This window comes from Cajanus cajan, chromosome 9 (assembly GCF_000230855.2).
Source record: "Cajanus cajan strain Asha chromosome 9, NIPB_CcT2T_4, whole genome shotgun sequence".
NCBI lineage: Eukaryota > Viridiplantae > Streptophyta > Magnoliopsida > Fabales > Fabaceae > Cajanus > Cajanus cajan.
In genome coordinates, this window is record NC_138525.1 from 20116329 (window position 1) to 20183549 (window position 67221).

General features: G+C 34.9%; 3 protein-coding genes across 8 annotated transcripts; 2 read left to right on the plus strand and 1 right to left on the minus strand.

Annotated features, from left to right (window-relative positions):
• The first annotated feature begins 7578 nt into the window (after positions 1-7578).
• Positions 7579-15135, plus strand: LOC109816686 (calcium-dependent protein kinase 2). Of its 5 annotated transcripts, none has more exons than XM_020381767.3 (8): positions 7579-8248; positions 12006-12149; positions 12459-12611; positions 13532-13647; positions 13879-14046; positions 14173-14300; positions 14610-14709; positions 14837-15135. In XM_020381767.3, the coding sequence occupies exons 1-8, from the start codon at positions 7579-7581 to the stop codon at positions 14918-14920; spliced, it is 1563 nt and encodes a 520-aa protein (XP_020237356.1). In that variant the 3' UTR covers positions 14921-15135. The 5 variants fall into 5 exon arrangements, 3 of the variants coding, with proteins under 3 accessions (XP_020237356.1, XP_020237355.1, XP_020237357.1); XM_020381766.3 differs by lacking the exon at positions 7579-8248 and adding an exon at positions 9782-10670; XM_020381768.3 differs by lacking the exon at positions 7579-8248 and adding an exon at positions 9782-10607.
• A 13486-nt stretch (positions 15136-28621) lies between these two features.
• On the plus strand, positions 28622-29776 carry LOC145951999 (uncharacterized). The gene has a single exon (XM_083064214.1). It carries the CDS (start codon positions 28622-28624, stop codon positions 29774-29776), a length of 1155 nt encoding a protein of 384 aa, XP_082920340.1.
• Positions 29777-48292: 18516 nt separating this feature from the next.
• LOC109816685 (receptor-like protein EIX2) lies at positions 48293-52195 on the minus strand. 2 transcript variants are annotated; one of them, XM_020381765.3, is made up of 2 exons: positions 49407-52195; positions 48293-48510 (listed from the first exon to the last, which is right to left on the minus strand). In XM_020381765.3, exon 1 carries the CDS (start codon positions 51994-51996, stop codon positions 49408-49410), a length of 2589 nt encoding a protein of 862 aa, XP_020237354.1. In that variant the 5' UTR covers positions 51997-52195; the 3' UTR covers positions 48293-48510; position 49407. The 2 variants fall into 2 exon arrangements, with proteins under 2 accessions (XP_020237354.1, XP_020237353.1); XM_020381764.3 differs by having other exon boundaries at positions 48293-48497; positions 49407-52194.
• Between the last annotated feature and the right edge of the window lie 15026 nt (positions 52196-67221).

The window sequence follows — 67221 nt, forward strand, 5'->3', positions numbered from 1 at the left end:
TAGGATTTCAACTCAAATTCAGATTTCATTCTTTATTTATTTTCGTTCTTTGTTTCCCTCCCTTGAAATAAAATAAAATTACCGTCTCCCAAGTGGGACTATAAGATTTTTTTTTCCATAAATCAATCAGTAGCATATAGTAACATAGACATCCCCGAAGGACCCAACAAATTAAAAACTAGAAACCTAATACAGAGAATGAATTGATTTGATTACCTTTTCCACATACACACGAATCAGATCAGGAATTCATAAAAGAAATCAACAAACGTAAAAAGAAAGGTAAGAAAAATACCCGTGAGTGTAGCTAGCTTGGAGGAGGTGGTTGGCCATGAGAACCTGATCGGTGGGATTAACAGTAGCACCATCTTTGATTTCACGCTTGTGAATCTTGAGCATGCTGTAGATACTAAAAAACAACACCAGAAGTAGGGTCCCCGCAACGGACTTGACCATCAAGGGTCCATAACCTCGCTTCAACCAATCCAACCCATTATGACAAGCTTCCTCAACTAGGTCTTGAACAGAAGCAACACTATCGTCACCGCTTCCGAAAATATCAATGTAAACAAAAGCTGAATCATCTTCACAATTCACAGCAAAATAAAGAACGAAATCTATATCTGAGTTGAAATCTTCAGCTGAAAATCGTTGAAATTAGAGAGAACAAGAGAAATAAATATTTTTGTGAGAGAGAATGACACTGAAAGGTCAAATATATGTAAATAATGTGAGACTATTTTCTAAAATATAATAAATTAATGAAGGGTTAATCTACAAAACCTAAAACTTGCTTATAAAATATTAAGTCGAATAAAAATTATACATAATATCATTTAAATAATCTTAATAAGAATAAATATTAATATCCTCTGAATAAAACTTGCACTAAAGGAATTTTCTTGTCTTATAATTATTATGTTTGTTTTTTATATATTCTCTAGTCTTATTTTGTACGCAATATCACTATTTCCAGAGCCTGTTCTGCACAAAATGAGAGACTCGATCAATGTATACGTAGTATGGGGTTAGCTCAACTTTTCTTTCTTTCTACTTTTTAAATTAATGTTTAGATCCACAAACCTAGGTTAACAATGGGTATGTGAACGTGACTTTTGTGTGTGTCACTCTAATAGATACCAAACAAAATAACCAACAAACCAGAAATGAATAAGAAAATGGTATTTGATATAATGGTGGATATTGTATTTAAGGAATTCGTAAGAAAGGAAAACTCAGAAGAGGGAAATCTCCTCTACCAAGAGCCAAGCTCCTAATAGCACAACCAACAAGGTTCTCTATCCACAATAGTAAAACAAAATAACCGAATCCCTGCCCATCAAGTGTGATTCTCTATAAATCACAATATTCTCCCTCTTTCCTCTAACAACCCCGAATAACCTTCATGCCTTGTCAGCATTCTTCTTCTTCCTCCGCTCATACACAATCCATGGTTTTGGGCCCCTTTTTTCTTCATGGGCCAGTGGTTCTAGTGAGCCATGATGATCTTGGGCCTTATCATTACTCCCTCCTATAAAATTAGTCTTGTCCTCAAGATTGAGCTCAAGAAACTGACTCCTCAAGGTCAATTCATCTTCCCATGACGCCTCCTCTACTGCCTTTCCCCTCCACTTCACCAGCCATTGGTTAGTTCGTTCTCTCCCTTTCAACAAGCTACGTGAAGCCAATACTGTTTCAGGCTCCAATAATTCAGCTCTCTCATCTTCCAGACCAGCAGGAATAGTGGTTTCTGCCTTGTAATCTCCAATTTCCTTTTTTAATAGTGACACATGAAACACAGGGTGAATCCTTGACTCCGGAGGTAATTTTAAACGATAAGCTACTGCCCCAATCCTCTCCAATACCTCAAAAGGTCCATAATAACGAGCACTAAACTTGGGACTTATTCGGGCTGCTACTGAATGTTATCTATGCTGTTTGAGCTTCAAAAACACCATGTCACCTTCCTCAAAACTCCTCTCTTGTCTATGCTTATCGGCCTGTGTCTTCATTCGATCTTGGGCCCTGATCAAGTGCTTTTTTAACTGTCTAAGAGCCTCATCACGTTCATTGATTTCCCTCTGCACAGATTCCACTTTGATTTCACCTTGAGTCCCTCGCACTAACATTGGAGGAGTACGACCATACACAACTTCAAATGGAGTTATTCCCGTAGACACATGATAAGTTGTATTAAACCAATATTCGGCCCAGGGAAGCCATAGAGCCCATCCCTTGGGATGATCAGTAATAAAACATCTGGGATATGTCTCTAGACAACGGTTTGTTACTTCCGTTTGTCCATCTGTTTGCGGGTGGTTTGCCGTACTCATAAGCAGCTTCGTACCTTGCATCTTGAAAAATTCTTTCCAAAAAAAGACTCATAAAGAGAGGGTCCCTATCACTAATCACTGAAGTGGGCACCCCATGAAGTCTTACCACTTCCTTAACAAATACTTCTGCTATGGTTTTTGCTGTATATGGATGTTTCAAAGCAACAAAATGACTGTATTTGGATAAGCGATCCACAACCACCAATATTGCTTCAAAGCCCTTGGACCTTGGCAATCCTGTGATAAAATCGAGAGAAATATCCTCCCAAATCCTCTCTGGAATGACCAACGGTTGTAACAATCCTCCTGGGACATTAGTAGTATACTTTTGACGTTGCCAGATATCACAAGATTGCATGTACTTCATGATATCAGTCTTCATTCCTTGCCAATATAGATTTGCAGCCACACGTCTATATGTTCTCAAAAATTCGGAGTGGCCTCCTTGAGGGGTTGAGTGAAACTCATCAAGTAATTTGGGAATCCAAGGAGACTTTGCTGGAATCACCATTCTGTTCTTAAAAAATAAAATACCATGATGATAAGTAAATCTGGGATGAGCCTCTCTAGCTTGCTGCAAGTCTGCAATCACTCTCTTCCAACTTTCATCTTTGTGAACCTCTCCTACAAGATTTTGGCAATCGAGCCAGATTGGCATGGACACCATGGTTTTCAACTCACCTTCTTCAATGCTTCTTGATAAAGCGTCCGCCCCTTTGTTTTCCAAGCCAGGTTTATAGATAATCTCAAAGTTATACCCCAATAATTTAGCCAGCCAGTTCTGTTGGCTCCCATTGGTGATTCTTTGCTGAAGTAACTGTTTTAAGCTTCTCTGATCCGAATAAACTTTAAATTTGCGTCCCATTAGATATGGTCTCCAGTGCTGAATTGATAAAGTCACTGCCATTAACTCCTTTTCGTAAGTAGATTTTGCTAAATTTCGACTGCCCAAGGCCTTACTAATTAAAAAAAGCTACGGGCATGCGTTCTTGCATCAGAATGGCCCCAATGCCCACCCCCTGACGCGTCACACTCAAGTTCAAACTCCTTCTCAAAATTGGGCAGAGCTAAAATTGGAGCTGTTGTAATCTTCTGTTTCAACTCTTCAAATGCTTGTTGTGCCCTTTCATTCCACATAAACCCCTCTTTCTTAGTTAATTCCGTCAAAGGTTTTGCAATTTTCCCGTAATTCCTAATGAACTTACGATAGTACCCCGTAAGTCCTAGGAATCCCTTTAATCCTTTCACGTTCTTTGGAACTGGCCATTCCCTTACACTTTTGACTTTGGCGGGATCAACCTCCACTCCCTACACGGATATCACATGCCCCAAGTATTCTACACTCTCCTGAGCGAAGCTACATTTCTCCCTGTTTGCATAAAGTTTATGTTGTCTTAAAATTTCCAGAACTGTTCTTACTTGAGCCAAATGTTCCTCCCAACTTGCATTATAAATGAGTATATCATCAAAAAACACCAATACTCCTCTTCTAAGTATATTGCGAAATACCTCATTCATTAGCGCTTGAAATGTAGATGGGGCGTTCATGAGCCCAAAAGGCATTACGAGATATTCGTAATGTCCTTCATGGGTTCTGAATGCTGTCTTAGGGATGTCTTCCTCCTTCATTCGAACTTGATGGTAGTCGGATTTGAGGTCTAGCTTGGAAAAAAACCTAGCTCCATGTAATTCATCCAATAATTCCTCAATTATAGGAATGGGAAATTTATCCGGAATTGTGGCTTTATTGAGAGCCCTATAATCCACACACATCCTCCATTTATTATTTTTCTTTTTGACCAAAATCACAGGACTGGAGTAAGCACTATGGCTGTGCCTTATGTGTCTAATCTCCATCAATTCTTGGACTTGTTTTTCTATTTCATTCTTCTGGTGGTAAGGGTAGCGGTATGGCCTGACGTTTATGGGCTCTTGTCCTGGCTTTAGTATTATTTGATGCTTCTTGGAACGTAGTGGCGGCAAACCTCTTAGTTCAGCAAACACATCCTCAAAACTCTTCAATACTGCTTCTAACTCCCCACACTGTTTCTCTGACAGTCTTGTGTCTTGCATTTCCACGTTTTCTCCAATCATTCCTTGGAGAGATGCTGCTAATGATTCTTCACAATTCACCCCTTTCAACATTTTAGTCCCCTGATTTGTGGAAATCCTCATCGTTTGCTTCCCCAATCAACCATCATTTCGCCTAGCGAAGCTAACCATGTCATCCCAATATCATGTCAATATCTTTCAAATCGAACAGCACTGCATCCACCTTAAATTTCTCCCCATCAACTTCAATTTCGATCCCATGACAAACTCCTTGAGTTTCAGTCGTATAACCATCACCCATCAAAACACGCATGCTCTTGGTGGACTGCCAATCCCATCCCATAGCCTCCACCAAACGCTTCGAGATAAAATTGTGAGTTGCCCCACTATCCACAAGTAAGAAGAGAGGCAGTTCATTGACTCTCCCTTTCAACTTGAGTGTTCGTGGGGTTGCTGTCTATCCAGGCTCAAATCAAAGAGACTAATAACACTGCACTCCCCCTCACCTCCTTCCTCCTCATCCTCGTAAGCTCCTTCAGCCACGCATTTTTCTTCCTCACACTCTACAAGTAATTCATTGTCCATCATGATGACCCTTAATTGTTTAATAGGGCATTGATGCATTGGGCCATAAGTGCCCTCACACTTGAAACAAAGGCCCTTTTGCCTTCTGTCTAATAGCTCCTGATAGGCCATGTGTTTGGCCCATCTATCACGAGGCCCATGTCTATTTTTATCTCCTCTTTTTTCTGCCACCCTCTATTTCTCATTCCAATCTCTGACTCTACTGCTCTGGCAGCATTCATCAGTTTTCCCCTTGTCAATGGAACCACCACGTGCAAGCTCCTGAGGCGGGCTCGAGTTTCTTCGCGCAACCCATGGGTGAAATAGGAAAAATATTGGTCATCATGTAATCTGGGTACCTGTGCTACCAATCTCTCAAAAGTCTGGATGTACTCCTCAATGGTTCCAGTCTGTTTCAGCGACGTGAGTTGATCGAACACACTGCCTTCGTCCAAACCCCCATATCTATCCAATAACTCCTTCTTCAAATCATCCCATGTAAGCTCCTCGTAATCATTCAGTAATGCATTGAAAAAATGGATCATTCCACCCTCCATGCACAACTGAGCGAGATTCACACGCACCACTTACTAGTTTCTTGTATCTTGAAATAAATCTCCGCCCGAGATATCCACCCAGGTGGATCTTCCCCATTAAATGAAGGAAGTTCGATCTTCTTCACCGACTGACGAAATTCATCAAGAGCTTCTCCCTCCAAAGGTTTCATTCCGGCACTCACTCCCGATTTCTTTCCCCCACTAGATGATCCTTCCTTTGTTACCAAAACCTCTCCCTCATCATCGGAATGCTTGTCGAAATGACGAGTCAAAAGCTCAATGAGCTTCGATTGTGTTTCCTTCGCTTCTCGTCTCATCGTCTCCTGAAGTTCCTCCAAAGACACTTGCATCCAAGCCATTTCACTCTCCATCAGTCCCATTCGCGCTTCCATATATTCTTCAGTCGCTGGTTCCTCCAATTTCGATTGGTTTCCTTTCTTCTTCGGTGGCATTCAAAGTCCCCATGATGAATCTGGCAGGTCAGACCAATTAATAGATACCAAACAAAATAACCAACAAACCAGAAATGAATAAGAAAATAGTATTTGATATAATGGTGGATATTGTATTTAAGGAATTCGTAAGAAAGGAAAACTCAGAAGAGGGAAATCTCCTCTGCCAAGAGCCAAGCTCCTAATAGCACAACCAACAAGGTTCTCTATCCACAATAGTAAAACAAAATAACCGAATCCCTGCCCATCAAGTGTGATTCTCTATAAACCACAATATTCTCTCTCTTTCCTCTAACAACCCCGAATAACCCTCATGCCTTGTCAGCATTCTTCTTCTTCCTCCGCTCATACACAATCCATGGTTTTGGGCCCCTTTTTTCTTCATGGGCCAGTGGTTCTAGTGAGCCATGATGATCTTGGGCCTTATCACACTCTCTGAGACTCGTAGAGAAAGAGACTCTGAATACTTATATGTTTTTTGATAAAATAATATTAATTTGTGTTTTCTATTAATAAATGTAAGCGTGTGTTTTGTGTGCTGGGCCTGTGCTTGCATAATAGATAAGACTTATCTACAACATTGGGTTCTTGAATCATGCATGGCAGATTTTGACTTTACTGGACTATGTGACTATACCGTAATATGAATAATATTAAAAAAAAAATAGAGGCTTTGCTTTGATTAAATGATGGGCTTGCTAATTTGAAACTGCTGCCTTAATTTTTTAACCCCTTAGACCGAATAAAGCAATGTAGTTAGGATTACCAGTGAACTCTGTTTAAATTGATTTACAAAGGCCGGAGTATTTTTGTACTCCCTTTCAATAAATCTTGACTTATGAAAAAGAAAAGTGAACTGCTTTACTCTTTAACTAAGAGGATAGTATATCACTACAATTATATGTTTGGATAAAAATTGAATTGAATTGAATTCATTTTTATTTTAAAATAATAATCTCGTTATTTTTGACTTTTATGTATTGAAAAGTAAAAATAAAAATAGATAACCAAATACATCCATAATCTCCATAACTGAAAGGAAGCACAAGACATCAACCGTTTTCTATTAGTTGGACTTCAACTTAGTATGAGTAGGAGTAGGATTTTTCAGAACATGTAACAATTATACTAATATTTCTTATATCATGAGGAGCGCAAATAACACTTTCTCTAACACTCACTGCCACAAGAGGTTATGGCCTATAGTTGGACCTCGATAACCATAGAAGATGGAGAATAGATAGCACAGTGGTTTGAGACTCACGTAGGTGAAGAAAGAAGGCCCATATGAGGAGAGTCCTAAGTAAGAATCAAGAAGGCGTACATACATAGATGCGAAGCGTTGATGACATTCAACGAAATGCAAGTCTTTCTCCCCAACTCCTACTCCTGCTCGTACCAATACCAAGAGAAGAGTAATGGAATCGGTTCCAATCCACAAAGCTACACCACTAAACCAAGCGTACAGATTATTATATTCTCTCGCCACTAATCCAAGTTAACAAGAAAAGCACAAAAAAAATGTGCAACACTAGTCAATGATATAAATAGGAGCGCACGCATGAATGTGATAGATATAACAAATCATAAAATAAAAAAAAAATAAAAAAAGAGCATAGAATGGGACTGGGGCTGTTCAAGGCGTTGTTTTGCTGCAACAAGCCCCATGAAATTTCGATCGAAGATACGTGGGAGTCCTCTCCCGAAGCAAGCCCTAGGAAAAGAGAAGCAAAGGCAAGGCCTCAAGCTTCAGCTCCGAAACACACGAGCTCAACACAAATAGGAGCAATCCTAGGAAAACCGTACGTGAACATAAACCAAATGTACGAGATGAAGAAAGAGCTAGGTAGCGGGCAATCCGGCGTGACTTATCTGTGCATAGAGAAACGCACGGGAAGAGAATACGCGTGCAAGTCGATTCCGAGGGGGAAGCTGCTGAGTCCGCAGGAGATGGAGGACGTGAGAAGAGAGGTCATGATTCTGCAGCATCTTTCGGGGCAACCAAACATTGTGGAGTTCAGAGGGGCGTACGAGGATAGGCAGCACGTGCACCTCGTGATGGAGCTGTGCAGTGGTGGGGAACTCTTCGACCGCATCATTGCCAAGGGGAACTACTCCGAGCGCGAAGCCGCAACGGTCATGAGACAGATCGTCAACGTCGTTCACGTCTGCCATTTCATGGGCGTCATGCATCGTGACCTTAAACCCGAGAATTTCTTGCTCGCTACTAAGGACCCCGATGCCGCAGTCAAAGCCACTGATTTTGGACTCTCCATTTTCATCGAGGAAGGTTAGTCTCAAATCTCAATCTTCTCTCTCTCTTTTTCTTTTTTTTCCCCTCCTTAGTTCATCTTTGCATCTTGCTTTCGTCACCCTAACAATTACCTTTTATTTTAATTCTATTTCCCCCCTTATTTTTACTATTTCATGAGTTTTATCTCCATATATTTTGTCACTATCATTTAAGAATTTACATATTTCATTACTCAATTAGTTGATTGTTTGAATGGGTGTATAATATTTTGTTTTATGACGTATTATTATCATTGATTTTATGTTAATAGTCAACAAATTAATAAGATCATAAAATATTAAAATTTAATTATAAAATTGGAAAAGTACTTGCTGTATATATAAGGGAAAGAAATTAAAATTGCAATTAAACACAAAAATTATGGATTGTTTGAACAATAAAGTAGAAGTGGGGAAAACACGGAGAGTAGAGGACCATCCCGATGACTAGATTTAAATAATTATGGACAAAAGTGGAGTCTCTTTCTTTCGTTTTAGAAATAGATCGTAGAATATAATGTGTCATGTGATTTACGTGTATGTTGACTTGCTACATGGAGTCAAATCGAAAATATTCGTACACGACGCACTACAAAAATTACGATATATGTTTTGGTTGTGGAACGCGGCATCGGTGTTCATTTAGTTGGAAGTGAATGGAAACACTTCGCTAGTACCTTATGCCGTGAGACTGTGATGGAACCTACCAAAGTATATGTTCTTCTAACCTGTCATAATTCTGTGTTTAAATAAGTTCAAAGTGAATAATAAGTGTTTTTTTAATTATTTATTAAATTACCTTTTTATTTTCATATTATTTAATGATTTTTATTTCAAACATATAAATATTAAATGATAAATAAATTTATTTAATATATAATTTCAGCATAACTCATTAAGTATAATAATGAAGAAGTTAGACACAAGTGATTAAGTGTGTGTTCGTTTTATTGATAGCACTCATTTTTAGACAACTAAACGAAGAAGTATGTGAGAGGAAGCTTCCAAATGAACGTACTTTTGCCTCTCCCAAACTGAAAACCAAACACACTCTAATATGATGAAACTAAGGTCAAATTATTTCGATAATATCAAAGTTTGATTCTTAACAAAAATAATTTTTAATCAAATTTTACTTATTTTCTCACCAAATTAAATTAGTCTAAGATAAAATCTTAAAACATTGGTATGAAATAAAAAAAAATTAAATATCAATAAACTGAGTAAAAAAAAAAGTAAATTATACCTGCCCGAGTCTTATTTTCGCACAATGGAATTCAATAATTTTAAGGAAGTCAGTAACACCTCAAAATGAAAAATAGAGACAAAAAGTAAATAAATAAAGTTATGAATATGATATATGATAAAAGAATAAAAGAGACGATATTTTGATAAGAAAATCTAACTCCATTAGCTTCCTCCCTTTAATAATATTTGATTAATGTAAAATAAAAAATGTGTTACAGAATTATCCCATAATTTCTGGATTGTGGGAGAGGCTTATAAAACCAAACGAGTCTCTCTCTATAAGAACGCGTACTGCGTACAAAAAGTGAGGAATGATGCTTTTTTGGGTGAGTGAGGTGAGGACCATCCCAACCCAAAAGGAAAAGCAAAGCATAAATTGAAAGAAAGCATAGGCTGCTTCTGTTTTATTTATTTTTTTTCTTTCCACCTCAGAACTCAGAACTGAGAACCTGAAAATCTCATAAATCACAGCAATCTCCCCACAAACACATTCCTGATGGGGCACTGCTTCAGCAAACCCCGCAACAACCAAATACCAATCACCTTTGAATCACCACCACCTCGTAGAACCCAAAACCAACACCATGAGCATCAACCTCGTTACCCTTACCGTGTTCCAAACTCAGACCCTTCGCCTTCCACGGCGAGGCAATCATCATTGGGTCCTCAAATATTGGACAAACCATACTTCGACGTCAAAGCGCTTTACACGCTGGAGAAAGAACTCGGAAGGGGTCAATTTGGAATCACTAGTCTTTGCACGGAGAAGACCACGGGAAGGAAATACGCCTGCAAGTCCATTCCAAAGCGGAAGCTAACTCGAAAGAAGCAAATCGACGATGTTAAGAGGGAAATTCTGATCCTTCAACACCTCTCGGGGCAACCCAACATCGTTGAGTTCAAGGGTGCTTATGAGGACTGGCAGAACGTGCATTTGGTGATGGAGCTGTGTTTGGGGGGTGAGCTTTTCGATCGCATCACTACCAAGGGTAGTTACTCGGAGAGTGAAGCTGCTTCCATTTTCAGGCAAATCGTCAATGTCGTTCATGCTTGCCACTTCATGGGGGTCATGCATAGGGACCTCAAACCAGAAAATTTCTTGCTTGCTAGTAAGCATCCTCAAGCACCTTTGAAAGCCACTGATTTTGGATTGTCCGTCTTCATTGAAGAAGGTCATGCCTTCTCTTCATTCTACATTAATTCTTATCTCACATGAAAAACACTTAAAAGAGTCTAGGATCATTCATGTCCACAACACTCAAAAGTGTAATCTATTTAATGTGTTTTGGACATGACCACTCTTCTAAGTATTTTTCATGTTAGAACAAATTCTTTTATTTTATTATATATAATATTATAAGTATGGTTACCTTATTCCCTAATTAAAATTAAAATTTCATGCATAAAAAATGGTTTTATTAAACGTGAATGTCTATTACTGAAATAAAATTCTAATTTTGATGGAAGAAAAGTGTATTGTGGATTCATGTTCATATTGCTTCTCCTTTTTCTTTTTCGTTTTTCCTTTAGTAAAAGGATTCGAAACGTTGCCGTCTGGCTTGAGATTTGTTGGATTCCAACTTTAGATTAGGCACTGTGCTCGAAAGAATAAAAAGAAAAATGAAAATAGATAGCTTCAGAGTGGGATGACTTAATTGTTACTTAGCTTGCCGTAATGTTATTGAGTTGAATTAGTTGTTAATAGTTTTGATGAAGACTGCATCATGGGCCTATATGACTCAGTCAATTACTATTATGGGACATGGAGTCAACCAAGTAAACGATCTCGTATATGATAATGACAAGTCAACCGAGTAAACGGTTTCCCATTATAAAAAGGGGCAACAGAGGAAAAGCAGAGACAAGAAGCCAAGTCATCTGTTGCTAATAGACCCTTGCGTGTGAGTGGCAGCTAACACAAATCATTTGATTCAAATTCCACTAACAATTTTATTTTTAATCATAATATAAAATATCTTCAATAATTAATTTTCATCAAAAAAATTTGACTAATTATTTTTAATGAAGCCTATTCGCTAATTACATTTTTATCATTCACAAAATACAAGTCAGAAACCTTATTTAAAAGGTTTGAGTTGGATTTTATTTAGATTAACTATTTGTTTAAAATAATGATAACAGGAGTCTCTACTCTAAACACCTCGTTAATGTTTATATTTTTTATCTCTCTTTTCTTATTGTATTATATATCACCTATCATTTTCATAACTTTGTCTATTTCTCCTGTTAAGTGTCCCCTAATCATTTCTTAATTGAATATGATGGATGGTTAATAAAAACTAACTGCTGGCGGTGGAAACGGCTTTCCCCAGTGGGGTGGCAGAAAAATTGACTATTAATATATGTTATGCTTCTTTTGGCTATGGCACTGGAATAGCAAACTAGCAAATTTCGTCACAGAAGTGAAATTTGATACAAGTGCATTTTAGAATTTGTGTGAGAAAATCTATTAGTTGTATTGTACTAAATAATATGGAATTCTACAGGTAAAGTGTATAAAGAAATTGTTGGAAGTGCATACTACGTGGCCCCAGAGGTGTTAAAACGGAATTATGGAAAGGAGATAGATGTGTGGAGCGCAGGAATCATTTTATACATCCTTCTAAGTGGGGTGCCTCCATTTTGGGCTGGTAAGTATAATGTAATCATGTATGACTCTTGGGCAAATTAATTTAAAATTATCATTTGGAATTCTATAGTCTTTTGTGCTGGTTAAATTAAGTATGTGATCAATAAATTGCAAAAGTAGTTGCAGCTGAGACCTGAGAGCTACCCTGTTCGCACTATATGGAAAGTTTTAATGTCTCTTTAAAAATCGAACACTAATTGAACGTGCGTCATTATTTCAGTTTCTTTCTTCCTTCACGTGTTCTGTTTCAGCTCATTGTTTTGGAATTATTTGAATTGGTTTAATGACGTTAAGTATGGGACAATTTTAGAGAACGAGAAAGGCATATTTGATTCTATTTTGGGAGGCAAGCTTGACCTGGAGAGCGCACCATGGCCTTCTATTTCAGCTGCTGCAAAAGATTTGATCAGGAAAATGTTGAATTATGACCCTAAGAAGCGCATTACAGCTGCTGAAGCCCTTGGTAAGTGTTAATGCAGTAAAACTTTTCATTTAGTTTTTATTGCTATAATTAATTATGGTTGCTTGTATTAGTGGGTAAAGTTCTGTAGTAATTATGTTTGCTTAGTGCAGTAGATAATATCTTGTTAGGTATCTGATTTTAGGCAAATCTACACACTTAATAATGGTGGGAAAATGTGTTTTACTGACAGCATTTATAGACTCTATGTATGGCTGTCATTTTTTCATGTATTTGCCTTATATATGAATGAAAAACAAGTAGAATGGTATGGTTGTTCAGCAAATACGAAATTACTTTGTTCCCTAACCTTTCCTCTTCTCTGTTTTATGATTTGTATGTTTTATGCTTCCGCTGCCCATTGCTTGTCTTAACAGTAAGTACAATAACATCTATTTGGATAAATTTCTCTATATGCAGTTTTAGGAAGAAAACTATCAAAATAAATTTATTTGAGTTTGTTTGGATATAAGTTATAAGCATTTTTAAGAATTGAAATGAAGAATAGTTTTTAGTAAAAAAATTCTCAAAAATATTTAGAAGCTTGTATCTTAACAGACTCTTTAAACTAAATCTAATTACCAACAGCTTAAAAATAAGATTTTTGAGAAACTAATAAGAGGGATTTTTACAAATTAGTTTGTGTATTAGTTTATTTTAAATTTACTTGTGATTTTTCTCACCTATAAGTACTTCCAGAAATTAGCCAAACAGGTCCATAGTATGTCAATGTGTTTTCTGTTTCATCCACTGACATTCTGATAATTTTGCAAACTCTACAAATAGCAGATGCTATCGGTCATCACCCCATTGCTCAAATGATAAATCACTTTGCGGCCACCAATTGAAAAATCATTTTCAGTGTTCATGCTTACAAACTTAATTTAATTATGAAGATTATTGACATTACTCATTTGAACCAGAACACCCGTGGATGAAGGAAGGTGGTGAAGCATCTGACAAGCCTATAGACAATGCTGTTTTAACTAGGATGAAACAGTTTAGAGCTATGAACAAAATGAAGAAACTTGCTTTAAAGGTACCTCAAAAAAAAATTCAGTATTGCATGAAATTTGAATAATATATAGATGTTCAAATGCCTTGCAAAATTTAAGTAGTGTTGGGTGTGGTTGGTTGATTAGGTACAAATTTTAGAATAAAAATCAATTACACTTACCTGATACAACAAGAAAAAGAGAAGGTAGAAAATAAAATAGTAGTGAGTATCCTTCTAGTAATTGATTTTATTTATTTATTTTATATATAAAAGGTTATAGCAGAAAACCTTTCAGAGGAGGAAATCAAGGGCTTGAAACAAATGTTCAACAATATGGATACTGATCGCAGTGGCACAATCACATACGAGGAACTCAAATCTGGATTGACCAAATTGGGATCCAAGCTTAGTGAATATGAAATACAACAGCTAATGGATGCTGTAAGTTCATTCAATGTCAAGCGGTATTTTACAAAATAAATATTTTTACCCTTTCCCTACATCAATAATTCAACAAATAATAATAAATAATGTTACATACTTTTCCTTTTTCACATGTTTGGTCAGGCTGATGTTGACAAGAGTGGAACTATTGATTATCAAGAGTTCATCACAGCCACTATAAACCGACACAAACTTGAGAAGGAAGAGCATTTGTATAAGGCTTTTCAATATTTTGATCAGGATAATAGCGGGTCAGTATGAAGTTAATTAATTTCATCCTTACACATATTGGATTATTGCTTAATTTTAAGGTCAAAATTTTGGTTCAGCACCATAAGATATTGTTGGTGTTCTCCAACTAGAATTGGAGTTCCACCTCAGTAATATACTTATATTACTGAAATAAAACATCAATTATGATAACAGAACAACACTGTCAATGTGCTTAAATTTTGTCCTGATTTTAATACATTAATTGACATAAGATTTTTTTCCTATTTTATTGTGTATTTTCTATGGTTCTTGCTTAACTCAAGTTCTGTTTTGCTGACTTTGTTCAGATATATAACAAGAGATGAGCTTAGACATGCTTTGACTGAATATCATATGGGAGATGAAGCAACTATAGATGAAGTCATCGATGATGTTGACACTGATAACGTATATTACATAATTTATCTTATATTGGCTTCTCAAATTTTTGTTATGATTTATTTAATAGTTGTGCACTTGTGCTCTCAATTTGACTTGTAACTTATGGTTGGGCTTAATTAATTTCCATTTGCAGGACGGGAGAATTAATTACCAGGAATTTGTTGCTATGATGAGAAAGGGTATCCTGGATATTGATGAGAAAGAGAAACAACGATAATTATGTGATGCATTGACATGAAGACAAAGTGGTTTCTGGTTTTTTCTTGCTGTTTTCTGCTGAGGATTGAATCACTCCTGAATTTGTTAACGTGTGTACTCCATGTAAAATTTTATGGCATTCCAAATGTCAAACTTTGTATAGCTGTTTCAAATAAACTACAATATGTGAAAAATAAATAAAACTGTAATTCCAAGACATTCTTACACTACAAATTTGATTGCACGTTTGTCTCCTCACGGATAAGGTTATTTATTCATACCATTACTGTTATTTTGTAAAAAGATGTTTGAAAAAGTAGAACTTTGATTAAGAGTAGCAAGTAGCAACACATCTTTGCATTTTACTATCAGTTAAAATTCATCAGAAATTTCAGAATCAAGAGAGAAGGTTATTAAATGAAAAATAAGAATTACCAAAATTTGTAATTTTTATTAAACTTAAAAATAATAACTAATGTATTAGACCTGCTCTAAAATACGGGATTGACTTAGTGTTCTCAGATTTAATTCTCGTCTATACTAAAATAATGTTTAATTAGCGAAAGTCACGCTTTATAAACGTTAATTAGTCATTGATTATCAATTTTAAAATATTGCGTAGACTGTATCCATGAACTAGAAAAAGAAAGTAACTTGGATTGATGCAAATGAAGAAAAACTCATTTCATTTAAACAAGTGATCAAAGTTAGTCTCCTAATTTTTGTGAATGCATAAAACTCAAGATATTTACTTATTCGAAAACTTTCAAGAAAATTGTCTCTGTTTAGAGAATATTCTATATATGATAATGAAAAAAATGTGTCATTAATATTTCTTATTTGACTAATTAAATTTTTGTTCACAATATGTGGTGGGAGAAAATAGATATTCATTTTTTTTCTGGGAGAAAATGGAATATTCATTTTTTTTTCTAAAATCTTGACACATTAATTTGTTCAATTTTTGTAAAATTAAAATTCTTTCTTGTATGATTATCTTTAATTTTATTTACTTTTTTTTTTCATGAAGAGCAGTGGTCATTTTTTTTTCTTTTCTAAAATAAACCTTACGTATTCTGCGTAAGAGATAATTCTGTTCAAGCTGAGATGTTGGGAACTTGGGACAGAATGTTTCTTTACGCGCTAATATTGAATAAGAGATGATTTTTTTCATTTAAAAGATAATTGCTAATACATCAAAATTCTGAAATATGTATATGTAAAACTTTTTCCTCCTTTTAATTGACATTTCTTTTTGTTCTTGGTAAAGTTTAACATATATTATTTATGTTTATATTTTTATTATTAATTACTACACTTGTTATATAATTGGGTAATACATTATCGAGAGGTTACAAAAAAAATCTATGAGTCAAGTCCTATTTGGAAAAAATTGTTGATAAATATTTGTAGGAGAGAAAATTAAAAAATAAAATAAATGTAATTTTTCATAAATTAAAAAAAACATCTATAAAACTTAAAATACATAAATTAATTTTATTTAGAAAAATTTACAATTTAAGGGGGTGTATTGGTTTAGGATTTCATAGGATTTTAAAAGACATTTTTTGAGTAAAAAAGTCCATTGATATTCAATCAAGATTTTATGTCACTTAAAAATAATCCACTAGTATTCAATATTAGGATGGCAAAACGGGCCAGCCCGGCCCGTTTTGGCCCGGCCTGCCATTGGCCCGCCAAAAACGGGGCGAGCCGGCCCGGCCCGTCAATGTAAAACGGGCTGGAGATGCTGGCCCGCCCCGCCTAAGGGCGGGCTGGCGGGCCAGCCTGCTTACAAAAATAAAAAATAAAAAAAAATGGAAAAAAAAATATTTTATGGTCAATTAAAAAAAGTTTTGCTACAAATAAATAAATATAATCATAAGAAATTAAAAATGCATACATATTGTACTTAATATATGTTCAACAAAAACAAATTACAAACTTAAAACAAAATCAAATAGAAATTAATTCATTTACACCAAAATCAAAACCAAATTATAAACTTACAAATTATTTATAAACTAAATTTTTTGATAGTCCACAAAACAAGTTTAAATACAATTAATTAACTTTAAATTTTTATTTTAAGAATATTATAAGCTCTCTTAAAAGAAGTTATCTCTATTTTTTTTCTTAATCATCTTCATCCTCATCTTCTACATCAAAATAAAATAAACATAAAAATAATTAAATTAAAAAAAAATATATGCGGGCCGGCGGGTTGTGGCGGGCCAGCCCGCTATTTGGCCCGGCGGGTTGGCGGGCTTGGCGGGGCGGGCTTGGCGGGTTGAAATGATTGACCCGGCCCGCCAATTTTTGGGGGGCCAACGGGCCAGCCCGCGGGCCATGGCCCACTTTGCCATCCCTATTCAATATGGATTTTCAAGATTTTTTAAAGAGTCCATTAAAATCTATTGATATTCATTTGAGATTTTTTACAACTTAAAAATAATCAATTAGTATTCAAAAATATAAGGATTTTAAAAGATTGTTATGTTAGAGGGATTTTGAAGGACTTTCTAGTACTATCTATAAATATCAAATTCATAAAATAATCCCATCCAAACCCATCAAATTTTGGAGGATTGTTTGAAGTGTGTAACGTCTAGTCGTGTGGATATTAATTCGTATATAATAATTATGTACATTATATAATTGATATTATTATACATAAAACAAAAGAAAATTTTATAAACTTGCTTACATATAGCACTTTATATTTGCATCACATATTAGACAAAAATATTTACAATAATGTACATACTTATAAACTACTTATTTCTTACACTACTTTTATAATCTTTACATATCTGGTTGATACAAGTTTACAATAGGATTAACATGGTTTGTTGGAGGTAGGAAAAAGGTGACCACTATCGGTCCATCAATAACGGTAGGAATTTCTTGAGTAGAAGAAAACATAAAAGTTGACAGTGCCAATCCTTGAAAAGTGACCGAGTTGGCAACAACATCTACAAACCAAGTGGTTCCTGGAAATATCGCGGAGATGATGGAAGTGAAAGGTCTTGGAAATGTTGGTAGGTCCATCTATTTTTATTTATTTTTATAAATTAATTACACAAGAAACATAAGGAGTCAGAACAATTTTTAAATAAATATTAATAATTACGTAACATACATAGCAATAGTTAATCATAAAATAATCTACATAAAAATTTAAATTATACTTGTAGTGACTAGTCAGGATAAATGAGCATTATCATAATATTAACCAACAAAAGGATTTTTCACCTTAACTCCTTACTCATTTAAATCCCTAAGTTTAAACCCCCAACTACAAATTAATTCAAACTTTCATTCTTATGGCCATAGAATAATATTTATCTTTATAAATATAACAAGAAATAACAACAAGACGAGTTAGAGAGATTTTAGCAAAACTATATTAAGAGTACTAATCATGTAAATGGAAAATGATAATCATTATAAAATAATTAAACAACATAAACTATGAATACCTTATTAATTATTATAAGTAAAAATGCTCATAGGTTAAGCAAATAAATGGGGTTAGGGACACCTCATTATGTAGATAAAAAAAATAACATAAATAAAGAAACATAATAGTAGATAAAACTTTAAAGAGATAAAGTTTTCCTCCCCCTTACCTTAAGAGAAGTAAAATTACTACATTTTTCACTCATTCTCTCTTTACGTTTTGTTCTCGTTCAATTCTTTTTCCCCGTTCCTTTTGTAAGTGATTGTGTTATTTATAGGTGGCTTCATGTGCTATTTATAGATAACACCATGTGTAATCTGCTGTACTACACCACGTAATACGACCACGTAATCTACTTCAGTACGATTTATCTCCAATATTTATCCTCCAGCACTATTTATCTCCAATATTTATTGGCAATCTACTCTAGCATCTGCAACATTTATTCATCTAGCATCTCCAACATTTATTCATCTATAATCTTATCCATTTATTTAGTAAACTTTCTTACATGCAATATCTACTGCTACACATACTCCTCCACTTATTTAGCAAATTATATATTATGTACGTGTAGTGAGTTGCAACATGAGAATATTTATAGGTTTTGTGTAAAAATTTATTTAATTACTATTAAAAATATATAGGGACATGACATGACTTGAACTTGTGACTTGTATCTTATGATCTCTATACATTATAGAACAAACTACTGAACCACTCTATTTTATATGTATATGTTATTATATACATTATAATAGATTGATTCATATGTAATTATAATATTATAAATATTTATAATATTATTGGATATCATACATATATATATATATATATATATTTAAATATGATTACCTAAATTAAAACTTATATATATTTATTTATATATATACATAGTGATTAAAATATTATTCTAAAAATTTGAATCATAACTATTTCTAAAAAAAATAATAAAACAACCAATTTTATTTATTTGAAATAAGGTAACTAAAATTTAAAAGAAATATTATTTTAAGAATATATATAAGATAAAATTGAGAATGTTGTATCACAAATTTAGAATATTACAATTCTCCCATACTTACAGGAATTTCGTCCTCAAAATTTTTATTGCTTAAAAATAAATAAGGATAATTTTTCCTAATTTTTTCTTCCAATTCTCACGTAGCATCCCCAATAACATCATTCCAGATGACCTTTACCAGTGAAATCTGTTTGCCTCTCAACTGCTTGATTCTTTTATCTACGATTTGTACAGACATTGTTTCATATGTAAGGTTATCCTTTAATTGTACCGTATCAGGCATTATTACATGAGAATGATCAGAAATATATTTTCTTAATTGAGACACATGAAAGACATTGTGAAGATTAGAAAGAAAAGGAGGTAGAGAAATTTGGTAAGCAATAGGACCTATTTTTCTGAGAATTTGGTAAGGACCAATAAATCGAGGTGTGAGTTTCTTTGATTTCATTACCCTACCAATACAGTTCTTGGTGTAACTTTCAAAAATACATGATCGCCTTCTTGGTGTAATTTAGTGAATACCTAATGTTAATGGGTAAGAAGTGAGTAGATTTTGTTAGCCTATCCACGATAACCCATATGGAATCAAACTTATGAATTGTTCAGGGTAAACCAACAACAAAATCCATTGCTATACTGTCCCATTTCCATTCAGGTATATCTAAGGGTTGTAACATTCCTACTAGTTTTTGGTGTTCTATCTTGGCCTTCTGAAAAATTACGCATGTGGCTACATATTGTGCTACCTCCTTTTTCATTTTAGGCCACCAAAACATTCTCTTGAGATCCTGATACATTTTTGTTTCCCTAGGGTGTATGCTCAACTTGTTCTTACGTGACTCACCTAAAATTATTTTCTTAATTTCATAATTATTAGGCACACATATCCTATCATTAAATCTCAAAACTCCCTTTTGATCTATATTAAACTTTTCACCACCCTTTTGTCCCAACAATCTCTTTTTCTGCTGAATGAATTTATCAACTACCTGAGCCTCACTGATTTGTCCTTGTAAGTCACTAGTAAGCTGAACTGCATGCAATTGTATTCTATCCTAACCTACCATAGTTGACAAACTCATATCTCTAAATTTTTCTATCAAATTCATCTCATGAATCATCAATGAAGAGATATGTATAGATTTTCTACTCAGTGCATCAGCCACAACATTGGCTTTTCTTGGGTGATAATGTAATTCAAAATCATAATCTTTCAAAAATTCTATCCACCTTCTTTGTCTCATATTCAGTTCCCTTTGATCAAACAAATATTTTAAACTCTTATGATCACTAAAAACATCAAACTTACCACCATATACATAATGTCTCCATATCTTGAGTGCAAAAATAATGGCAACTAGTTCTATGTCATGGGTTGGGTAATTATTTTCATGAGCTCTCAGTTGTCTAGAAGCATATGCTACTACCCTTCTATCTTGCATAAGAACACATCCTAATCCCATTTTTGAGGCATCACAAAATATGACGAATTATCCATTAGGATTGGGTAAGGCTAGGACTAATGCAGTGGTTAATCTTTTCTTAAGCTCTTGAAAACTATTCTCACATTTTTCTGTCCACTCAAAGAGTTGCCTTTTCTTAGTGAGTTAAGTTAAAGGCATGGCTATTTTAGAAAATCCCTTAATGAATCTTCTATAATATCCCGCCAAACCCAAAAAACTATGGATTTTTGTCACTTTCTTTGGAGGTTCCCATAACAGAAATGCTTCTACTTTAGACGGATCCACAGACACTTCGTCTTTGGAAATCACATGTCCTAAAAATTTAACCTCCTCTAACCAAAATTCACACTTAGAAAGTTTGGCATACAATTGTTTATCTTTTAGGATTTGAAGAATAGTTTTAAGGTGTTCTTCATGCTCCTCATGAGTTCTAGAATATATGAGGATGTCATCTATAAAGACCACCACGAAATGGTCTAAATACAGACGAAAAATTCTATTCATATAATTCATGAACACTGCAGGTGCATTGGTTACTCCAAAAGGCATCACCTGATATTCATAATGACCATACCTTGTTCTAAATGTAGTTTTTTGTATGTCTTCTACTTTCACTTTGATTTGATGGTATCCTAATCTTAAATCTATCTTAGAAAACACAGTGGCTCCTTTTAATTGATCCATCAAATCATCTATCCTAGGAAGAGGGTATTTATTCTTTATGATAAACTTATTTAATTGCCGATAGTCTACACATAACCTAAAGCTTCCATCTTTCGTTTTAACTAACAAAACAGGAGCCCACCAAGGTGATACACTAGGACGTATAAATTGTTTTTCATACAACTCTTCTAATTGTTTCTTTAACTAGTTAATTCAGAAAGTGACATCCTATAAGGTTCCATCAAAATTGATCCACTTCCAGGCATTAAATCAATTGAAAATTCAATCTCTTTGTCAGGTGGCAAACCAGGAATATCATTAGGAAAAACTTCAGGAAATAATTCCCAGAAAAGATTTAGAAAAGTTTTGAACATGAAAAATATAATACATATTACTATTACTAATCTGTGTAGTAGTGTTTCAGATATGTATAAGAACAAGAAAATCCAAAGCATGAAGCAGGGTCAAGCAAAACAAGGATCCGACAAAAACAAGCAAAATGAAAAGAAGAATCATGACATATGTATCAGTCGATAATAGATATCAAACAAAGAGACGCCAAGATCAATCCAAAGCGGAATAGAAGAATTCAGGAACAAAAGAAAAGCGAGAACCAAGATAAGGTGGACTCAAGCACCAAACAAACATCAAACAAAACTCAAGGGACGATCATACATATTCAAACCAAAGCAATCATCAGTCGATGGATAGTTCAAGACAAAGAAGCATTCCGAATGAAATAAGAATTATTCATTCTCAATAATGATAAGGCGAAATGAAAAAAATCAAAGTCCAAATCTTAGACGGAGACTCAGTTTCTCAAACACAAAAGAAGCACGATGAAAAGCGTCTAGGTTCCACTAGTCACAACAAAGAAGATCATACATCATCTTCAGATTATAAGAAAAGTTCATGGAGTTATCAAGATACGAAAAGAAGGGAGAAAAATGCAAAAGCGCGAATCAACAAGTCAAAGTTGTGTGTGTCAGGACAAGTACAACTGCTTTTCAGAAAAAGGAAACCCCTCCGCAGTTATAATGACAAAAAAAAGACAAACATACCTAGGTCATGATTGAAGTCAGAAATAAAAGGGAACAATTTACGCAAAAGACTTCACACGAAATACAGATTGAGCAAGCAAAGCATTTAATGCAAAATCAAACGCATTAAATGAACAAGATATGTGTAGCCATAAGCGAACGTTCATCTGCACCAATGGAAAACCCCGCCTCAATGGACATATTCAAATTCAAATAACGGGCAGATCCATCATAAGGCTATAAAGAGCAAGCTCCGAGAAGAAAAGTAAAAAAAGAAGAGAAAAGCAACAAGAAATAAGCCAAAACAAACGTCAAAAACAACCTTACTTCTCTTCGTGTGAAAAAGTTGAATATCCATGTAAAACTAAGATAGCTTATCTTAGGGAGTGTAGAAATCAGTTTATCCTCTTTGTGAGAGTTACACAAACACTCTAAACACATTCTTGTAAAATTAAGGTTGAAAACCTTAGTGAGTGTAGAAACCAGCTTATCCTCTCTATGAGAGTCATATACACACTCAAAACATCTATCGTCTGTAAAGCCTGAAGAGGCTAGGAAAAGAATATTTGTGCAACCAGAAGTGGTTTAAGAATACTAGCGTCAGCAAGTGAGGTTGACGAACCAGGAGTGGTTAAGAATATTTGGACAACCAGAAGTGGTTTAAGAATACTAGCGTCAGCATGTCAGGTTGACGAACCAGAAGTGGTTGAGAATACTTGTAATCCGTTGTGATTAGTGAAACCCTTCAGTTGAAGGAGACTGAACGTAGCTTAGAATGAGTGAACCAGTATAAAAACTCTGCACTTTTACTTAACTTAAAAATGTAATATCATTCATATTGACTCATCACTTTGAAAATCTTCGTTTACTACTATCTATCTTCAAAATAATATTTAGACGAACTCATATTTGTTTGACTAAAAAAATCATTTTCGAAAAGACGATAGAACTTCGGACGCATAGATTCTTTTAATCAACCTTATACTTTCCTCCGCAGCTAAAACATTATTTTCTAACGGAAAGCAACATCCTTGCGAAAACGCTTATAAAAATCCTTCGATCACACACATTCAACCCCCCTTCTGTGTGTTTTTCACTAAACTTCAGTTATGACATTACTAGTTAGAACGTCCTAATGTCCAATATTTAAGACATTTGTTTCCAAAGTTATTCATGAACAAAAATCAATTGTCCTTTAAATATGAATTATGTGAATTGGAAAAACACCATCGTGTTGTTTTTCCTCCCCAACCATACAAAACTTTTGAACCTTTTACAACGATTCATAGTGACATTTTGGGGTCCCTCTAGGATAACAATTATGTCTGGAAAACATTGGTTCATAACTTTTATTGATGACCAGACTATGGTTACTTGGGTATTTCTTTTATAAGAAAAATTTGAAGTTTGAGTTGTGTTTTAAATTTTTTATCATATGATCCTAACACAATTACAATATACTAATGGAAAAAAAGACACTTTGATGGACCATGGGCCAAGGGCCCAATTACCATAGCTATGGCCAAGAACATACGAGAAAGGCTGGAAAGCTTGAAGGTTAATGGGCTCTCTAAGCTCAAGGTAATCTTCACGTGGACCACCATATCTTAAAGAGAAGGCCTTAGTTCATTTGTACATAGTTTCTTGTATAGGTTTATTTTTGCCTTTGTATTTGTGTGACACTTTATTTCTTCTTTATAGACTATCCTATTTTGTATTTAGTTAGGGTAGATTCTTTGGATACTTTTGCTCCATTTGACCTTGTATTAAGGGTCACTCATTTTACATTTTTTAGTAGTAGAAATGGGGTGACAATTAGCAAGGTGTGTAGGTGCAGCTAGTAAATGGGCCAGAGTTGGGCCTAGGCCAAATTTTAAGTATTGAGCTTGTTTTGCTCCATATTTTCCAAGGAATTGATTTAGCTAGGCCTCACCATCATGTGGTGAACCTAACTAAACCAATTTCAAGATTATTGGATTGGACTAAGTATATAAATTAACCCATGGCCGTCCATCCCAACCTTGGCCGGATTTGCTTTTTCAATTGGCACCTTTGGGAAGCTTGAGCTACAAGCTTCTGACTTAGCTTGCTTCCCAAGCTACTAAGTTCGAAGCTTGCTCTACAAGCCTCTCAAACCATGGTTGACGGTCAAGTTAAGCCAATCATGGTTCTCTTGAACCATGGTTAAGCTTAGCTTGCTCCACAAGCTTCCCTACTCTATATAAACTTATTCCTATCATTTGTAATCACTTTTGAACATTTATGAGAACTATAATTCAAAAATTCTCTCTCATTTTCAAGAGTCCTATTTCGTGGAGAAACTTTCTCTCCTAGAGATCTTTCACAAAGGACTTCCTCCTTTGTGTCTTGGTGTCTCTTATTCTTCTTCTTCTTCAAGAAGAAATTGAACCACAAGAGTGGCTTCCTACAAGCTTTTGAAGCTTGTTTTGCTTTCGTGAAAACTCCATTGGAGACCTCAAGAGTATGATTGGACATTGAGATGGAGATTGGAGGAGAACAATAATCACTCCTACAAGCTACTTCCATCACACTTTGAATCTCTTAATGTTTATTTTAAAAAATTAAATTAATTAAATTAAAGATAATGGAGTAAGTGATTGTTAAAGAAGAATTGTAGTTACTAAAAAATTCTTGATTTTTAATTTTATTTTTCTTAATAATTAAAGGGTATAATTGTCCAATAAATGTAAATATAAAAGTAGTTATTAATGGGGTATCTATCTATATATTAGTATAAATAGCATATATGTAATTTAAATAGGTCAACAATGGTATAACTAAAAAAAATAATTAGATTTTTAATGGTAGTGATTAAAATCATAAAATTGTAATATTTGATGGATTAAAATTGCTCAATTAAAATTTGAGAATCAAAATTGTGCAGCTGGAATACTTGAAAGCATAAAATTATTTAATTAAAATCTTGTGGAATAAAATCACACAATTTTAATATTTGAAGGATTAAAATGTAATTTGTAACACCCCAAATTCTCTACTAGTATAAGGGTTAATTATTATTTATTTTTATATTAATGAAAAATATTTTTGAAAAATATTTTGCTTTTTAGTAGCCCAGAACGGGCTGTTCCCAAACTGGAACAGACTGTTCCAAACTACTAAAATGGCCTTTACACAATAGACTGGAATGGGCCATTCCAACACAGGATTTTATGAGCAATATGCGAACTCAGAACGGGCCGTTCTACTTTAGGAACGGGTCGTTCCAAACACAGCCATTGTGGGTTAAATTGTAATCCCAGAATGAGTCGTTCTAGTTTGAGAACGGGTTGTTCTGGATATGAAATTTAAGCATGACGAATGAGTCTAGAACGGGTCGTTCCGGATTTGAAACGGGTCGTTCTGGCCACTCCTGATGCCTATAAATAGATCGCTCTGACACTCTCAAAAGCACATTTTTCACTTCTTATCTTTTTTTCTTATACACTCTCTGAAGACCAACGGGGAACCCAGAGGAGGAGACCAGTAGGATCTGGTTTTAGTTTCAACTCGAGAAACCTTGCTCTGGTGTGGGAATGTATGTTGGGTAGTGGGATTGGTCCCCAATCCTATGTTTGTTGTTTGTTGTATGCTCATGTATGAGGGGTTTTCCCTAATTATAAATGTTCTGTTGCTTCTCCTATATTTAAATATAAATGTATATTTGAGAACTCTATAGGTTCCTATGAGAAACCCTAAGGGAATGCATTAGTAATTGTAAGAGAAAATTTTATGAGTAAGATGTTTATTGTATGAATTAGAGTGCTCTATGGGTTCTTGAGAGAACTGTAGACACCCAATTTCGTCCGGGGGGCACACAAACAAAGAAATGGACCTCCATTATGAAGGAAAGGAGCTTCCGAAGCAGGCAAATAACAAGACAGGACATCAGAAGGCCTAAAGGCTAAATATGGTGTTTTTAGTAGCCCGGAACGGGCTGTTCCAAAATCAGAACGGCCCGTTCCAAAGTCAAAACGGGCCGTTCCAAAATCGGAACGGGCCGTTCTGAACCCCGGAACGGGCCGTTCCAATATCAGAACAGGCCGTTCTAATATAACTAAAAACACCTAAAGAGGCTTGTGTGGAACGGGCCGTTCCAATACCAGAACGGGCCGTTCCAAACAAGGCAAATTTGGAACGGGCCGTTCTGGAAAGGTTAAGTTCGTGTTATTTTCTACTCTAAAACGGGCTGTTCCATTTTCAGAACGGGCCGTTCCAGAGTACGAAATTTACACATAATAATTGGGCCAGAACGGGCCGTTCCGAAACCGGAACAGGCCGTTCTGGCCCACTGCTGATCCCTATAAATTGAAGCCTTGGGCACAGTTCTCAGGGCGGCCAGAGAAATTTCGAATAAGACTCCTTTGAGCACGAAAATTCTCTATCTCTCTCCCTTCTATTATATTTTTTGAGATTTGTGTCGCATCTCTATATTCTCTCTCCCTCCTATTGTATTTCTTGAGATTTGTGAGACATACTTTAGTGTGAAAGGTCACCAAAAAACACATTTTCCATATTTGAAGATTCAATAAAGCTTGTTCAAGAGGTATTTTAGCTAATCTTATTCTCTTCCTTTTATTTCTTATCTTTATCTTTTTTTTTTGTTATAATAAACGTCATAATGTAGATATTTTAGGGTTAATCGCTTAATTTATATTTTAAGCATGTAAATAAATATTAATAAAGGGGATTTAATATTTAATTTATTAATTCTTATAATGTTAACTTCATCATAGGGTACCAATTGAGGGCGCTGTAGGGGTGCTTAATATCTTCCCTACACGTAACCGACCCCCGAACCCAATTTTGGTTATCAAGGCCATAGTTGGATCTTTAAAAAAACCTTTTCTTTTTCCAATGTTTTGAGTAAAATATTGGTGGCGACTCCATGAACCTATTTTCAAAAACCATTAATTAAGGATTAGTCTGGTGTCCGGGCATTCCTTAATTAATGAGACTTTTAAAAGGATGTCTAAACCATATGTCGCGAGATTGGAAATTTTCGGGTTGCGACAGATGGCGACTCCACTGGGGAAGTTTAAAGAGGGTCAGGCCCATTTAATTGATGAAATTAATAAAATAAAAATAATAATTTAAATATTTTTCCCCTTTACTTTATTTGTTTTATTTGTTTGGCTTTAATATATGTTTGTTTGTTTAAATTATGCATCTGTTTGAATTAACAACTGCACACAAACCATAACACACAACAGTTCCCCCTACACCCGGGGGCATGGGGGTATTAAACATAGGGAGTGGTTGACGTACGACCGGCCCAAGTTTGGCCTTGGAGCCTGCGAGCCTTGTCGGAAATCACACTCAAGGTGATAACCGGTTACTCTAGCCTGAAATACTGCGACAGACCTTAGAGTTTGCCAGGTGACGGTGACAGAGATACTGGGTCCCTATAATGGGGGCACCTTGGGGACCTTAAGACCAAAGTGAGGATGATTAGAACCGCCCTATACAATGCACTTTTCTTAACAGGGACCACAGACCATGGATTTATACGCGACTGCTTGTGGATTGTATGAACACATGTTTGTTTTGGTTTATTCAAACCATTCATTTATTTTTATAGTTCCCCTAAGGTAAAGAAAAACACAAATTAAAAAAAATAAAAATGCATTATCATGCGAGAGAAAACCTAGTGTGAAAATAAAATCTGTGAGAATCATACATCCCTTTTTTTTTTAAAAAAAAAAAAAGGGGCATCATGCATTTTCCAAAATAAAAAAATAATAATAAAAAAAAATATAAAAAAGAGAGTAAAGAGGAGGGACATGCATACTACATACATTCCTATGATCACAAGGAGATTTCTCACAAAGACTGATGAACTCCAATTAGTGTGACCTTTGTTACATCGTAAAAAATTACGAAAAGGGACACTTTGATCTCATGTTCAAAGGAGTGGCTACCAAGTCTTTGTTGAGAAACCTCCTTCATGCATTATCATTTAAATAAGCTTAATAGGAAATTATCTTATCCCTTAAAGGTGGCTTTTCAACATTCCGTACTCACACGAGCTCAAAAGATAAAAGCTATGGAAGACCTAGAGGAGAGAAATCGTGCCCTCAATGAGGAGCTCGGACAGCTCAAGGAACAAATGGCTAGAATGCTTGAGGCCATGAACAAATTGCAGCACGACAATAGTACTAGCAATGTTGGTAACGCTTCCAAAGATCATCTGAACGACTTGGAAGAAAGACTGAGAGTTGTGGAAGGCCACAGTTTTGATGTTCAAGAGGCTGCAGACATGTGCTTGGTGCAAGACATCCAATTCCCCGCCAAGTTCAAAATCCCTGACTTCCAAAAGTACACTGGAGCCAGTTGTCCAAAAGGACATCTAACAATGTACTGTAGGAAGATGGCAGCCTACGTGGATAATGAAAAGCTCCTGATACATTGTTTTCAGGAAAGCCTTTCAGATGTCGCTCTCAACTGGTACATGCAGCTGGATGGAGGGAGGACCCAAACATGGAAACAGTTAGCCGATGCTTTTCTTCGTCGATACAAGTATAACATCGACCTAATTCCTGATAGGTCTGATTTACAAAGCTTGAGCAAGAAGGGCGATGAGTCCTTCAAAACCTATGCCCAGAGATGGAGAGAATTGGCTGCGCAAATAGAGCCTTCATTATCTGACAAGGAGATGGTGACAATGTTCATCAACTCTTTAAGTGGACCCTATTATGACAAGATGATAGGGAACACGTCGACCCTTTTTGCTGACATAGTCACTATAGGTGAAAGGGTTGAGCAAGGCTTAAAAAGCGGGAAGATAGGGAAGGCTCCGACGAGTTATGACCCTAGGAAGATCTATGAAAAGAAGAGGGAAGAAGGGGTCCACGCCGTCATCTTTACTCCAAAAAGTCAAGTCACACCACAGGCAAAGCCTAGAGACGACAAGGTAGTAGACAAAATCCCCATCACATACACAGAGCTACTACCCCAACTCCTAGAGGCTTCAATGATAGTCCGACTTCCTCCAACGAAGAAGATGGACCCCCCTTACTCGCCGTGGTACAAACCTGAGGAAAGGTGTGACTATCACTCTAACTCTCCGGGGCACTCCGTGGAGCGATGCAAGGCCCTACAATTCCGCGTGCAAGGACTTATAGACGCTGGGTGGTTGAAATTTGATACCAACACACCTAACATCGACAAGCACCCACTGCACAAGCATGACGAGGAATGACCTTGGAGTATAAGATTGAGAAATTACTAGAGTAGGGGACTCTCTTTTTTTCAAAAAAAAAAAAAATAAATAAATAAATAAATTTAAATTCATGCTCAAAACTCATGACCTTCGCCCATGGTCACGAGTTCAAAATAAGGGCTTGTATAAGTTTTTACATTTATCAATAAGATATGTCATTCCTACAAATCTCTGTTTCATTCCCTTTTCCCTTTTATCACTAAAATCTAAAACAATCATAGTGCCCAAATACCAAAAAAAAAAAAAACAGACATGACTAAGGATAATAAAATTAATCAAAGCTTTGAACATCTACGACACATCATCTGAGTCTATGGAGATCACTTCCTCGAAGCATAAAAGGATAAGAAAATGATAAAATGCAAAATCATGAGATTCTTATTGCATAAGAAGAGTCTTACAAAAACATCGACTCAATTTGGTTGACAGAGGAAGCACAAATCTCGGTCCATGAAGGAACTCTCAACACCTGTAGGCCAGGGCAACATCTTTCTCCTTGGTGTACGGACGGGGGCAGTGTTAATCACCAAAGGCACTAGTCCTCCCAAATGCAGACGGTAGGAGGTTTTGTCAAAGCGAAAAAGTCACTTGCAAAATACCACTGGGATGAAAAATCGCAAAGGGCGTCCTAGGCAAAAAAAAAAAATATATCAAAAGTTCCCGCTAGGAAGGCAAAAATTAGGGATCTAAAAAGATTAAAAATAGCAAGTGACGATTTTTCAAGTTGAAAACCAAAAGGCGGCTTGAATACTTCTGTAAAAGGCCAAAACTTTTTGAAGACTCTGCCCCAGACTCAGATATGTAGTCCAAGACAATTAGAAGAATGATTATAATAATTATCCAAAGAAATGTTTGTTTAAAAACTTAAACACTGACTTACCTCAACCACATATCCATTCTAAATCATTCATTTTTCCTTTCTGTCTTATCCCATCCTAATGACATATATTGTTGATGGTTGTCAAAATTTGAACATGTCCAAAAAAATGAAAATGACCCGCTGGGATGAAAACCCGCAAAGGGCATCCTAGGCAAAATTTAGGGTGAAAAAAAAAAGAGAGCAGAAATAACCTGCTAGGATACATCCTAGGCAAAAGTTAGGGTGTCTAAACAAAAAGAAGAAAAGAGAGAGCCTCAAGACGGTTCAACACATCAAACGGCCAATACAACTAAATGTTGTGCATCAAGCAAAGTAATTTATTCGTGAGAAGGAGAAATGGGAAGCCACCTTCTAAAAACTAAAATCAACATGCATTGCATGCATCCAAAAACATTTCACACACTTAGAAAGCTTTCTTTATCCATGGGGGATTATTCAAAAATAAATAAATAAATCTTGCATAAATAAGCATTCAACATTTCTGCATCCCAACAAGAAAAGCCAAGCACAAATTCCAATTGACAGCATCTGAACAAAAGACAAAAGAAGCCTAAATTAGAGGCATCACAACACACCTCTTGCCCAACATCCTTGGGACAATATCTACCACAATTCAAGCAAACCAATGAGGGCACCGACAGTTTCCTCAAAATACAACAAAGGTCTGGAGAGACTGTACTCGCATCCCAATCCGGTATACGACAAAGCCGTGAGGGAAAGGTCTGGAGAGACTGTACTCGCATCCCAATCCGGTATACGACAAAGCCGTGAAGGAAAGGTCTGGAGAGACTGTACTCGCATCCCAATCTGGTATACGACAAAGCCGTGAGGGAAAGGTCTGGAGAGACTGTACTCACATCCCAATCTGGTATACGACAAAGCCGTGAAGGAAAGGTCTTGAGAGACTATACTCACATCCTAATCTGATATACGACAAAGCCGTGAGGGAAAGGTCTGGAGAGACTGTACTCGCATCCCAATCTGGTATACGACAAAGCCGTGAGGGAAAGGTCTGGAGAGACTGTACTCGCATCCCAATCCGGTATACGACAAAGCCGTGAGGGAAAGGTCTGGAGAGACTGTACTCACATCCCAATCCGGTATACGACAAAGCCGTGAGGGAAAGGTCTGGAGAGACTGTAATCATATCCCAATCCGGTATACGACAAAGCCGTGAGGGAAGTTGAGCTACGAAAATACTCCCTTTTCAACAAGCTACAAATAAAAGAACGCACTATCACAAGAGACACAATGGAGCATCTACTTGAAGATCGAAGATCAGGTGTACAGTTTGTTAGCCTTGTTACCCAATAGAGTATGCAACCAACACTCAACTACTCTAAAGGGCGAGGACACGAGCAAATACACCTATCCAAGAGAAGGAACGTAGAAGCGCCAATACAAAGAGACGAGGAGGAGACCCGGACGAAATGTCTACGTCTTTACTTGCCTTTGGAAAAGCAACACATAGCTACTCCAAAGGACAAGTAAAGAGGGGCAGCTGTAGACACCCAATTTCGTCCGGGGGGCACACAAACAAAGAAATGGACCTCCATTATGAAGGAAAGGAGCTTCCGAAGCAGGCAAATAACAAGACAGGACATCAGAAGGCCTAAAGGCTAAATATGATGTTTTTAGTAGCCCGGAACGGGCTGTTCCAAAATCAGAACGGTCCGTTCCAAAGTCAGAACGGGCTGTTCCAAAATCGGAATGGGCCGTTCTGAACCCCGGAACGGGCCGTTCCAATATCAGAACGGGCCGTTCCAATATAACTAAAACCACCTAAAGAGGCTTGTGTGGAACGGGCCGTTCCAATACCAGAACGGGCCGTTCCAAACAAGGAAAATTTGGAACAAGCCGTTCTGGAAAGGTTAAGTTCGTGTTATTTTCTACTCTAAAACGGGCCGTTCCGTTTTCAGAACGGGCCGTTCCAGAGTACGAAATTTACACATAATAATTGGGCCAGAACGGGCCGTTCCAAAATCAGAACAGGCCATTCTAGCCCACTGCTGATCCCTATAAATTGAAGCCTTGGGCACAGTTCTCAGGGCGGCCAGAGAAATTTCGAATAAGACTCCTTTGAGCACGAAAATTCTCTATCTCTCTCCCTTCTATTATATTTTTTGAGATTTGTGTCGCATCTCTATATTCTCTCTCCCTCCTATTGTATTTCTTGAGATTTGTGAGGCATACTTTAGTGTGAAAGGTCACCAAAAAGCACCTTTTCCATATTTGAAGATTCAATAAAGCTTGTTCAAGAGGTATTTCAGCTAATCTTATTCTCTTCCTTTTATTTCTTATTTTTATCTTTTTTTTCTTATAATAAACGTCATAATGTAGATATTTTAGGGTTAATCGCTTAATTTATATTTTAAGCATGATTTATATTTTAAGCATGTAAATAAATATTAATAAAGGGGATTTAATATTTAATTTATTAATTCTTATAATGTTAACTTCATCATAGGGTACCAATTGAGGGCGCTGTAGGGGTGCTTAATACCTTCCCTACACGTAACCGACCCCCGAACCCAATTCTGGTTATCAAGGCCATAGTCGGATCTTTAAAAAAACCTTTTCTTTTTCCAATGTTTTGAGTAAAATATTGGTGGCGACTCCATGAACCTATTTTCAAAAACCATTAATTAAGGATTAGTCTGGTGTCCGGGCATTCCTTAATTAATGAGACTTTTAAAAGGATGTCTAAACCATACGTCGCGAGATCGGAAATTTTCGGGTTGCGACAAGAACCCTTAAGAGAAACAGGAAAAATATGAAAGTTTTCTAATTTGCTTTTTGATTGTTCTATTGTATTCCTTGTTTTATGAGATATATAAATATGTATTTAATTTCACAAATAGATGAGTTTTGATATGAATTAAAGTGTTCTGTGAAAATTGTGAATGTGATATGATGATATGATAATGAGACATGATGATGTGATATGATGATGAGACATGATAATGTTATATGAGAATGAGACATGATAATGTGATATGAGAATGCATAGAGTCTTGATTGACATGCATCATGTGCATAAATGTCTTAAGGGTACGATATAGAATACACCGCCAGGGAAGGCCCCCTAGTGTAAAAGCTTTGGGGATTAGTCCTTGGGGATAGTTCGGTTTGTAAGTCCTAGTCTCGCCCATTGTGTGCATGGGATGTATCTTGGGCAGCTTAGCTATCCCGACGAGACCCTGGTAGTATGTCCTTCTAGTGAGAGTGCGTAGAGGGTGTGACCCGGCATGTACTTTTAGACTACTCTTCGTGTATTGCTAGCGGCAATATGCCATGTGATATGTTACTAGCGCCACATGCATGATAATATGTAGTCCGTGTCCATACATATGCATTTTTAATGTTATATGATAAATTGAGGTTTTTATGTCTTAGATGAGTGAGATGTGATATTATTATTAATCTATCTATGTTATACATGTTTTGTTTGTGTTTGGCTATCTGGTGTATATTCCTACACTATGAGCTAGAGTGAGATGTTTCTCACTCCCTTTTCTCTTGTGTTTTTTCTCTCTAACTGTCATACAGGTTATTATCAGCATGAGGCTGAGGATGTTGGTGATGAAGCTTAGGCTTCTATTTTGGGATTTTCTCTGATAGGACATGTGACATCGGGGCATAGATAGGATTATATTGGGATGTTGTTTTTATTAAATTATTTTGGAAAACTCAGATTCATTTCTTTGTAATTTCTCTACATGTTATTTGGATTAAGTTTATGAATTTGAACTCTTTACCTTTATGTTGTTGGAGATTTGATTTTCTTATGATGAAGAATTTTATTTTATTTTATTTGTTTTATATAATTACTATATATGTATGTTGGGGTAGAGGGTGTCACATTTAGTGGTATCAGAGCAGGTCAATCCAATCGGCCGTGAGTTATGTACTTATCATGATTCTGTTGTGTACTTTGACAATGTTTTGTTTGTTGTGTACTTTGATGATGTTTTTCTTTGATAATGATGATGATGATGTTCTCCTTGTGTTGATATTGTTGAGTTTTATACTGTTAGATTATAGTGTAATTAGAGGAATGATAGATGGTGTTAGCTAATATCATTATGACTGCTCTTCTTCATTCTTATGAGTGCTTAATTGTTTGATACTTATTGCTTACGTAAGAGGTAGTGGATGAATGATATCACTTGTGTTACAAGCATATGTGTGAGTAGTAGTAGACGAGATATTGTGCTAATCAACTAGAAATTATTGGGACCTTAGATTTGGGTGAGACATTGATTTGTCGAGTGTATTGAAAGTTTATGGTTGATGGAGTTTCTAGAATTTATAGTTGTAGCAATTGAATCCAAGGAGGTTGTATCTTGAGAATTGGAGTTTTGTTATTCTTGATGAGAGATTGAAATGTTGGTATTTTGCTTGAGTATTGGTGCTTACATGTTAACCTTTTATGGTTTAGGTAACATGTGAGTTTTATTTTCTAAGTCTGTTGTACTAAATATGTGATTTGTTTTGGTTTAGGATTGTAGTGGGAAGCTTGAATATGAATTTGAGGTATGAGTTTGGAAGGATTGAGGTATTTTCATGGCCTTAGATGTTGATACACTATTGTTGTCTGGTGTAGGGGATGTTTTGCACTGCAGTTTTGTTGTGCCAGTACAAGTGCTATATTGACTGAATTAGATTTTATGGTCTGCACAAAAGTGGTAGCCTTGGACGTTATCTTTCCAATGGAACTGGAATCAAGTAAAATGGAGGTCTGAAACTCTAGTTATAGCTACTTTGGTGATCAAAGGTCTAGTTGTAAGAGCTGAATATATTTGTGGTGGTTTTTAAATTTTTAGCTAAGAAGATGATCTTTTTAGAATCTCGTGTCTCCATAAGAGTTGTAGCTTATTCTCTTATCTTTCTTTTGAGATAGGGTTGAGATCGTTTAGATGAGTATAACTCTCTAGGTATCATTTTCTTTGACAGTTGTTGAAGGGATATGTATGGTGTCATGATATTTTTGAGTTGTTAGGAAATGCAAGGATAAAAATTGATTTTGTCATGATGTTCTAAGATGTTTTCATGTGGATTGAGAGGTTGTTTAAGGTTGTATGATGCTATGTGGTAAAGTTGTTTCATGTACATGCTATATGGAGTAAATGGAGATTGATTCGTACATGTTTAGGGATGATATATATTGAATGTTTGAAGTAGGTATTCTAATATGATTTGTTGTGTGTGTACGTTGATACGAGGATAGCTAACCTTATGGATTAATTAGTGGATGTTTGTGTGTTTAGTAAGGTTGACCTCAAGGTGTGATATCATTAGATTGGAGTTGAGAGTGAAGATTTATCCAAGACAACTTTAGGCTAAGTTATCTAATTATGCTTTTTGGTTATATGAAGTGAGTTTTCTAGGTCTTTTAAATTTTAGTGGAGGTATAATGTAGATCTATCTAAGATAGAATTTGTGCTTAAGTGCATGATACCTAAGTCAATTAGAGAGGTTAGGAGTTTTCTTAGATTAGCTTATTATTATAGGAGAGTTATTGAGGAAATTTCTAAGATAGCATTACCTTTGAGTAGATTGACCAGGAAAGGAGAGTTGTCTTTATGTAGGATAGTAAGTGTGAGTAGTTTCCAAACTCTTAAGTAAAGATTGACTAGTGTTAACACTACTAGATTCTTAGTAAGTCTTTTGTGGTATATAGTGTTGCTTCTAAGATGGGTTTGGGTGGATTGTTGATGCAAGAAGGAACGGTAGTAGCTTATGCTTCTAGGAAATTGAGAATTCATGAGAGGAATTACCTTACCCATGACTTTAAGTTAGCGGTTATGATATTTACACTAAAATTTGAATACACTACCTATATGATCCTAAGCTTGAGGTATTTAGTGATCATTAGAGCCTTAAAATATCTTTTGACCAAACGAGTTGAATAAGAGACAAAGGAGATAGTTGGAATTTCTTAAGGAATAAGATTTTGATCTTATTTGTTATTTGGGCAAAGCCAATGTGGTGACTGATGCTTTGAGTAGGAAACCTTTATATTTGTTTTTCCTTATGATTAGATAGATGGATCTTTTATTTCAAATTAGGGATTTAAGCTTGACTTATGAGGTTACCCTTAGTAGTGTGAGACTAAGTATGACTCAAGTAACTAGTGGATTGTCAAAGGAAAATCGGAAAAGCACAATTAGTTAATTCATTTTGGTGACAAGATATGAGGCTATAGGACAAGGTAATGGAGAGAAGTTTACCTTGGGTATAGATGAAGTGGTAAGACTTTGAGACTGAGTATGTGTACCTAGTGAACTTATGCTTAAGTGTTTGATCTTTGGAGAAGATCATAGAAGTAAAACTAATGAGATGGCAGGTGCTTTGAGTAGGATGCTCATTCACCTATCATCTTTGATGATTTAAATGTTGGATTTGATTTAAGAGTTTATAGACTTAAGCTTGATGTGTGAGCTTACCCTAGAATTAGTGGTTGAGATTAGAGAAGCCTAGGAGTTATATCCTTTCTTTAGTGAACCAAGTGGAGATGATTGGTAGGGGAATAGATAGCCCTTTACGAGTGGAAGTTGATGGTGTTTGGGGTTCAATGATAGGATCTATGTGCCTAGTAATCTTAAATTTAGGAAGATGATCTTAGAGAGAGGACATAAGAGTACTTTTAGCATTCATTTAAGAGCTACTAAGATGTATCAAAGTGGCGCAGTGAAAGCGTGGTGGCTTAAGGTGAAGAGAGGAGTAGAGGCATTTTTGTACTCATGTGTAGTATGCCAGAAGTTTAAGGTGGAACACTAGAAGTCTTTAGGATTCTTACAGCCTTTAGACGTCCTAGTTTGGAAGTGAGATTTTATATCTATGAACTAAGTTGTAGTTTTGCTTGATATGCTTAAGAAATTTGATCTTATTTGGTTAGTGGATAGACTCACCAAGGTGGCTCACCTTACCCGTGTTGATATTAGATATTCTTTAGAGAGATTGATAGAGATGTACTTCAACAAGATAGTGAGGTTACATGAGATTTTTACTAGTATATTTTCTGATGGAAAATATTTAGGAAAGTGCTACATGAGAATTAGAAAGCAAGATACGAGAAGTCTACCCATTTCTATTGCAGGTAAATTTCGGGGACGAAATTTCAAAAAGGATGGGAGAAAGGGGAGAATTGTAACACCCCAAATTCTCTACTAGTATAAGGGTTAATTATTATTTATTTTTATATTTATGAAAAATATTTATGAAAAATATTTTGATTTTTAGTAGCCTAGAACGGGTCGTTCCCAAACTGGAACGGGCCTTTCCAAACTACTAACATGGCCTTTAAACCATAGACTAGAACGGACCGTTCCAACACAGGATTTTATGAGCAATATGCGAACTCAGAACAGGCCATTCCACTTTGGGAACGGGTCATTCCAAACATGCCATTATGGGTTAAATTGTAATCTCAGAACGGGTTGTTCTAGTTTGAGAACGGGTCGTTCTGGATATGAAATTTAAGCATGACAAATGAGTCCAGAACGAGCCATTCCGGATTCAAAACAGGTCGTTCTAGCCACTCCTGATGCCTATAAATAGATCGCTCTGGCACTCCCAAAACCACATTTTTCACTTCTCATCTTTTTTTTTCTTCTACACTCTCTGAAGACCAATGGGGAACCCAGAGGAGGAGACCAGCAGGATTTGGTTTTAGTTTCAGCTCAAGAAACCTTGCTCTGGTGTGGGAATGTATGTTGGGTAGTGGGATTGGCCCCCAATCCTATGTTTCTTGTTTGTTGTATGCTCATGTATGAGGGGTTTTCCCTAATTATAAATGTTCTGTTGCTTTTCCTATATTTAAATATAAATGTATAATTTGAGAACTCTATGGGTTCCTATGGGAAACCCTAAGGAAATGCATTGGTAATTGTAAGAGACAATTTTATGAGTAAGATGTTTATTGTATGAATAGAGTGCTCCGTGGGTTCTTGAGAGAACCCTAAGAGAAACAGGAAAAATATGAAAGTTTTCTGTTTTACTTTTTGATTGTTCTATTCTATTCCTTGTTGTATGAGATATATAAATATGTATTTAATTTCGCAAATAGATGAGTTTTGATATGAATTAAAGTGCTCTGTGAAAATTGTGAATGTGATATGATGATATGATAATGAGACATGATGATGTGATATGATGATGAGACATGATAATGTTATATGATAATGAGACATGATAATGTGATATGAGAATGCATAGAGTCTTGATTGACATGCATCCTGTGCATAAATGTTTTAAGGGTACAATATGGAATACACTGCCAGGGAAGGCCCCCTAGTGTAAAAGCTTTGGAAATTAGTCCTTGGGGATAGCTCGGTTTGTAAGTCCCAGTCTCGCCCATTGTGTGCATGGGATGTATCTTGCGCGACTTAGCTATACCGACGAGACCCTGGTAGTATGTCCTTCTACTGAGAATGCGCAGAGGGTGTGACCCGACATGTACTCCTAGACTACTCTTTGTGTATTGCTAGCGACAATTTGCCATGTGATATGTTACTAGCGCCACATGCATGATAATATGTAGTCCGTGTCCATACATATGCATTTTTAATGTTATATTATAAATTGAGGTTTTTATGTCTTAGATGAGTGAGATGTGATATTATTATTAATCTATCTATGTTATACATGTTTTATTTGTGTTTGCCTATCTGGTGTATATTCCTACACTGTGAGCCAGAGTGAGATGTTTCTCACTCTCTTTTCTCTTGTGTTGTTTTTCTCTAACTGTCATACAGGTTATTATCAGAATGAGGCTGAGGATGTTGGTGATGAAGCTTAGGTTTCTACGTTGAGATTTGTTCTAATAGGACATGTGACATTGGGGCATAGATAAGATTAGATTGGGATATTATTTTTATTAAATTATTTTGGAAAACTCAGTTTCATTTCCTTGTAATTTCTCTACATGTTATTTGGATTAAGTTTATGAATGTGAATTCTTTACCCTTATGTTGTTAGAGATTTGATTGTCTTATGATGAAGAATTTTATTTTATTTTATTTGTTTTATATAATTACTTTATATGTATGTTAGGGTAGAAGATGTCACATAATTAAGCCTTAAATTTTTAAGCTAATTTATTTTGTTAAAACTTACAAGATCAAATTTAAAATTTAATTAAATGTATATGGATCTATTTAGATAAATTTCTCTAAAAATATATTTAGAGAAATAAAAAAAAAATAAAAAAAGTTTTTCCATATTAGAAACTCATTCATATTAATTTTTCTAAAAACTTCCTTATAATTTATACATAAGTGATTAAAAAATAATTATGCATATGTTGATTTTAATGAATAAAAAAATTATTTTATTATTTTTTAAATAATTTTAAAAATATTTATTCAAACAAATTCTAAATAAATGGAAATAAGAGTACTTCTTGTCTTTTTAGATATTGTAGTTCTCTTTTCTCAAACATAGGGATGTAATGTGGGTTGGGTTAGACCGAGCTGGATAAACCCGTTATCCGACCCAATCAAAATTTAATGGATTGGTTTGGGTTAAGTTGGGTTAATTGAGTCAATATAATTATATTTATTTATTTTTTTGTAAAAATTTAAATATTATTTCAAAATAGATGTAAATCATTTGATACATTGTTGCAAATTCAATGTTATCAACCTATAAAGCAAACAATGATACAAATTAAATTCTAGAATAAATTTATTAATTTGTTACATTATTATCAACTCAAAAAACTAACATTAATTAATACAAAATAAAATTTAAAATAAAGATATTATATTATTACAATAATATCGACCTAAAATACAAAATTTGTTATTAAGTAAGAGTGAAAATGAGTATTATCATGAAAAAATAATCATTCAAATATTATTATTATTATATATTATCAGGTTGAGTCGGGTCGTTAATGAGTTAAAAATATAAAATTTGTTATCCAATCCATACGTACACTACTAAATTTTGATCAAGTTGGATTTGATCTGACTTAAACATTGAAAAAATATAATTCAAACACATCAGATTAACTTGGCTCAATTCGGATTTAATGATTGCACATACCCATTTACACCCCACTCAAACACGGCATGGAGTTACTCGTATTTTGGGTTGCTTAATCAAGTTGAAGACTAGCTTCATGCGTCTGTCGCTGTCAATTCCTTGTTCAATAGCTTTCGAAGAAAATAAGTAAGTTTGAGCTTATAAGAGAAAGTTGAGTCGTGTATTTGTCAACAATTTAATTAGGACGTTGTGTTATCTTTTATCATCAATTTAATTAGATATTTATACCTTCTTTTCTTGTGCCACAACAGTAGTAGAAACAAGCATAATTTTTCATTTGGGCAGAATAGTCTTTGTTCTACGAACCATATTCAGTTTGTCTTTGACAAAAACTTGTTTGAACCCTTCAACTATGGCTTAGTAGATAAAATTCAAATTTGTGGTTGCTAAGAGCGTAAACCCATTGTTTTGGATATGACTTTTCGCCTAAAGACCACATAATCTCGTAAATAAATTCTCAATTTACATTTGAAGCATGTTTCGATTTCTAACTTAAATATTTAAATCTCCATTAAAAATATCACTATTTTTTAAAGAGCGATGAAATGAGAAAATGTTACATTTCCTTATTAAAATTTAAAAGAATAAAACAATCACAACCACAACCACATAAATGTTGTCCTATGTTATCCAATGTTTCCTTGTTTTGTATCTATCTCACTTGATTAATTCTCAGGGCCATGAAACTATATTATCATCTATGAATTTAAGTTAGAGTACGTACAACCTAAATTGGTGCAGACAATAATCAAAATGGAAGATTGGATGGGATGGGGTCACCTTTGTTAAGTAGCTGTCATTTATATATTATTATTATTATTATTATTATTGACTATGTAATTAATATGATATAGCTAGACTTCAACATCTCAACTAAAGACCTAAAAACATGTTCGTCGCTAAGGAAGATATGGCATTTTTTTTCTTGTTAAATTATGTTTACTTTTATTTAATTATATTTAATATATATCTTTTCCATTATCCAAGATTTTTCAAGTGGTGTTGAGAATTCTATTACGTTTGCGTTTGGTATAATCAAGAGAAAATACCAGTGGTCCAACCTACCTCAGAAAATAAAGAGGTTTATTCTAATTTAGGGGCCACAGTCCAAAATTTTTGGGCCCTGCATGATTGGCCACGTGTCGTACAAACAGTTGTTAAACTTTTGCCCCTTAAGTAACTTGAACCGAAACATCAACCTCTCGAGATGAATGATATAGTCCATGTGGTAAAATTAAAAAGATGGTTACCATAGTCACTTTGGTCCCAAAATTGTAAGCCATTTAATCTATAAAATTAAGAAGATATTAGATAAATTTTTACAAATGTTAAATAAGTCTCTAATTTATAATTCTTTATTATATTTTATTCATGTACACACACATATATATATATATATATATAGGATGGATCCTTTTATTTCAAGAGTAAGTCTACTTAGACTTACTCCATTCAATAACTCATGTTTTAGATCAAATTTCAACGATCCAACCGTTCAATTTTAAGTTCTTAATATATAGATCAAATCTGCAAATTTTTAGAAAATTTGAAAATCATTTGGTACTTCGTTTCATTTATTCGAATCAATATATAAAATAATTTTATGATTATTTTTCAATTTGAATAAATGAAATAAAGTATCAAATGATTTTTAAATTTTCTAAAAATTTGCAGATTTGATCTATGCATTAAGAACTTGAAATTGAACGGTTGGATCGTTGAAATTTGATGTAAAACATGAGTTATTGAACGAAGTAAGTTTAAGTAGACTTACTCCTGGAGTAAAAGGATCCTTTCTCATATATATATATATATGTGTGTGTGTGTGTGTGTGTGTGTGTGTGTGTGTGTGTGTGTGTGTGTGTGTGTGTGTGTGTGTGTGTGTGTGTGTGTGTGTGTGTGCGTGTGTTATCAAGTCGGGACACACCGAGTTAAGCTCAAATGAAGCACGTAGCCAACTAATGACAGGCTTAAAGCCAAACAACCAAATGATTATACTAACACCATACTCCCAAAAATCCTAGAACACATTGAAAAACAATGAAAGAATAATATCTTCGCATGATAAGTCCTACATGCAATTATAGGATACTTCATAACTATCACATAGGATCATTCCCTAGAATCATACAATCAACATACATATACGAGGGTCAAGTATCATTTTACTATAATCTCATTCTTAACATAAACTCTCCTCTAACTTGAGCGTTTGAGTACCTTTGTAAGTGTCCCCTTATCGTCATAGATATTAGAGCAACAAGGACAGGATCTCATCGTCGAAGCACTTGTAGGATTCTATTAAGAACAATACACACACACACATATGTGTGTGTGTGTGTGTTTGTTTTTGTGTGAGGGATCCACTTAATCCAAAAGTAAGTCTACCTATACTTATTCAACTCAACAACTCATATTTTACATCAAATTTCAACAATCCAATAATTGAATTAAAAGTTCTTAATGTATATAAATCAAATATGCAAGTTTTTAAAAATTTTGAAAATTATTTGATACTCCATTGTATAAATTCAAATCAACGTATATAAAATGATTTTATGATTATTTATCAATTTAAATTAGAAATAGAGTATCAAATAGTTTTCAATTTTTTTAAAATTTTGCAAACTTGATATATCATTAAGAACTTTTAATGTAATAATTTTATTATTAAATTTGATGTAAAACATAAGTTATTGAGTGGAGTAAGTGTAGGTAGACTTACTTTTAGAGTAACTAAATCTCTCCTCTATATATAACGAGAGAGAAGGGGGGAGCGAAGGGGAGTGGAGGGAGGGTAAAGATTAACTAACTCAAAAAAATTATTATAAATAAAGTTATTTCACTCAATAACTTATGATATATATCAAATTTTAACAATTCAATTTTTAAATTAAAATTTCCTATTAATTAATATATTGGATTAGTCTCGAAGTTAGGGGCTGAGAACATGTGACACTATTAAAGGAAATAATTAAATACTCTTTATTACTCTCCTATAAAAGGTAACATATTTCTCTACTATAAATATTCCTACTCTCCTCTGTCAAGGGGAATCCCTTTGGGAAAAAGAGTATAACTATTCTAGTCTAATCATATTCTTACATGAGTGTCAGAGTATCTTTTGCAAGTACCACCACACTTTTTTCAGATCGAGGACTTACCAAAAGCTTTACCTAAAACACCTTGGTGTCGGTGTATCTTCCTCCTCGTTGGAGTATTGGGTGCCAAACGCCTTAGTCAGGTGTCTACCATCGACATGTCCTCCTAGGCTACCCTTTGAGCCTTTAAGTGACATATGTTGTGGAGAAAAGAATGACACTAGAAAGGGATTGAATAATATCATTAAAAAAATCAACACTTTTTTTAAATAGTGAAGTAGTATCCTAAAACCTTATGAGGGCAAACGAAGAGCTTAAGAGAAAATAACACAATATTTTTATACTGGTTCATTTCAACCATCGAGACTATGCCCAGTTCTTGATCAACCTAATCAAGTTCTATTATCTTTTACAAAAATACAAGTATTCTTTCATAAGTCACGTCGAGCTCAACCTAACTATTCTTTGGCATGCCTCTTTAAGCAAATTCCCAAGTATGTTTTGAATATAAAGTCTTTCCAGGCTTCAATAATCAAGTATTCTCTTACAGTCAAATCTCTTTAGGCTTAAAGTAATAACACAAAGTTAAAGTTAAAGTTATGAAATCACTTTGTTGTTTAGTCTTACTATCAAGACATGATACAACCAAGTTAAGTATAATACTTTTTATGGAAAGAATGAATAAGAATTTTTACAATTGACGTGCTCTTTTTTATATGAATCTTCAAGCTTTTTTATATTGGTGTTTCATGAAGATGACTATTGCAAGTTCTTAAGCATCTCTCACAAACTTACTTCATTTGTCTTCATCTTTGTTCCTTGTCAAGAGAAATGTTCGTTGGTGTGTTAATTGTGGATATTAAATGCGTTTCACCAAATTGCCACTTCTTATCTAATCAAGGAAGCTACTTTTCACTTTTAAGGTACCAAATTGAAGGAATTGTTGTGTGTCTGTCATAAACAAATTTTTTTTTCTGAGATTTTGCATGCTTCAAGGAATTTGACTATTCTTTCTCTAACACGAAGCATGTATGTGTTTCTTTTTGTAGTGCGAGTATTGAAGAAACTTTTATTCTTTTCATTTTGTTAAGGAATAACATAGATAAATATGAATTGGTTACTAGACATCATGAATGATATATATTAAATGCTTTTGCCTTGTAGACAAAATAGTTCATTTGAGAGACTTAATGTCAATATAATCAATTATCTACCATAATTTGTCTTATGATATGATATGAAAAACTTTCTTTGAAAAATGTCTAAGTTAGTAGTTATCATTAAAGTTTATATCCTAAGGGATCTAAGACCATATTTTGATCTAACACATGTTTATAATTGGTGCCATATCCATTTAGAATAAGGTTGATTTGGTGCATCTTGCATTAGATAATTGTCATGTGATTTATTAGCAAATTGTTAATATTATGAATTATATGCTATGTTTATTGTAACTTGTTTACACCTATATATTATATGTTGCTTATGTTATGCTTATGTTTTGTGTGTGATTGTCCGACCTTATCTTACATCGGGAGCATGATTGAGATGTGTTTCACTCCTTTTCTTTTGTGTTTGTTTTGCTTTCTATTGGATGAATGCCATTGCATGTGAAATTCATCAAGAAGGTTGGTGCTTATGATTAGACTTGAACTTTAAGTTAATTATGTGATTAGATTATATTTTGATAAAATGTGACATAAAAAGTAGTAGAGATTAATTTGTTATTGTGATGATTTATTTCTTTCAACTTTAGAGACTTTTTTTAATTTCATTATTTGTGTGGCATTTGGAGAGCCAAAACATTTTATTCCCATGTCTATTTTATTGTTTATGAAAAACATGCAAGACTTGTTATTATGCCTTGTTTTATAGAGTGACATGAATGTGAATCGCATGTATTGAGGCGCTTTAAGTAAATGTTTTATGTTGTTTTAATGAAAGTACCTCCTTTGAAAAATCTTTTCTCATTTATTATATATATTAGCTAAAGGGGTAGGGTATCTCACGGTCAAAACAATATTTAAGCCATAAAAAATATTGAAACTTGCTTCAAATGATTTGTTGGAGACTAAGAATTGATGAGATGACGTGGTCTTTAGGTGAAAAATCAAGTCCAAGACAATGTGTTTACACTCTTAGCAACCATAAGTTTGAATTTTATTTAGAATTAAATATGTTTTAATTCTTTAAATTTAGGATAAATTTGTTCTTATTTTTTTAAAATTTAAAATTATTTTTTTAGTTATTGTAATTTTAAAAAATATTAATTTTAATTGTTATACTCAAATTTTATTAAAGAGTCTGTCAAATATTATTATATAAAATATATGTACAAGTGTTTCTGTTGGTGAAAAAATCATATGAAACTTGGTTGATATTGCATAACTGTCTTGATCACCCACTTTCAAATATGTTATTAGTCAAGGGTTAAAACAAAATTTCTAAAAATTACAAAAACTAAAAATAATAATTTTAAATTTAAAGAATTAAAATCAAATTTATCATAAATTTAATCAATTAAAATATATTTTTTATTTGATTAGCCATACTTGAAGGATCCAAATAAATTGTCAAAGAGAAACAGAATATGGTTGATACTAGAAGAAAGACTTTATCTGCCCAAATGAAATGTGTGCTACGGTTGTGGAGAAAAAAATAGGTGTAATTGTCCTAATTAAATTGTTGACAAAGAATAGAACTCCACTTTCTCTTATAAGCCCGAACTTGCTCGTTTTCTACAAAAACTTTGAACAAGGAATTGGCAGCGACAAACGCATATAGTTCATCTTCAACATGATTATCGAACCAAAAATACCGATTCCTCTGTGCCTAATATGGAATACAAAACTAGTGAACTACAATATCATACAAACAAAAAATGCTCATAAATACTATTATTTGATTTATTTACTTATTGAATTAATTTTAAATTTAATATTGCTAATTTTAAAATAAGTAATTACCTTAAAAAGTAAAAATATAACCGAATATTTATTTAATATAATTAAATTTTAATATTTTTTATTGCAAATATATTTTAATTTAAGGTTTAATTAATGCATTTTTGTACCTTGAGTATCATGATTGAGTGATTTTAATCTCTTAACCAATATTTGATTAGGTGGATGATATCAGATGAGATGGTGATATGATACGATGATATATCATGTGAAAATAAGATAAATTTTTTTTAAAATGTAGAAGATGAGAATTAAACGCAAAACATTTACTTTCAAACTTAACACTTAATCACTAAATTAATGAACTTCTTTAATATATAAATAAATTTTATAATATATATGTATATATATTGTTAATACTAATAATATTATTGATAAATTAATATAAATAATATTATTAAAATATTTAAAGTAAATTAATAATTTGATAAATATACTAATATATTAATACACTTTTAAATAAATATAAATATGTAATATATTAATAACTAAATTATACTTTTAGTCTCCTTATAATATCAAATTTACAATTTTGATTTCCAATTTTTAAGTTCATAATTTTAGTGTTAATCCCAACAAAGAAAGGGGGCTAAATGGGTGTTTAAGAAACTTTAGAAATTACTTTTGAAAACAAGTTCTTGAATTATGTAATTTCTTGATCTTTAGAAATCTTTATAAATATTCAATTCTTCAATTTTTTTGTATGTATGTACATATAACATATAACATTTATTGCGTAATGGTAAAAAAGATGAAATATTGATCATTTTAGAAAAGCCATTGATCCAAAAGATCTGTTGGATCAAATGTGCTAAGTTGAAATTTGGGTGTGCGTATAGTAGGGTTGGTAATGGGAAGAGGGGGAGGGTAAGCTGAACTTGTTCCATAAGCCAGCTGGGTTTGAAGGGTTTTGAGTTAAGCTTTGACGGATTGTAAGTCTCTTCCATTTCTTTGGCTAGGGTTTTAGGAGAAAAGGTAGGCTAATAAAAGTACCGAAAGATATAGCTAAGGAGAATAAGTGAAATCCCTATAATATATAAAGAAAAAATTACTTTTCATTCATTTTAGTCTAAATAGACAAATCATTAGGGATGGCTTTGTAGTGAGATAATATTTATAAAGTCTTAAATTTTAATTTTAATTTCATCATTACAATGAGTAAAAAATATATATATTCTCCTGTGGGTTAAAAAATATATATTTTGAATTGAGAGATACTGACTTTTAAAGCAGAAGGGTGTAGCTGTACTCTAATGAGCCATACACCTGGACACTTTTTATTGGAAAAGCATAAATTAAAAGAAAAATTCAAACATAGTCTTTAAGCTAGTAGGGCCTGTAATTGGACTTGCCTGTCCACTGGGTTGTTATCACTACCTCTCTCATTAGCTGTCCAGAAATTTAATAGGAGTTTGACATCGAAAAGTATTTTGTTTTTAAATAAGTACTAATACTTTCACTTGATTATACTTTACGTCAATATACTTCACTTGATAAATATCAGAAAACGGAAGTCATTAAATTTATGTAAACAAGGATCCAACAAAAAGTACCTGGGGCCTATTTGTAGGCCTTTCCTTAAGAAGTTCAAAATCTAGTGATATTTTATTTAATTACATTGTCAATTCAATACTTAATACCACAGCTACATGGTACATATAGGTGAGAGCTGTTTCCTTTCCACTTCTTTTCCTTTAGCTTTCCTGCAAATTCATGCTGTAATCTTACTCAAAAATCGCAGAAGTCTAGGCATGCAAATTAGTCAAACGAGATATAAAGCAAGGAAAAAGTAGATAAGATGCGGGAAGGACAGTGTTTTGGAATTTTCGTAGTGATTGCTATAAAGAATCTGTTTAAATATAAGTTAAAAGTATTTTTAAAACTTATTCAAAAATAATTTTTAGTTAAACAGTTCTTAAAAGTGTTTCCAAGTTCTTATTTAAACAAGTTCTAAATCAAATAATGTATGCATCTATTTTTAGGGAATTAATATTTCATTTTATATACAAGTAAAATGTTCTCTCACAAACATCTAATAAGAATTTATATTTTTTTTAACCACATTATTGATATTTATCGATTTTGTTGATAAGTAATTTCTGTTCAAGAAGTTTATTGTCCACTTTTATTATATTACCATATTATAATTATGAAAAGTGTACATAAATTAAATTAATGGAGAAAGCTCATTCATAAAGCTGTCTAATTTTAACCTGTTTAATACCTTGTATAAGCTGCAGAGAGTCAAAGAATAAAAACATGCATCAAATCTATGGTTTTCAGGAAATTGTGACATAAATTAAGACATGGCATAATTTTGTGCAAAAAATCATCTAAACCAATTGGTTGTTTTTAGCAAGAAAATGTTTGAACTGTATCTTCAAAGCCATACTTGAAGAGTCCAAATAAATATATATCAGTAAAGACTAAAATGCAAACTGAATATGGTTCGTAGAACAAAGACTTCATCTCTCCACATTAAAATAGATATTCATGTGTACTATGGTTATGACACAAGAATAGAAGCTGTACTATGGTTATGGCACAAGAATAGAAGCTGTAAATATCCTGATGAAGTTATGAACTAAGAGCAGATATCAAATTTCACTTACCTCAGTTAGAGCTTGCCCGTGTGCCACTAAACCTGTTGATCACCACAACTACAAACACATGAAGTTGGTCTGCAACATGATTAAGGAACCGAATATAAGCATGTCTCCATGTCCTGTTGAGGAATATAGAACCACAAAGCCCCCAAAATCCCACTGCAAAACCGACACCCATTCCAAGGTAAAGTGACTCAGTTTCAAAGCCATCATCGTTGCTTCCACCATGTTGATTTGTCACATCAACACTAACACTTTCTTTAGTGCAGTTAAAAGGTAGAGGAGCTCCACAAAGTCCAGGATTCCCAGCAAAGTTTGCAGCATTGAAACTCTGAAGCTGAGTTCCAACTGGGATCTGTCCAGTGAAATCATTGTATGACAGATTCAAGAAGCTCAAGAAAGACAAAGAGGAAATGGAAACAGGAATTTCCCCATGAAGTTTGTTGCTTGATAGATCAAGAGATTCCAAATTCTTCATGCTCCCAATGTCCCTTGATATCTCTCCTGTGAAATGATTTCTTGACAAGTTCAAGGACTGTAATTGAACAAGATTGAAAACTTGTGGAGGGATTTCCCCTGACAAGTTGTTAAATGAAAGGTCAAGTGTTCTCAGCAATCCATAGTCTTCGTACTCTAACTCTAGGCCTTTGTTGTACAAATTGAACTCAAATGGGTAGTGACTTGTTCGTTGTGCTCCACCCATGCTTGGAATGTCACTGATGCATGGAGGAATAGAACCTGAAAGTTTGTTGTGGTAAAGATCCAACTGAATCAGTGAAGAGAGATTGCATATCTTGGGTGGAATGTTGCCTTCAAATTGGTTAGAACCCAATAGCATCACTTCCATACTATGTGGCATCTTTGTTGGTACAGTTCCAGAAAAATTGTTGTCTTTGATATTGATGAATTCCAAGTTTGTTATGTTTGATAGGTCCAATGAAAAATTGCCAGCCAAGCTGTTGTTATGCAAATCCAGTGCTATGAGATCAACAAATGAGCCCATTGATGGAGGGACTTCACCTGTTAGCATGTTGCTCTCCATGAAAAGGAAAGACAGACCTTTCCAATACTCCCAACAATCAGGAACTCCTCCAGTTAAAAGATTGGATGATATGTCCAAATAGTCCAAACTATTTTCCCTACCCAAATTATGGCAGAACAAAGGGGAAATGGGTCCATAGAAAGAATTGTGAGACAAGTCCAAATAGACAACATTCGTTGTTATATGTGGGAGCTCTCCTGTGAAATTATTATTGTCCATAAACATGAGCTCAGTGTTTAGTGTGATGTTTGTTAAGTCTGCCGAGATTCTGTTCTTGGACAGGTTGAGCTGTGTAATATTAGATACTAACCTCCAAAACATGTCACTGTTTATGGATGAGATATTTGAGTTGGGAACCTCTAGATACACTAGTGAGTTTTGTGTGTATATCCATTCTGGAAATTTAGGACCTAGATTTGCATTTTTCAAACTTATGCCCTTCAACTGGAAAGGTGGCATCCAGTCAGAAGCCAAGTCAAATGAAAAAGGAGCACTCAACACCAGTGCTTCTAAATTAGAGAGATTGGAGAAATGGTTTTCGTGTAGAACTCCTGACAAGGAGTCACCTCCAATGGTCAAACTTCTTAAATTAAAGAGCTTTCCAAAGCTGGTTGGAAGATTACCACTCAATGAATTGGAGCTGATTTCCAATTCAATCAAAGATGAGAGGTTTCCTATTGATGAAGGGATTGAACCATGAAACATGTTATCAACTAAACCAAGATATTGCAAATGTTCATGTTGACCTATCCATTCAGGGATGGATCCATCGAGTTCATTGTTATTCAGCCTTAAAGATTTAAGGTTTCTAAGGCTCAACAAGCTCTTAGGCAATGGACCATGTATAAAATTGAAGCTAAGATCAATATGAGAGACACTGGTGAGGTTGAACAGCCAAGAAGGCAATTCTGAGAGAAAATGGTTTCCAGAGAGGTCAAGAGTTAAGAGTGAAGAAAAATTGACACACTTCATGGGTGGGATGATATTGATATTGGTAAGATGAGAACTTGCCAACCTTAGCTCTAACAGTGATGGATGCAATGCCATGGAGTGAAGCCAGTTGGTTTGGTTTTGAAGATTGATTTGGCTAAGGTTGAGATATTTCAAGGAGGAAAGTTGAGAAAGCCAAAGGAGATTATCCACATGAAGATCATCATTAAAGGATAAGTCAAGAAAGTGAAGATAGGAGAAGGTAGCATGTGTGTCATAAGGTGCAGTTAAAGTTGTAAAGCCATTCAAGCTCAAGTCCAAGTAGCTCAAGAATTGAATTTGAAACAAAGACAAGTCGATATCACCTTCCAAGTATTGCTGCTTTAGGTCAAGTCTTGTGACTCTGCCTGTGGTGTTGTCACAGTGGACACCCTTCCATGCACAGCAATCTTGATCAGTGGACCAAGAGGGGAGCTTGTTGGAATGGTTCACAACACCACGTTTGAATATCTGCAGTGAGGATCGATCCTTTTCGTTGCAACGAGGCTGCAAATTGGTGCCAGTACTGTGGAACGTGGGTGCACATAGCAATAGCAGAAGGAGTATTGAAATTTGTGAGACCATGGCTCGGAAAATGATAAATGTGGGTGGTTGCTAGCTTCTCTCATCGATCACTTCATATATATGATATCTCATATCAATCATGATCTAATTATGCGCATTAACAACAGGAAACGGGAAACATTCAACGAAGATCAGTCTGCGTTGATTCTTCTACACAACAAATCGTCCTTTTCTGTTATTATTCCTCTATCCTTTTAAATTTTACTACCAACGTAAATTATTGCTCCTCTCTATATATATTGACTCACATTTCAGGACTATAGTGTTAAATCAGTAAAATGACATTTTTAATAATATTTTATAGAATGTAAATTTAATAAATTTAATTGTAGTTGATGGTATTATATTCATAACCCTATATATCAAATTTTAAATAATTTGGACTCTTCTAGATATATCATCTAACAATAGATATTTACATGTATTTTTAATATTATTTAATATGTTAAAATAAATTGTGAAAAAAATACAGACACTAAAACGGATGTTGAATAGTGTCAATAAAAAATTTGCACTTTTTCAAGTAGTAAAATGGTAACATTAAAGGTAAAGAGTGTTGAAGAAGAGACAGATGAAACGTAGGATATTTTTATATAAGTTCGTCTTCACCACCGAGACTATGTCTAATTCTCAATCCAACAAGATTGAATTTCACCATCTTAAACAAGATACAAGTGTTTTTTTCAACAAGTCACTTATGGCTCAAACATAAGTGTTTTTTGAATTACCTCTCCTGATAATCTACCTAAGTATTCTTTTACATAAAGTCTCTTCAGGCTTCAATACCAAGTATTCTTTTACAGTCAAGTCTCTCCAAGCTCAAACAAGTATTCTTTTTCAGACAAGTCTTTTTAAGCTCAACCCTGTAACAACAGTTATATCTGGGTACAATTTTTCCAGATGTTGTTTCATCTTACAAACCAATTAAGAGCATAAGTGTTTACAAAAAGAACGAATGAATAATAATTTGTACAAAAGTTCTTTTTCGTTTTGATCGTGAAGCTTCTTATATAGTAGCTCAAATGAAGATGACCATTGCAAAATCTTGAAAGTTCCTCACAAGCTTGTTTTGTCTGTCTTCGTTACAGGTTCCTCAAGGTGAGAAGTGTTCATTGATGCATTAAATATATTTTTATCAAATTGTCACTTCTTATCTGATCAAGGAAGCTACTTATCAACTTTAGAATACCAAAATGACTATTTGTAGTGTGTGTCAAGAAGGAGCAGGTTCTACATAAACTTTTACTGATTTTCTCAATGATTTCAAAAACCCATTAACTTTAACAGATTTGTGAATTTCGAAAGGCTTTCTTAGCTTGATCTATTAAGGAATTACTTAGACATGCAACAAGTAGTTGTTTGTCATTATGAATGATATGAATTTACATAGTTTGTCTAACAATTTTTCATCTTATATTTCATCTAATTTTTATTTCTCAAAAACATTTTCCTTTAGAAAAACATTATGTTTGTTATCATTAAAACTTTGAAAGTTTGAAGGATCTAAGATCGTCTTTTGACTTAACAATCTCCCATTTTTTGATGGTGACAAACATGTTTTTGAAACTAAGGTTTTTCTTGACTTACAAAATACTTTTGACGATTAAGAGAAAATGACTATTATGAAAATAAATTAATTCAAGAAAATCATTTTTATCCAAAATGTGATTTTCTTTAAGACGTGGAAGCATTATAATTTCATCAGAGTGATGTAAAAGCCCATTCTTCAAACGTATATAAAATCATACGAGTAGTTTGATTTTACGCACACATTCATTTGAGACATATATATATATATATATATATATATATATATATATATATATATATATATATATATCAACGTATTCTCTTGATCTTATTAATCATATAAGAGCATCATTAATAGTTGAGCATATACGGATATTGACACTACTTATTCATTTCATAACCTATCAAAGTGAACATATCAAATCATTTTTGTATATTAAAGCATATGTTATCTATCATGCATATCATAACCTATCAGAATAACATATCAAATCATTTTTTCATATCAAAGAATATGTTATCTATCATGCATATCATAACATATTTATCAGAGCATATACTTATACATGAGATACATATCAAAGCATATATAAGTAGGAGATGAGATGCATAAGGGGCTCCCCCTAAAAACATGTATAATCTAAAAAAAAATACTGATAAAAGCATTTGATATATCAAATCATACTATTGTGAGACAAATCAAGGCAAAAACTATTTTCAGAGCAAAACAAAGACTATAATCAAAGTGAAAAAAAATTGCTCAAAAACATAATCTCTACTCCATTTTTTGGCACCAGTAAAAATTGGTCTAGTGATTATTCTTCCTCCATGTAAATGCTAGATTTCATCTAGATTACCCCTACTAAGAGAAAAAGGCCACTAGGACGAGAAGAGTAGCCCTCGAGAGCCCAATAAAGCATTAAAATGGACAAAGATGAAGCATGGGAAGCCTAGTAAGAGTTTTTGGACAAATAAGGGTTAAAACCCTAGGCCTCCCAGAATGACCATTCCCAACTGCATTTTTCACTTTAAAAATACCTCCTAGAATGGCCATTCCCACCTCCAAAATGACCATTCTCAGTTGCATTTTTCAATGTAAAAATTGCCTTCCAGAATGGTCATTCCCAAATTTGAAATGATCGTTCGCAACTAAAAATTTGCACTACAACCCTAATTTGGAACGAACTATTCCCAAAAACCCTCTTAGTGCTATTTTAAGGCCCAAAACGGTCATTCCAAGGTTGGGAACGACCGTTCCCCATCCTTGGGTGCCTATATAAGGGTGCCCAAGGCTCAGTCTTCCACACTTCCTGCACAGTTGAGAAATTCCTGTTAGAAACACTTCTTTTCCCTTCTTTACATATTCTCGAGTGTTTGTGAGGTCATTACAGAGCAAAAGACTACCAAAATGCGCCCTTACATCACCATTAGAGGATTCTTCTATAAAGCTTACTTTAGAAGTTTTTGTTAATTTCTTCTCTCTATTTAATTGTTTTATTCATAACCCTATTAGCATGTGACAACCAGCAATCATGTAGATAATAAACATTTATATGGCTAATAAAAAGGGGTATATATTTAATCATTATTTATTATTATGCTAAATTCATCATAGGGTACCGAATTAGGGCGCTATGGGTGCCTAATACACTCATCGCAAAAAACTGACCCCTAAACTTGATTCTGGCTATAAAGACCATTATTAATTTACGAAAACCTTTATTTTCTTTTTTTGATATTTTGAGTAAAACGTCAGTGGCGACTTTTTTCAACTCTTTTAAAAAATCATTGGTGAAGGATTAGTCTATTCTTTGGATATTCCTAAATCGATGAGATTTTCAAAACGAAGTCAAAACCATCTGCGGGCAAGATTGGAATGTTTCGAGTTCTGAAAGATGGCAACTCCACTAGGGATGCTTAAAGAGGATCAAGCCCATTCAATGACGAATTTAGCATAATAAATATAATAATATTTGTATGCTTGTTTAAAATTTTCGTACTTGTTTGAAATAAACTGTACACAAACCTTTGCACAATACAAGTTCTCTCTATACTCAAGGGTAAGAGAGATGACCATAGGGAGTGGTTGATGTACGACCGACCCAAGGAAAGGCCTTAGAGCCTACAAGTCATTGTCAAAAATCTCACTCAAGGTGATAACCGGTTATTGTAGCTCGAATAATTTGGATGGACCATAGAGTCTGTCAGTTGACAACGACAAAGATACTGGATCCTTATAATGGGGGCACCTTAGGAACCTTTTAATGACCGATGAGAGCAGTTAGAACCATCTTATGCTACGCACCTTTCTTTGCAGGGACCTCAACCCATGGATTTAAACATGACTGCTCGTGAGTGTACGTTGTTCGAGCATATGTGTGTGCATTTGTTTGTTTACATTATTTATTTTTAATAAAAGTACATTGAAATTTTAAAAAAATAATAGATAATAAAAAATAAATAATAAATAAAGAAATCAATACTTTTTTGTACATTCTTAGGTCATCATTTCATTAAGCATCATATAGGTAGTTTTTTTAGTAAAAAAATGAATAAAAACTCATGCCTTTATCATGCATCATTTCACTTCTAGATAATGAAAACATGATAAGTTTTAGGCAAATAAACACCATAGCTTACATTTCTAGGTTAGTCCATCGATTCCCATTCATTTTTATTTTTAGATATGGCAGGAATAGGTAGCAACATGCATAGACAATTTAGAAAGGTGAATGTCTTAAAATACATAATGCCTAAGATAAATAGTATTTGCGCTCTAAAGAAAAGCCCAAACTGATTTTTGAAAAGATGCTATGATAGGGCCCTCGCTTCGATATCTATTAAGACAAGCCTTCTTGGAATCTGGTCTACACTGTTTGGGAAAACCCATTAGAATGAAAATGCATAAAAGTCGTTCTAAACAAAAGTTGTGGGCAACTTATGAGTTCACCAAAAAAAAAAACAAATAGTGCAGATGTAGGCACTAATAAAGCATGTTTTGCACAGACATCATCCAGCTTAAGGTTTCTTTAGAATCTTTTATGATACTGTTAAAACCTATTAGAAACATTAAGCATTCACCTCATAAACTTTCTTTGCATTCTGCATTGTATTCATCTATAGCATAACCTTCCGTGTAAAAGAATAAATAAGAATAAAAAGAGAAATTTAACCTATGCGCGTTGGTTATCGAGCCTGATACATAAGATCGGGGCACACTTAAAAGTTAACATCAATTATAATCCAAATGGGCAATGGGCAACGAATGTCGAAACAATTAACGATCAAGACGACAAGTCCTTCCCCATACGATGAAGATAAAACCAAGTTGTGGGTCCACGAAATCCAAACGTCATCATACCCATCCAATATTACCGAGATAGGAGGGATGACTAGGAATGGATGGATCCACACTTCTTATGAGTTGCAAGATAAAATCTCGAAAGTGAAGGATAAATTCAAAGAAAAAAGGAAAGGAACCTAAGAAGGAGGATGAGTTTCTCAAAAATATAAGGTGGAATGAATAGAGTTTTCTTATCAAGATAATTCTAGAATAGAAAAGAAGCATTATGCTTGAAGACATTGCTTGTTAAGAGTCCGTTAGGACGAAAACTCGCAAAGGGCGTTCTAGGCAAAAATTAGGGTAAGGAAAAAAGGCCCGCCAAGACAAGGATCTTAGGTAGAAAAAAGGCTAAAGATCCCAATAGGATACATCGTATGCAAAAGTTAGGGATAAAAGAATAAGAAAAGGAAAAAAAATGTCTGCTCGAGTTAAAACTCAAAAGGCAACTCGAATATTCCATCTATGAAGCAAGATTCCATGAAAGTTCTACTCTAAGCTCTATTATCTCTCTTACCTATAATTGCCTCCTAGGAAAGGCTATGGATGCATCATGTGCAAGTTGTACTCTCCCTGTTCCACCAAAAGTTAAGTTCATGGTGGATGGCAAGCACACAGTGGTTTAAGCAGAGGAAGATCTACTTATCAATAAACCATTTACCATTTCATATATGGGTATGATAGAGGAAGCCTTGGAAAATGCTCTCCAACTGCTAGAGATCACCCATGTTAAAAGAGTCTCAAACAATGGAAGCTTAGTAGCACAAATGCCCCTTAAAAAGGGGTACCAGCCAGAACAAGGGCTTCGTAGATGTTTAAGGAATGATTAAGCTACCGAACTTCTGAGACAACCCAAGGCGACATGTTTTAGGATATAAGCAATTGCATCTTTAAGGGAGGAGAAACTGAGTCATCTCCTTTCGCGTAAGACTTTCCAAAGCATTGGCATGCAAACATCAGAATAAGGCTTCAGTTGACTAAGCCTCTCTAAGGGGGCACCCTCCCTCTTACTCTCTATGTACGAATCACGAACTTGGGGCATGCTCAGGCCCTTAAGCTACACTTAATGGGCACTTGTAAATTGAAAATATTATTTTAATGTCATACATCTTTCTACTTCAATTCTTCTCCTCCTCTAATCCACTCTAAGACCCATTAACGAACCTTGAACGAGCAAGTACATTTGAAATAGGGACGTCATTGGAAACATTGCTTAATATGCGATAAGGACAAATAACACATAAAGATTAATCAAACGAATCAGGCATGAATTGTGGTGGAAGGTTTGAGAAGAAAATCGGATTGATGTGGATTCCTTTGCAAGCTCCTCCCTAGATCTTTGACTCCTTGGTTCTCCTTAAGCTTTTCCAAAGTCTCCAATGGAGGAGGCTTCGAATTTCACTAAAGATGGTGAAGAACACTCTCAAGTGGAGCCACTCCTTGGAGGAAGATTAGCCATTTCAATCCTCATCACACTCTTGTTTGAAGAGGATAAGAATGATGGATGAATATCAAAGAGGTTAGGAACTTTTGGAAGAGAGAAAGTTCAGATACAATTTTGAAATTCTCTCATATATGCATCCAAAAGTGTTTACAAAATGAAATAAAAGGCTTATATAGAGTGGAGGTGGCTTATGGTGCAAGCTAGTCTAACTATAGTTCAAGGAGAACTATGGTTAGCCTTCTTACACTTAAGCTAACCGTCCTAATTAATTAGAAGCTTATGGAACAAGCTAAGCTTCAAAGCTTGTGGAGCAAGCCAAGCTAGAAGCCTATAACACAAGCTAACCAAGTGTGTGGGAGAAGCTAGAAGAGATAGGTGGCCAAACTTGTATTCCTTCACTTAATCCAATCCAAAAATGTGGAAATTGGTTTAGTTAGGTTCACCTAATGAGGATGAGACCTAGCTAAATCAATTCCTTGGATTAAATGGAGTAAAACAAGCCCAATATGTAAAAATTAGCTTAGACCCACTACAGACCCAATTGCTAGCTTCACCTACACACTTCATTATTTGTCACCCCACTTCTGTTACTAAAAATATGAAAACCAATGACCCTTAATACAAGGTCAAATGGAGAAAAAGTCTTCAAACAACATACCCTAAAATCCTAAAGGGATGACTTATAAGATAAGGAAAAGGTGCCTTACAAATACAAAGACAAAATACACCTATACAAGTATTAATGTATACAAGTTACAAGAACTCAAACTATACAAGGTATGTACAATAGAGATTGAGACTAAAAAGAGAAATCATAGTAAATGCTCATTTTGATCATAGGTCTAAGAAGCATCTCCTCTATAGAAACCTCCTCTAGCCTCCTAACCATGGATCTAGTTAAAGGCCCAATGGTCTTCAAGTGTGAGCTCTTTTATGGATCAACCTTCACCCTTCTTAGTCTTACCTCTTTAAAAGGGATCCTTGGGGATTAGATTTCCATCATACCCTCCCTCTTTGAATGGATTTGTTCTCAAATCCAGTGGTCCTTCCACAAAGATAGCATCACCTATAAGGAAAATAAGAAACAAAGCATTAGGGATGATATATTCATATAATATATGTGGAAAGTGCACCTTATGAGGAATTCCTTCTATAATCCTATCAAGGGTTCAGACTAGGAATGATGGAATCTCTAAGAATAAGAATAGGATCCTCACTATAGTGTAGTCTAAGTGCAAAACTAAGCCCTAAAAATGTGAAAGTACTAAAACTATAAGAAACTAATGAAGTATTCCTACATACTAAGGTATCTTGCTTGAAGTACCCTATGTAGTAACCTAGAAGCCTACAAGAAAACAAAGTGAATATAATAAGAAAACTACCTAAACAACCCTTAATCATATTATTTGTTAGATACAACATGGAAGAGGGTGTAAAGAGTTTAGAAGAGTCATATAATCTAATTTGGTCTTAAAGGGAAGTAGTCAAGTTAAGCTCAAAGAAGTTTGAATGTCCCTTAAGATTAAAAATAGAAAACAAGGCACCATGAGATGTATCTAATAAACAATATAAACCAAAGGTTGAGTGCTTTATTAGAACAACTTAAGTAGAAGAATTCCTAAATAAACAATGGCTATCTACTTTGGGCACCACCAAAGTAGTAGCATAAGAAGTAGAACTAGGTGAAGTCCACTTCTTCTTCATTAGACTAAGAACTTGAGATCCTTTCTTTTCAAAAATATTTTGGTTGTGGATCTTAAGCTTTAAGTGTGTGACAGTAGTAGAAAAAGAGCTAAAATCTTTGCGAAGAAGAAAAGTCTTTTTAAAATCTTTGAGATCTTATCATATTGCCAAGGCCTCCCAAATAATACATGACTTGCATCCATGGGAATTATGTCACATAAAACTTCATCTTTATATTTCCCAATGGTGAAAGAAATGTTTACTTGGTCCTTAACTTCAAAAATTATTATAAGAACCACTATCCACAATGAGAGAACAAGTATTTTCAAAATCTTGCATCTAGTATGAAATAGGTTCTCTATTTGGGATTGGCTTTGCTCTTGTAGTTGGTTTGCAAGCAACCTTTGAGCAACAAGAAGGTCTCCATCACAAGGTGGAAATTCTTCACTAAAATCTTGGATGTCTTTTCCACTAGAGGATGAAGAAGATGTAGTGTTATCACTACTATAAATGTCATTGCCCCTTAAAATCAATGTTTTTTTAGTTGGGCATTGTCGCAACCCGAAAATTTTCGATCTTGCGACCTATGGTTTAGACATCCTTTTAAAGATCTCATCAATTAAGGAATGCCCAGACACCAGACTAATCCTTAATTAATGATTTTGAAAAATGAGTTCATGGAGTCGCCACCAATGTTTTACTCAAAACATTGGAAAAATAAAAGGATTTTAAAAATCCAATAATGGCCTTGATAACCAGAATTGGGTTCGGGGGTCGATTACGTGTAGGGAAGGTATTAAACACCCCTACAACACCCTCAATTGGTACCCTATGATGAAGTTAGCGCTATAAACAATAATAATGTAAATATTAAATCCTCTTTTTTAATAATTATTTACATGTTTGAAATTTAAATTATACAATTGACCCTAAAATTTCTACATGATTGCTTTTATTATAAACAATATTTATCAAATATAAGAAATAAAAGAGAGAGAAGAAAATTAATTGAAATACCTCTTGAACGAACTCTATTAATCTTCAAATATGGAGATTTAGGTGCTTTGTGGAAACCTTTCACACTACAATAAGCCTCACAAAACTCAAGAAATACAATAGGAGAGAGAGAGAGAAATTTCAAGCTCTAAGGAGCTATGGACGAAATTTTTGGGGTCCCTGAGAACTATGCCCGAGATTTCTATTTATAAGCATCATATGTGGGCCAGAACGGCCCGTTCTGGATTCGAAACGGCCCGTTCTGGATTCGAAACGGCCCGTTCTGGATTCGAAACGGCCCGTTCTGGATCCGAACGTTAAGTGTTAACTTTGCACCCTAGAACGGTCCGTTCTGAAATCAGAACGGCCCGTTCCAGAAAACCAGAACGGCTCGTTCTGAAATGAGAACGGCCCGTTCCGAGGTACAAATTAATACTAAATTCCCTTTCCAGAATGGCCCGTTCCAAACTAGGTTTGTTAGGCCTTTTTAACCTTTTGGAACGGCCCGTTCTGGTTTAGGAACGGCCCGTTCCAGATCAAGGTTTTAAGGCCCTTTGATTGATTTGGAACGGCCTGTTCTGGTCTGGAACGGCCCGTTCCAACCTACAATTCTTAGGCCTTTTAGGAGCCTCGGAACGGCCCGTTCCAATTCAAGAACGGCCCGTTCCGGACTTTGGAACGGCCTGTTCTAATTTTGGAACAGCCCGTTCCAGGCCACTAAAAATAGTTAATTTTAGGTTTTTAGGCTCTCTGATGTCCTATCTTGTTGTTTGTATGCCCCTGGACGAAATTGGGTATCTACAGCTGCCCCTCTTTACTTGTCCTTTGGAATAGTTGTTTTGCTTTTCCAAAGGCAAGTAAAGATGTAGACATTTTTTCCGGGTCTTCTTCTCGTCTTGGTGTTGATGCTTCTACGTTGCTTCCCTTGGACAGGTGTATTTGCTCTTATCCTCACCCTTTAGAGCAGTTGAGCATTGATTGCGTACTCTATTGGGTAACAAGGTTGACAAACTGTACACCTGATCTTCAGTCTTCGAGTAGAAGCTCCATTGTTTCTCTTGTGATAATGTGTCCCTTTATTTGTAGCTTGTTTAAGAGAGAGTATATTCTGAGCTCAGCCTCTCCAAGCTAGACTGATATTTAGGGCTTCAGCCGGCCCACAGGTAGGAGCTCGACGGCAATCCCGATTTTGACTTTGAAGAACTCAGCGGTACCCTCATTGTCATTCACTGATTTGAGAGGCTCGACGGTGGCTCTCGATCAAGCTATTCTGATTTTTAAGGCTTCAGCGGACCTATGGTGGGAGCTCGATGGCGGTCCTGATTTTGACTTCGAGGAACTCGGTGGTACCCTCGTTGTCATTCACTGATTTGAGTGGCTCGATGGCGGCTCTTAATCAAGCTTGGCTGATTTTAAGGCTTCAACCGACCTATGGTGGGAGCTTGGTGGCATCCCGGTTTCGACTTCGAGGAACTCGGCAGTACCCTCGTTGTCATTCATTGATTTGAGCAGCTCGATGGAGGCTCTTGATCAAGCTTGGCTGATTTTAAAGCTTCAACCAACCTACGGTGGGAGCTTAGCGGCAGTCCCAGTTTTGATTTCGAGGAACTCGGCGGTACCCTCGTTGTCATTCATTGATTTGAGCGGCTCGATGGCGGCTCTTGATCAAGCTTGGTTGATTTTAAGGCTTCAACCGACCTACGGTGGGAGCTCGGCGGCAGTCCTAGTTTTGATTTCTAGGAACTCGGCGGTACCCTCGTTGTCATTCATTGATTTGAGCGGCTCAATGGCGGCTCTCAACTTGGATGGTTGTTGATATCCTTTGAAGGAGGACCTTTGAAATCTTGGGTGGATACTTGATGGTGATTCCTTTTCGATTTGAGGTACTCGACGGTACCCTCGTTGTTGACTTGTGATGGAAAATGCCCCAAGGAGGATGGTGATAAGGATTCTGATGTTTCCCCTGCCATGTGATAGGGATTCTGATGTTTCCCCTGCCATGTGAGTATTGTGATGCCTCTCCAAGCGTCTGCTTGTGGTAGGGTTTTTTTTTCTGAATTTTATATTTCTTTAGCTTCGGCTTTTTCATGTTTAAAGCTTGCCTTTTTCTGCTATTTTTATTAATGCTTCGGCTTTTTCAACATGTATGAAGCTTGCCTTTTTCTGTTTTATCTTTTGTTATCATCGTTGGTGGAGGGATCCCATCCCATGATGATGGCATTTGCTTAATATTTATTGATGAGTATTATTTTGTAAGCCACTCCTAGCTTTGGTAAGGAAACCATTCCTAGTCTTGGTATTCTCTTGAATCATCCTTCATTCAATTGAGGAGTAGGGCGTGATGGCCTCTTCATGCTTGTGGACTTGATTATTCTTCCTCGTCTGACATGTCTTTTGTTTCTTGGTGGCTATATGAAACCACTTGTATGGAATGCCTTTGTTGGGGCTATGCTTTTTGACATGATCTTGGCTTTAAGGCACTGTCTAGTTGTTGATCTTTTTTACGAGTGCTTCGGCCTCTTGATTCCTCTGACAACGGATGAATAGACACACACCAAGAATGCAAGAATGCAAAAGAAAATGCAAAGAAGGAAAAGGTTGGATTTTTTTAAATTTTTTTGAACTTATACCCTTTTGTTCACACTTGTGCCCTATGCATGCTATGCAATGATGCCTCTATGCTAATGCTTAAATGTAGATTGATTTTACTTTCAAGAAATTAATCTATGCATATTAATCAATGACATGGATTGTTAGCCTTTAGCCGTGTCGAATTCATTCCAAGTGTTGCTTCCTGAACCTGAGGTTCAGTGCTACTTCTTGAACCTGAGGTTTGTTTAGTTTAGCCCTCTCGCTTGTACCGAATATGATATGTTAGCCCTTAGATCAGGTGTACCTAGACTCTGTTCTAGGACTCCTCCATCTTTTCCTTGTGAGTGTTCACTGTGCATACTCCGTGTATCTCTCAAATTTATCTTAATGCCATATAGGTCAAAAGGAAAGAGAGGAAGAGGATATATACATTTTTTTTTTGCAGAAGTTTTGTTAGAAAGGATTTTGCAAAAATGGTTTTTAGAAGAATGGCTGACCAAGGTAGGCTAGTGGTTTAGGCTGATGAACAAGCACGTTCAAAGTGAGGAAATCATTTTCTGCAATAGCTCATTATTTCATTCAAAGTTAAGCAATGACTTAGGATTGCATATTTGATTAAATGGTCTTCTCGAGCCGCCTTTCAGTTTTCAGCTCAGGATGCTGCTTTGTTCTAACTTTTGCCTAGGTTACTTAAGGTGTGTTCCCTAGCGGACGTTTTCTTTTTGATCCTCACTTTTGCCTAGGCTACCCTTTTGTTTGTGGGTCTCCTAGCGGACCTTGCCCTAATTTTTGCGCTACCCCTCAGTGAGTTTCTTGTGGGACTTTTGTCTTTGCAGCATTTGTGATCATCTTTCATTCCATCATTAAAGGGCGATGCCCCTTGCACTGATATCGTTTGGACTTCTATCCACAAGTCATGCCAAGTTTGATTGATCTTTATGTGTTCTTTTATTTCATATTAAGCCATTGTTTCTAATGACGTCCTTATTTCAAATGTACTTGTTCATTTAAGGTTTGACGAGGCTTAAAGTAGATAAAGGGGAGAAGAGAAATGAAGTAGAAAAGTGTATGGCATTAAAATAGAATTTTCAATTTACACGTGCCCATCTAATGTAGCTCGAGGGCCCGGGCATGCCCTGAGTTCGTGATTCATACATAGAGAAATAGAGGGAGGTTGCCCCGTAGAGAGGCCTAGGTTGCCTGACTGTAGGGATAATCCTACACTTGCTTGGATGTGGCACTTCAGAAGTTCTCGTGTAGAGGGAGGTCATTTGGCTTCTTCTCTCATGAAGGTTTTGTCAACTCATATCCTGAGCCTTTCCTAAGTAGGAATGGGTAGAAACAATGATAGAGCTTTCCATGGAGTCTTACTTTTCAAGAAGAACATTCAAGCTGTCTCTCGATTTTCAGCTCGAACAAACATTACTCTTTTTTTTTTTACTAGAATGTCCTTTGCGGGTTTTCATTCTAGCACTTCTTGATAAGCAATGCTTCTCTCTTGTTGAAATCATCTTTCAAGAAAGTTCTATTCACTTTGCCGTAGTGTTTGAGGGATTCACCTTCCTCAGGTTCTCTTTATTAGCTTGCTACTCTTTAGGAGTGTGGATCCATCCATTCTTAGTCATTTTTCCATTCCACTTGGATTTCACGGTTGCACGACAAGGCTTTATCCTCTTAGGGCAAGAGTTGGCGTCTTAATGATTGTGGAGTTCTTTACCCTCAACTCTTTATGCATGGCTTGCTTCCATTATTTCCGATTAACGCACATAGGTTAATTTCTCTTTTTATCCTCATTTATTTTTTTACAATGAGGGATATGTTCTAAATGAATGTATTGCAGAATGTAGAGAAAGTTGAGAGTAATAAATATCAGTCTCATTGATTTGTTTATCTGTGAATGCTCAAATAGATTTTGACAGTATTAAGCGAGAATCTATATTAGATTCTAAGAATTCTTACTTCAACAAACATATCAAAGAAAGGGCCCAACCATAGTATTTTTTTAAAAATTAATTTGGGCTTTCCTTTAGAGAAGCAGATATTGTCGTATATTAGAGCATTCATTTTTCTTAACTTTCTATACGTATTGCAACCTAATCCTCCTTAGCTAATAAAATAAAATGAATGAAATTAATGAGCTAATTTAAATGCATGTCATATTTTTTTTCCTAATCTTTATCATATTTCTATTGTCTAAAGGAAAATGATGCATGGAGATGAGATTTCTTTTATTCTTTTTTTTATTTTGTTTTTAAAAAAGAAACTACTTATATGATGTTATGATATGATGACCTAAGAATGTACAAAAGAGGTATAAATTTCTCTATTTTTTTTTTACATTTTATTATCAGTTTGCTTGTTTTAAAAATTTAATCCATTCTTATTAGAACAAATAATGCAAACAAATGTACACACACATGCTCAATCAACATACACCCGCGAACAGTCACGTTTAAATCCTTGTTCTGTGGTCCCTGCAAGAAAAGTGCATTGTATAGGACAATTCTAATCTCATTGGTCTTAAAGACCCCCAAGGTGCCCCTATTATAAGGACTCAGTATCTCTATCGCCGTCACCTGGCAAACTCTAAGGTCTGTTGCAGTATTTCGGGCTAGAGTAACCGGTTATCACCTTGAGTGTGATTTCCGACAAGGCTTACAGGCTCCAAGGCCAAACTTGGGCCGGTCATACATCAATCACTGCCTATGTGTAATACCCTCATGCCCCCGGGTGTAGGGAGAACTGTTGTGTGCAAAGGTTTTGTGTATAATTTGTATTCCAACAAGTGCAGAATTTAAACAGGCAAACAGATATTAAAGCCAAGCAAATAAAACAAACAAAATAAAGGAAAAAATATTTAAATTATTATTTTTATTTTATTAACTTCATCAATTAAATGGGTCTGACCCTCTTTAAACGTTCCCAGTGGAGTCGCCATCTGTCGCAACCCAAAAATTTTCGATCTTGCAACCTATGGTTTAGACATCCTTTTAAAGATCTCATCAATTAAGGAATGTCCGGACACCAGACTAATCCTTAATTAATGGTTTTGAAAAATGAGTTCATGGAGTCGCCACCAATGTTTTACTCAAAACATTGGAAAAAGAAAAGGATTTTAAAAATCCAATAATGGCCTTGATAACCAGAATTGGGTTCGAGGGTCAATTACGTGTAGGGAAGGTATTAAGCACCCCTACAACGCCCTCAATTGGTACCCTATGATGAAGTTAGAGCTATAAACAATAATAATGTAAATATTAAATTCCCTTTTTTAATAATTATTTACATGTTTGAAATTTAAATTATACAATTGACCCTAAAATGTCTACATGATTGCTTTTATTATAAACAATATTTATCAAAGATAAGAAATAAAAGAGAGAGAAGAAAATTAACTGAAATGTCCCTTGAACGAGCTCTATTAATCTTCAAATATGGAGATTTAGGTGCTTTTTGGCAACCTTTCACACTATAATAAGCCTCACAAAACTTAAGAAATACAATAGGAGAGAGAGAGAGAAATTTCAAGCTCTAAGGAGCTTTGGACGAAATTTTTGGGGTCCCTGAGAACTGTGCCCGAGATTTCTATTTATAGGCATCATATGTAGGCCGGAACGGCCCGTTCCGGATCTAAACGTTA

Bases quoted from the DNA above. Each gene is read 5' to 3' on its own strand.
- LOC109816686 (XM_020381766.3), top strand. From the start codon at position 9,995: ATGGGGCACTGCTTCAGCAAACCCCGCAACAACCAAATACCAATCACC. The intron at 12,150-12,458 runs GTAAGTATAATG...GGACAATTTTAG, and splicing joins GGTGCCTCCATTTTGGGCTG to AGAACGAGAAAGGCATATTT. The intron at 12,612-13,531 runs GTAAGTGTTAAT...CATTTGAACCAG, and splicing joins TACAGCTGCTGAAGCCCTTG to AACACCCGTGGATGAAGGAA.
- LOC145951999 (XM_083064214.1), top strand. From the start codon at position 28,622: ATGGAAGACCTAGAGGAGAGAAATCGTGCCCTCAATGAGGAGCTCGGA.
- LOC109816685 (XM_020381765.3), bottom strand. From the start codon at position 51,996: ATGGTCTCACAAATTTCAATACTCCTTCTGCTATTGCTATGTGCACCC.